At 40.1% G+C, this 72,089-nt stretch overlaps 1 long non-coding RNA gene and 1 pseudogene across 1 annotated transcript; both read left to right on the top strand.

Annotated features, from left to right (window-relative positions):
- Positions 1-7,707: 7,707 nt before the first annotated feature.
- On the top strand, positions 7,708-9,258 carry LOC118989614 (RCC1 and BTB domain-containing protein 2-like; annotated as a pseudogene).
- A 37,732-nt stretch (positions 9,259-46,990) lies between these two features.
- LOC118989649 (uncharacterized) lies at positions 46,991-69,674 on the top strand. The gene is made up of 3 exons (XR_005067037.1): positions 46,991-47,027; positions 61,181-61,185; positions 69,559-69,674. It is a non-coding gene; the product is annotated as an uncharacterized LOC118989649 (long non-coding RNA).
- Positions 69,675-72,089: the final 2,415 nt, after the last annotated feature.

The following is a 72,089-nucleotide window of genomic DNA, read 5'->3' as shown; positions in this document are numbered from 1 at the left end:
GACAGAAAATTGAATTATACGGAAGTCCGACTACATCTAACCATTCAACGGGGACGGTAAGAGGGGCGGAGCCAGCAGCGAGCAGGGTCGGGCAGGACAGGGCCCCCGACCCAGGCGCGCAGGCAGACGGGAACCAGTTGGGGTGCGGGGCAGACCGCGGGCGCATATTCGCGCACAATGAGACAGACCACGCAGGCCCCAGGGGGCGAGGGCTGACGGCGGTGGCACACTCGCGAGCAGTGGGATGAAACGCGTGGGCCCGGTGACGGCAGCAACTGCGGCACCGGTGAGGGCCGTGGCGGCAGGCGGCGGACAGGACGCCATAGTCCCTTTTTGACCCCACCCCCACATACAGCGTCACAACCCAGCGACTTAGTTGCCCTGCAAGACCAGTGAGAGCCATTGTCCCTCTTTGACCCCGCCCCCACATACAACGTCACAACCCAGCGACTGAGTTGCCCTGTTCTAGTGAACACTTTAGGGCTCTGATCCTGCTATGGAACAGGCACGAACAACCCGAAAGATGGCACAAGAAGAACTCAAAGTCCCAGAGCCAATAACTCTAAGCGACCGAGAAATTGCCAGCCTCTCAGAAGCACAATTCAGGACACTATTTATCAGGATGCTCACAGAACTGGTTGATTATAGTCACAAATTAGAGGAACAAAGTTACAAATTAGAGGAACGTGTGAGGGCTGGACTGATTGAAATGAAGGGAGATGCACAGGAAACCAATAGTGATGGAAAGGAAACGGGGACTCAAATCAATGGAATGGACCAGAAGGAAGAACAAAACATCCCACCAGAAAGGAATGAAGAAATGAGAATTCAAAAAAATGAGGAGAGGCTTAGGAACCTCCAGGACATCTTTAAACGTTCCAACATCCGAATTATAGGGGTACCAGAAGGGGGAAAGAAACAGCCACGAGTGGAAAACGTATTTGAACAAATAATAAAGGAGAACTTCCCCAGTCTGGCAAAGGAAATAGACTTCCAGGAAATCCAGGAAGCTCAGAGAGTGCCAAAGAAGTTGGACCCAAGAAGGAACACACCAAGGCACATCATAATTACATTAGCCAAGACCAAAATGAAGGAGAGAATCCTAGAAGCATCAAGGGATAAGGGGACAGTCACCTACAAAGGAGTACCCATCAGACTGTCAGCGGATTTCTCAAAAGAGACCTTACAGGCAAGAAGGGGCTGGAAAGAAGTATTCCAAGTCATGAAATCCAAAGACCTACAGCCAAGATTGCTTTATCCAGCAAAACTTTCATTTAGAATGGAAGGACAGATAAAGTGCTTCTCAGATAAGGTCAAGTTCAAGGAGTTCATCATCACCAAGCCCTTATTATATGAAATGCTAAAGGGACTTATATAAGAAAAAGAAGATGAAAAAGATGAACAGTGAAAGGACAGCAAACACACAGTTATTAACAACCACACCTAAAACAAAAGCAAACCAAGAAGACAGCTAGATCAGGAGTGGAACCATAGAAATGAAGAACACATGGAGGGTTAGAAACAGGGGGGTGGGAGGGGGAGAAGAGGGGAGAAGGCACAGAAAATAGCATAGATGGTAGGCAGAAAATAGATAGGGGGGAGGGCGAGAATAGTGGGGGAAATATAGAATCCAAAGAACTTGAGACACGTGGTTATAAACTAAGGGGGGAGAATGGTGGGGGAGGGAGGGTGTGGGTGGAGGGGATTGAAGGGGGGGAATAGAACAACTGTAATGGTATAATCAATAAAATATATTAAAAAATAAAAAATAAATAAAATAAAAAATGGAGTAGCCAATGAACCTATAGCATGACCCTGAAAAATAAACAATGGTGGAGGGACTGCCTGAGGGAGTGGGGGTGCTGGGAACAGGAGGGGCAAGGGGGACAAATCAGGACAACTGTAATAGTATAATGAATAAAATATAATAAAAAATAAAAACATATTCAGACACACACACACACACACACACACAAAAAGAAATAGCTGTATGTAGAGAGTTTAAATGTCTTATTGTTTATTAAAGTTCTCAGAGTTTGTCATGGGGCAAAAGGATATGCTAGATTGAGTAAAGTTTATAGGAAATTTATTATAACGCCTTTGTGATGTCTAACTTAGCTATCTATTTTTTCTGTCTAAAATATTTCTCTATGTACTATGGACTCTGACTCCCTGGTAATTGTTTCTATGTGCTTAGTTTGTAATAGCTAACCAGCTTCTCTTATTTCTTTGCTAATCTAATTCTAATCGATATATATTCCTATTCAGGTAAAGGAGGGTCTGTTACTCCACCAACTTTAGACATTTAGGGACTATTTCATTAGAGGGGATTTTGTTCTCTGGTCAAGAAATTATTTTGTACAACTTCATTGGAATTATGCAAATTAATGAACCTGAAATACAGGTGTCTAACACTCCCACCACCTTTTGACCACCAAAACAAACATGTAAGGAGAAGGTTTATAAACACATTGTTTAAACAATTTAGGGCATGATTCAGTAGCCTGGGGAGAACTAGTTGTCCCTTCAGAATTTTCTTCAAAGTTAATCACTGACTCACTTCGAGCCTCTTTCTCCTCAAGGCCTGTTCTTATGGGAATCAGGGTACAAAGTAAGACTATGAATAACATCAGCAAAGAAGTTACTAAGAGCAATCCCCCCCAAAATTACCGCCCCCCTTTGTATGACACATTCTTGTCCAGGAAGATGGATTCCTTGAATTCCTTCTTTCCATGTCCGGACCTTGTCAGACAACATGGTTGGAAGAGGACGTGGCAAGCAGAATATACATTCTTCTCAAGTGCACATAGAATAGTCTCAAAGATAGACCACATGTTAGGACACAAAATAAATCTTAATAAACTAAGAATATTGAAATCAAATTAATGCATCTTCTTGACTCACCATGGCATGAAACTAGAAATCAACTATAATAATAAAACTCAAAACCATTCAAACACATGGAGGTTAAGTAGCATGTTATTAAACAATCAATGGGTTAATAATGAGATAAAATTAAAAATAAATTATCTGAAAACAAATGAAAATGAACACACAAAACCCAAAACCTCTGGGACACAGAACAAGCAGTCCTGAGAGAGAAGTTCACTGCATTACAGGCCTACCTCAAGATGCAAGAAAAATCACAAACAAACAATTTATCCCTATACCTAAAAGAACTAGATAAAGAAAAACAAACAACCTGGCTGAAATAGCTCAGTGAATTGAGCATGGGCTGTGAACCAAAGGGTTGCAGGTTCGATTCCCAGTCAGGACACATGCCTGGGTTGCCGGCCAGGTCCCCATTGGGGGCCACATGAGAGGCAACCACACATTGATGTTTCTCTCTCTTTCTCCCTCCCTTGCCCTCTCTAAAAATAAATAAATAAATAAATATCTTTTTTTTAAACAGTTACCTTCCTTAAAAAAAAAAAAGAAAAACAGGCCCTGGCTGGTGTAGCTCAGTGGATTGAGTGCAGGCTTGCTAACCACACGATTGCGGTCCAATTCCCAGTCAGGGCACATGCCTCGGTTGCAGGCCAGTTCCCAGCACGGGGCTCATGAGAGGCTACCATACATTGATATTTCTCTCCTTCTCTCCTTCCCTTTCCTTCTAAAGATAAATAAACAAAATCTTAAAAAAATAATAAAACAAAGAAAAAATTAAAAAGGAAAAAAGAAAAACAAACAAAGCACAGAGAAAGTAGAAGGAAGGAAATAATAAAGATCAGAGCAGAAATAAATGATGTAGAGACTAAAAAACAGTAAAAATTCAATGAAACCAGGAGCTGCTTATTTGAAAAAATAAGTAAGATTGACAAGCCTTTAATCAGACTCATCAAAAAAAGAGAGGGCCCAAATAAATAAAATCTGAAATAGAAGGGGACAAGTAACAACTGATATCACAGAAATACAAAGTATTATAAGAAAATAGTATGAATAACTATATGCCAACAATTTGGATAACCTGGTACAAATGGGTAAATTCCTAGAAACATACCATATTCCAAAACAAAATCAGGAAGAAACAGAAAACCTGAATTTACTGATAACAAATAATGAAATTGTAGCAGTAATCAAAAAACTCCTAGCAAATAAAGCCCTAAACAGGGCAGCCTCATAGGAGAATTTTACCAAACATTCAAAGAACTAATGCCTACCCTTCTCAAACTATTTCGAAAAATTCAAGCACAGGGAAGACTTCCAAGCTCCTTGTACAAGGCCAGCATTATTCTAATCCCAAAATCAGATAAGGGCAGTACAAAGAAAGAAAATTATAGGCTAGAGATGCTAAAAATCCTCAACAAAATATTAGCAAGCCAGTTTCTACAATACGTTAAGGAAATCATATAGTGTTATCAAGTGGGATTTATTTCAGGGATGCAAGGTTGATACAATACTCACAAATCAATAAGTGTAATGCATCACATTAACAAATGTAAGATAAAATTATGTGATTATGTCAATGGCTGCAGAATAAGCATTTGATAAAATCCAGCACTCATTTATAATAAAAAAAAACTCTCAACAAAGTGAGAATAGAGGGATCATACCTCAACATAATAAAGGCAACACATTAAAAAACCTACAGCTAACATCATACTAAATGGGCAAACACAGAAATGTGTTGTTTTACAATTAGGAACAAGACAGGGATGTCTACTTTTACCATTTTATTCAACATAGTACTAGAAGTCCACAGCAATCAAACAAGAAGAAATAAAAGGCTTTCAAATTGGAAAGGAAGAAGTAAAACTGTCAATTGCAGATGACATCATACTGTACATAGAAAACCCTGAAGACTCCATAAAAAAATTAGGCCTAATAATGAATTTGGCAAAGTAGCAGGATACAAAATTACATTCAGAAATCAGTGGCATTTTTATACACCAATAATGAGCTATAGGTAAGAAAACAATCTCATTTACTATAGCAACAACAACAACACCAATATAAGATACCTAGGAATAAATATTACCAAGAAGGGAAAAGACATACACTCAGAAAACTATAGAACATTGAATTAAAGAAATTGAGAAGATACAAACAAGTGGAAGTATATAACATGTTCATGGATTGGAAAAATTAACATCATTAAAATATCCAAAGCAATCTATAGATTCAACACAATTCTTATTAAAATACCAATGGTATATTTCATAGATCTAGAACAAATATTCCAAAAATTTATACAAGACAAAAAACAACCTCAAATGGGCTCAGCAATCTTGAGAAAGAAGAACAAAGTTGGAGGAATCACACTACTTGATATTAAACTAAACTACAAGCCATTGTAATCAAGTAGCTTGATACTGGCATAAGAACAGGCATATAGATTAATGGAACAGACCAGAGATCCCAGAATTAAACCCATGCCTGTATGGTCAATTAATATTTGACAAAGGATGCAAAATGGTAAAATGGAGTAAAGACAGTCTCTTCAATAAATGGTGTTGGGAAAATTGTACAGGTATATGCAAAAAAAATGAATCTAGATCACCAACTTATACCATACACAAGAACAAAGTCAAAATGGATAAAAGACTTAAATATAAGTCATGAAACCAGAAAAATACTAGAAGAAAACTTAGGCAGCAATATTTTTAACATGTCTTGTAAATATATTTTTGCTGATATTCCTTCTAGGGTAAGGGAAACTAAAGAAAAATAAACAAACTTCCACCAAGATGGAGGCGTAGGTGGAACACTGTGCCTTCTCCCACAACCAAGTTTGAATACAACAAAGGTTTAGTAAACAAAGATGCAGCCAAAAGCAGACAATTGAACTATACGGAAGTCTGACAACAATGAACCATTCAACCGGACTGGTAAGAGGGGCGGAGCCAGCAGTGGAGCAGGGAGGATCCAGCAGTGGAGCAGGGTGGAGCCAGCAGTGGAGCAGGAAGGATCCCCCGACCCAGGTACACAGCACCCGGGGTAGCATCTCAGACCCAGTGAGGGTGCGGGGCAGGCTGACCACGGTCACACATTCGCGCGCAGATAAACCAGCAGAGGAGTGAACAGTGAGATGGACTGTGCGGCCCTGGCAGCAGGAGGCGGCAGAGGGAACCACCATTGCAGCATCACAACCCAGCGACTGAGGTGCCCCCGCCCTGGTGAACACCTAGGGCTCTGCTCCTCATACATAACAGTCACGAACAGTCCAAAATATGGCTCAAGAAGAACTCAAAGCCCCAGAGCCGATAACTCTAAGCGAAAAAGAAATAGTGAGCCTCTCAGATGCACAGTTCAAAACACTGGTGATCAGAATGCTCACAGAACTGGTTGATTTCTGTCACAAATTAGAGGAACAAATGAAGGCTAAAGTAATTGAAATGAAGGGAAATGCACAGGAAACCAATAGTGATGGAAAGGAAACTGGGACTCAAATCAAGGGAGTGGACCAGAAGGAATAATGAAACATCCAACCAGAAAAGAATGAAGAAACAAGAATTCAAAAAAATGAGGAGAGGCTTAGGAACCTCCAGGATATCTTTCAACCTTCCAACATCCGAATTATAGGGGTACCAGAAGGGGAAGAGGAACAGCCACAAGTGGAAAACTTATTTGAGCATAAAGGAGAACTTCCCCAATCTGGCAAAGGAAATAGACTTCCAGGAAATCCAGGAAGCTCAGAGAGTCCCAGAGAAGTTGGACCCAAGAAGGAACACACCAAGGCACATCATAATTACATTAGCCAAGATGAAAGACAAGAAGAGAATCTTAAAAGCAGCAAGAGATAAGGGGACAGTCACCTACAAAGGACTTCCCATCAGACTGTCAGCAGATTTCTCAAAAGAGACCATACAGGCAAGAAGGGGATGGAAAGAAGTATCCCAAGTCATGAAATCCAAAGACCGACATCCAAGATTGCTCTATCCAGCAGAGCTTTCATTTAGAATGGAAGGACAGATAAAGTGCTTCTCAGATAAGATCAAATTCAAGGAGTTCATCATCACCAAGCCCTTATTATATGAAATGTTAAAGGGACTTATCTAAGAAATAGGAGTTTAAAAACATAAACAGTGAAAGGACAGCAAACTCACAGTTATTATCAACCACAGCTACAACAAAAGCAAACTAAGAGGACAGCTAGATCAGGAGTGGAACCATAGAAATGGAGATCCCATGGAGGGTTAGCAACAGGGCAGTGGGAGAAGGAGAAGGGGGGAGAAGGTACAGAAAATAGCATAGACAGTAGGTAGAAAATAGATGGGGGGAGGGCAAGAATAGTAGGGGAAATATAGAATCTAAAGAATTGTGACACATGGTCATAAACTAAAGGGGGGGAATGGTGGGGGAGGGGGTGCTTGGGTGGAGGGGAATGAAGGGGGGAATAGAACAACAACTATAATGGTATAATCAATAAAATATATTTTTTTAAAAAATAAACAAACAGGACTATGTCAAACTAAAAAGCTTCTGCACAGCAAAAGAAGTCATCAACAAAATGAGAAGGGGGACCCACCATATGGCACAACATATTTGCCAATGATACTTTGGATAAGGGATTAATTCCAAAAATATAAAAGAAATTCATTCAACTTAACATCAACCCCCACCCCACCCAAAGAAAAAACAGCAACAACCAGCCAGACCAATTAAAGAACAGGCAGAGGACCTGTGCTTAGGAACTGGATAGTACTGAGTCAATATGGAAGAACTCCCCCTTTTTTATGGAGAAAGTGGAAGCTAGTACAGGCTACTCTGTCATCTTTGAATATGTTAGATGGAGGAAAGCAGCCGATTTTCTCCCTTTATTCCGAGGAACGTCAGTTATTTCATCAAGCTTGTGTCTTTGGCAGTGCTGACAATGAAGTTTTCTATACTACTGTAAACGATGACATTTTCCTGCTTGGCACAAACTGCTGTGGCTGTTTGGGATTAAGTGATGTCCGGAGTACCACTGAACATTGGAGACAGAATTCTTTAAGTGGCAGAAAGTAAAAATAAAATAACCTGCCTCAGCTATGGGAGTCATCCACATACTGTCCTTACAACAACAACAGAAGGAAAAGTCTTTACCTGAAGTCATAAAGCTTATAGATATCTGGGCAGTGGGACCACAAATCAGAGTTTGGTGCCCTGTCATGTCTCTACTAAGTAATTTGTCAAACAAACAAGTTGATTGAACTTGGCTGTGGGTCTTACCATTCTTTGGTGCCAACATCTGATGTGGAGGTAGGCTCTGGATCAACAGCTAAACTAGCTGATTCCTTGAAGAGACACCGACTGCTTACAGAGTACAGTAGTTGAGAATACAGCATGTGGCCAGATGTGCTCAACTGCAGTGGTGGACAGGGCCATTTATAGCTGGGGTTTATAGCTGGGTTACAAGGGAAATGGGCAGCTTGGACCTGGCAGTAGCGGCAACCAGTCAACTCTCTGTAGAGTAGCAGCTTCACAAGGCATTCATGTCCAGCAGGTTTCCTGTGGCTACCCACACATATTAGTATTAACAGAAGAAGGCCAAGTAGGTGCTTGGGGTGCAAATTCTTATGGCAAGCTGGGCACTGGCAATAAAAGTAACCAGTCCTATTCTACTCCTGTTGTTGTGGAATAGAACAGAATGTTAGAACTTACAGTCTGCCACTCTGCCCACACATCTGCTTTTAAGACCCAGGGGGAATATGTGTACACATGGGGCCTGTGTGGGGCCAGTCAGTGATCTTGCCTCACCTCGCCCACCTTTCCTGCAGGGACAATATGTTTGCCTGCTTTGCCACTCCCACCGTCTCCTGGCACCTCCTTTGTATGGAACATGACTACCACCTCAGAGTGACTGAGTTGCTGAAGACAGAATTTGTAAACCCCAATATTGCAGACCTGAAATTTCTGGTGGATGGAAAGTACAAGGCGTATTTATGCACAAGGTGTTGAAACAGTGAGAATGATATTTCATATCCTGTTTACTGAGTCTTCCTAGAATAACTGTACACGGACAGCATTAGCCTTGCTCCTGAGGAAACAGTAGGATTGATAGGATTGCTAGGATGTAGCTACATGGTATAGAGGAAGTTGTTTGAAAAAGCTCTGCCAGCAAACTATCAAGCAAGGAATCTGTGAGGAGAATGCCATTGCTTTGCTCTCTGTTGCTGTGAAGTATATGACACTGAGGATTTGAAAGAATTCTGCTTTAGGTTTTGCAGAAACCATTTAACTATAGTAACACAAACTTCAGGGTTTGCAGAAATGGACCAAGATCTCCAGAATAACTTTACCAGCAAAGCAAACATAGCTGAAGACTTTAAAAATTGATCCTGCCCTGGCTGGTGTGGCTCAGAATATTGAGCACGGGCTTGTGAGCCAAATGGTCACCAGTAAGACTCACAGTCAGGGCACATGCCTAGGTTGCAGGCCAGTTCCCAGCAGGGAACTCTCGAGAGGCAACCATACATTGATATTTCTCTCCTTCCCTTCCTCTCTAAAGATAAATAAATAAAATCTTAAAAAATAAAATTAAATTAAAATTTAAAAATCTTTAAAAATTGAGTCTCACCTGCAGGAAAAAATATTTTAGCATTTCCACTTTCTCTGGAAAGCTAGCGAATAACTTCTCTTTAATAGTATTTATGATGATTATGCTTGACTGAATACCTAAGGTCTGTCAAAAGAGGGATGGTGGTCGTGGCTGGTGTGGCTCAGCAAACTGAGTGCCAGCCAGTGAACCAAAGGGTCACAATTTCGATTCCCTGTCAGGGCACATACCTGGGTTACAGGCCAGGTCCCCAGTGGGGGTTGCACAAGAGACAACCACACATTGATGTTTCTCTCTCTCTCTTTCTCCCACCCTGTCCCTGTGCCTAAAAATAAATAAAATATTTTTTAAGGAGGGATGGTGGTCATTCTTCCCCATATGTTGCAATCCAAAGTTGATATAAAGGGCATTAAATGCTCTGATCAGAAATGCTAATTGTTTCAAAATTATGTCACTATTCCCATATAAATACATGCTTTGGTCAATGATGGACCACATATACATTGCTGGTGGTCCCTTAAGATAATAAGCAAAAAGTTTGTATGTATTTTTTCTTTCACTGTTATTTTTTGTCTATTTTTCTTTCCTTTGTATTATTTATTTATTATTTATTTTTATTTAAGATTTTTATTTATTTATCTTTAGAAGGGAAGGGAAGGAGAGAGGGAGAGAAATATCAATGTTTGGTTGCCTCTCATGTGTCCCCTGATGGGGACTGTCCTGCAACCCAGGCACATGCCCTGACTGGGAATTAAATCAGGATCCTCTGGTTCACAGGCCTGCATTCAATCCACTGAGCTACACCAGCCAGGGCTTTTTCTTTCTTTTTCTATACGATGTTGGAAGGAAATCCAACTATGTTGTTGAATACTGCTTGTTCTAGGTAGTTTAAAATAGATGAGGAGGCTCAGCCCATCATGCTCTCCACCCATCCTGCAGCCACCCAGACAAAGCTACAGATCTGAGCTGGTGTCAGAGTGAAGGGAGCTAGTTGGTGAGGAGAGTGGAAATTAGACTGCCCTCCCCACACACCCTTTCTGATGCCCATCCCTGCTCACACTCATTTTCCTTCCTTCAGTTTATCTTTCTCTTTTCTCCAGTCCTGTTCCTCCCTCTCTGGCTTGCTTTCTCTCTCTGTCTTCTTCCTCTCTTGTTTTCTCTTTCCTCCTCCTCTCCATCTCTCTTTAGTTATTTTTTTTCACCTCACACTTTGTCTCTCTGGGTTGCTTTCAATCTCTTCTCTGCCTCTCTCTCCACTTCCCCTCTTGAAGTTTACTCTGCCTCCCATGGTACAACCCTTCAATAGCGCACACATACATGCACCAACTTTATCTTTTATGTTTAGATACAAAAATACTTACTATTGTTTTACAACTTTCTACAGTAACATGCTGCACTGCTGGCTTGTATCCTCAGAACATTAGGCTACACCATATAGCCTACGTATATAACAGACTACATAATCTAGGTTTGTGTAAGTACACCCTGTGATGCTGACACAATGATAAAATCACTTAATGACACATTTCCCAGAATATATCCTCATCATTAAATGTCATATGATTACAATACATTTAGAACTAAAGAAGTATGCTGTGGCTGGCATGGCTCAGTGGATTGAGCACTGTCCTGAGAACAAAGGGGTTGCCAATTCAATTCCCAGTCAGGACACATGCCTGGGTTGTAGGCCTGATCACCATTTGGGGCCATGTGTGAGGTGACCACACATTGATGTTTCTCTTCCTCTCTTTCTCTCCCTCCCCTCTCTCTAAAAATAAATAAACGGAGTCTTTAAAAAACAGAACCAAAGAAGTATAACTATGTGTAGTAGCAGGTAAAACATCACTCCTTCTTACTTCATTGACCAATTTCATTAGTGTTGCTGTTGAAGCTGAGTTACTGCTACGTTTCCCTTATTAGTTTGATCTTCAAAAAGAGTAAGATGGAGCTCTGATCACATTTTATTAAAAAAGAAACAGATATGCAAAAACCAAGTGGAAAAGGATAAATAACTGAAGACAAAAGTGAGATTCAAATTGTAAAATAATTTTATAATAAATATACATCAATATTTGAATGTTCACAAAAATAAATAAATTTCTGAAAAAATGCAAAATTCCAATGATGAAAGAAGAAATAGAAAATTATAATAGGCCCATAAACATTAAATATATTGAAGTGGCAATTAAACACTTCTAAAAAAGCACAGACTCAGACAACTTTACAGGTGAATTACACCAAATTTTCAAGGGATACATAATCTAATTGTATACTGTTTATTTCAGAAAATGGAAAGTGAGCAAAAGTTGTCAAGTTTATTTTATAAGACTAGTGTGACTGTGAATCCAAAAACTGGTTGAGGATATTATTTTTAATGAGTCATTTAGACCTATGTCACATGTGAACATATATTTGAGTATCCTATATAAAATATTAACTGTCTGAATCCAACAGTGAATTAAAAAAATAATTACTCAATGGAAAAACTCTAGAAACATTTCCTTCTATTTAAGGATAAATGAGAACTATCTACTACTATGACTGCCCTTTAAAATTACACCAGAGATGGTAGAAAATGCCATTAGAAAAGGAAAATAAATAAGCATTGGAAGTAAAGGATGGGGAATACAAAGATAAGCTGTCGTTTTGTGAAACATAATATGATCAAAACTGAAAAATCAACAATGATCAAAAAAGCAATATGATCACCAATGAATTAACACAACAGGGTGGATGTACCTTATTTTATCAATCGGTCCCCTACAAATGGGCATTAGAAAATACCTTTTGATATTACAAATCATGCCATAATCAATAACCCTACTTACATGTTGTTATGTATTTGTGGAGGTAAGTCTTCAGGGTAAATTCCTAGAAATGGTATTGCTAAACAAAGGGTAAATGTACAAGTTATTTTGTTAGCCAAGTCACTCCAAATGGTTGCACCATTTTAAACTCCCACTAACAACATGAAAGGGTACCTGTTTCTTCACAGTCTCATTAACAAAGTATGCTGTCGAACATTCAGGTGTGTATCAATCTGAGAGATGAGAAGTGGTATCAGTATCTTCTTGGAGTTTTCAGTTCCATCTCCCTAATGAGTGAGGTTGAAGATCTTTTTGTACTTATAGGCCAGTTTGTCCTTTTTAAAAAGGTTTTATTTATTTATTTTTAGAGAGGGAAAGGAAAGGAGAAACAGGGAGAGAAACATCAATGTGTGATTGTCACTCTCATGTCACCTACTGGAGATCTGGCCAGCAACACCCAGGCATGTGCCCTAGACTGGCAATCAAACAGATGACCCTTTGGTTCATGGGCCAGCATTCAATTCACTGAGCCACACCAGCCAGGGCTAGCAGTTTATCTTTTTTTGTGTGTGCTCTATTTATTTACCCATTTTTCTTTTTTCTTTCTTTCTTCTTTTAAATGCATTTTATTGATTATGCAATTACAGTTGTTCTAATTCCCCCCTTCATTCCCCTCCACCCTGTAGACCCCCTCCCTTATCGTCCCCCCTCTTTAGTTTATGACCATGTGTCACAATTCTTTAGATTCTATATTTCCCCCACTATTCTTGCCCTCCCCCCTATCTATTTTCTACCTACTGTCTATGCTATTTTCTGTACCTTCTCCCCCCTTCTCCTTCTCCCACTGCCCTGTTGCTAACCCTCCATGGGATCTCCATTTCTATGGTTCCACTCCTGATCTAGCTGTCCTCTTAGTTTGCTTTTGTTGTAGCTGTGGTTGATAATAACTGTGAGTTTGCTGTCCTTTCACTGTTTATGTTTTTAAACTCCTATTTCTTAGATAAGTCCCTTTAACATTTCATATAATAAGGGTTTGGTGATGATGAACTCCTTGAATTTGATCTTATCTGAGAAGCACTTTATCTGTCCTTCCATTCTAAATGAAAGCTCTGCTGGATAGAGCAATCTTGGATGTAGGTCTTTGGATTTCATGACTTGGGATACTTCTTTCCATCCCCTTCTTGCCTGTATGGTCTCTTTTGAGAAATCTGCTGACAGTCTGATGGGAAGTCCTTTGTAGGTGACTGTCCCCTTATCTCTTGCTGCTTTTAAGATTCTCTTCTTGTCTTTCATCTTGGCTAATGTAATTATGATGTGCCTTGGTGTGTTCCTTCTTGGGTCCAACTTCTCTGGGACTCTCTGAGCTTCCTGGATTTCCTGGAAGTCTATTTCCTTTGCCAGATTGGGGAAGTTCTCCTTTATGCTCAAATAAGTTTTCCACTTGTGGCTGTTCCTCTTCCCCTTCTGGTACCCCTATAATTCGGATGTTGGAAGGTTGAAAGACGTCCTGGAGGTTCCTAAGCCTCTCCTCATTTTTTTTTATTTTTACTTTTTCATAGTTTTCCATTTGGTCATTTTTTTCTTCCTTCTGGTCCACTCCCTTGATTTGAGTCCCAGTTTCCTTTCCATCACTATTGGTTTCCTGTGCATTTCCCTTCATTTCAATTACTTTAGCCTTCATTTGTTCCTCTAATTTGTGACAGAAATCAACCAGTTCTGTGAGCATCCTGATCACCAGTGTTTTGAACTGTGCATCTGAGAGGCTCACTATTTCTTTTTCGCTTAGAGTTATCGGCTCTGGGGCTTTGAGTTCTTCTTGAGCCATATTTTGGACTGTTCGTGACTGTTATGTATGAGGAGTGGAGCCCTAGGTGTTCACCAGGGCCGGGCACCCCAGTCACTGGGTTGTGAGGCTCTATGTGGGGGTGGGGTTGAAGAGGGGCAAAGGCAGTCCCCTCTGCTGCTTCCTGCCGCTGGGGCCTGGCAGTCTGCCTCACTGCTGGCTCCTTCTCTGGTTTATCTGCATGCGAATGTGTGATCACGGTCAACCTGCCACCTTGCGCCCTCATTGGGTCTGCCTGTTGCTACCCCATACCTGGGATCTGCCCACGGCTGCCTACGCACCTGGGCGGGGAGATCTTTCCTGCCTGATCCTGCTCTGATGCTGGTTCCACCCCTCCTACCGGTCTTGCTGAACGGTTCATTGTGGTCGGCCTTCCATATAGTTCAATATTTTGTGTTTTTGCTGCGTTTTTGTTACTGAAACTTTGTTGACTTTAAACTTGGTTGTGAGAGGAGGCACAGTGTTTCCACCTATGCCTCCCTCTTGGCAGAAGTCCTATTTACCCATTTTTCTATTGAAGTTTTGCTTCTCTCTGTTTTTAAAGACTAGCTTTGTTTTTTACATTTAGGGAAAAAACGAAACAACCCAAATATCCACAAACTTGGGAAGAGTAATTCAATTTTTCTATACAATGGAATACTATACAGCTATAAAGTCCAAGGTTGGCTATTAGTGCATTGATGAAAAGATCTCATACCTATACTATTAAATTTTTTTAAAAGGGACACTCCCTAGGTGGCAGGGGAACAAATGGAAGGTAGACTAAACTCCTCCCAGGACCAAACTGTAATTACAACAAAATTATAGAAAAATCCTCCTGAATGATCAGCTGAACACTAGCTGGAGAGAAGCCTTAGAACAATGGACAGACAGAAGAAACCACATCACCTCAACAAGACTGGTAGGGAGTGCAGAGGAGGCGCAAGAGGGCTGGCTGGGTCCCACAAGTGGCAGCTGAAGTTCCAGAGGGATATTGAGGTGGCTAGTGGCGTTTCCCCCTGAAAAGTGTGGGGTCTGTGAAAAGCAGCAGGGTTCCTGTCTGTTAGGGAAAGGTGGCTGGAGATGCAGAGAGCCTCATAAAGGGCCAATGCACAAATTTTTATTTGCAGCCACTTACCATGAACTCTGGCAGAGAGAGAACAGAGTGGGCTAGGGATGGTTGAAGAGAGTCTGGTGTTGGTCGCTCTGAGAGGAGATAACTGAAGCAACAGCCAAGAGGATTCCTGTGCTGAGTCATCCCCCATACAGCAGAAGCCATCTTTCTCAGGCAGATCACTCCCTTCCAAGTTTCAATAGCTGGAAGGGAAGCAATAGCTTCATCCATAGGAGTTACTCAATCACACAATGGAGATAAAGCCAGGCTGCTGATTATAGTCTGATGCTATATCATTGATTAGTTTAACAACCAAGGCAAATTCAGCTGCCCATCCCCAGGACCTGGTGTGGATAAAAACTGGCCTCACTACACAGTCTGGTTCTCTCTCCACATAAACAGGCCCAGAGGAGGGAGACACATACTATAGATTGTTGGTAGATCCAAACAGGTTAACAAAGGCCAGGCACAAGCAACATTTGACAAAAGCGTACACCATTGTCTTTGCAGATCTACCTAATACATAGAAGCAAATACAAAGAAGCTACCAAAATGGGAAGTAAAAAGAAACAGACCCCAAATAAAAGAACAAGAGAATTCTTCAGAGGAAGGACAAGAAGAAAGGGAGGAAACAATTTATCAGACAGTTTAGAGTAATGATTGTAAGGATACTCAACAGCATGAAAAAGACAAAGTAACCACAAAAAAGGACCAGTCAGAAATAAAGAACGCAGTGTCTGAAATAAATAATACACTGAACAGAATAAACAGTAGGTTAGATGAAGTAGAGGATTAAATCAGTGACTTGGAAGACATGGTAGAAAAAATACCCAGATGGAGCAGCAAAAAGAAAAGAGAATTTTTGAAAATGGAGAGAGCTTAAGAAACGTTTTTAACAACATGATGTGGAACAACATATGCATAATAGGAATACCAGAGGGGAAAGAGAGTGAGAGAAGTATTCAGTATTATTAATACTTAAATAATTAAGTATTAATTAATGTTATTAAATAATGACTAGGTCAAAAATGAGATTAAGGAAACAATAAAAAGATACTTTGAAACAAATGAAAATGGGGACACAACAATGCAAACTCGGTCGGGCACTAGGAAAGCAATCCTAAGAGGGAAATTCATAGCATATGGGCCTATCTCAAAAAACAAGAAAAAGCTCACATTAAGAATCTAACTTGACACTTAAAGGAACTTGAAAAAGAACAACAAACAAAGCCCTAAGGAAATAGAAGGAAGGAAATAATAAAGATCAGAGCAGAAATAAATAAAATAATTGTCTAAAAAAGATGCAAAATATCAACGAATCCAAGACTTGGTTCTTTGAAAAGATAAACAAAACTGACAAAATTTTAACCAGACTAGTCAAGAAAATAAAGATGAAGGACACAAATAAGTAAAATCAGAAATGAAAGAGGAGAAATAACAACTTCCACTAAATTTTTAAAAAAAGGATTGTAAGAAAATATAATGAAAAACTATATGCCAATAAGCTGGACAACAATGGATAAATTTCTAGAAACACACAATCTCCCAAAAACAAAATTGGGAAGTATCAGAGAATCTGAATAGACAGATTACACCTGGTAAAATTGAAGCAGTAATCAAACACTCCCAACAAACAAAAGCCCTGGACCAGATGGCTTCACAGGTGAATTTTACCAAACATTCTGGATAGAACTAACACCATTCCTTCTCAAACTATTTCATAAAATTCAAGAGAAGGAAAGGCTACAAAACTCATTATATGACACCAGCATTTTCCTAATTCTAAAACCAGATAAAGACACTACAAAAAAATTATATGCCAATACCTCTAATGAGCATAGATGCTAATATTTTCAACAAAATATTAGTACACCAAATAGATACATGCACCAAAAAGATCATAAACTGTGGGGGCGACTTTACCCTCAAGTCTCCCCATCCACCAAAGATGAAAGTAAACACTACCAAGACATAATCTGCTTGGATGTGGTGGCGACTTCCGTAAGTCCCCTTGACTGCCACAGATGAGAATGAATATGTCAGAGATATGACGTGATCTGCTTAGGAAGGAGAGGTGAGCTGTGGCCAGTTTCTCAGGGGAGACAAAGGCCAGCAGTGGCCAGTTTCTCTGAGGAGAGAAAGGCCTTGAGGCCTCACCTCCATAGCCTTTTATTGGGTTGTAATACACAGGAGTACAGGGCGGCAAGAATCAAACAGTAGATAACATTTCAAAGATATCTGAGGGCTTTGTATCAGTCAGTGTCTGTCAGAAAGAGTTGCAGAAACTTTGGGAGACATACTCATTTCCTCTTGGACCCTTATCTTATGAATGAAAGCACTCTTAGCAGAGCAGATTTCACAGGTTTATCAGCAAGTCTTTGTGATGACAGATTTTTCCCCAGGACATGCTCTAGCAAGGCAAGGGGCTGCACCTCTCCCCAACAGGTATTCAGGCTTAAGGGGATTAGAGCCAGGAAGCGCTTCTCCCAGAGAACATGGGGACTCGAGCTATGTCAAAGCCGGGAGGCAAGAGTCCATTGCTCTTTGTTGCAGCCCCCTGAGTCCTTCCATGAAGGCCTCCCAAGTAATCAAGTCTGGCTTAGGTTACCCCCCGCTGTGAGGGGTCTTACGAGTCATTGACTTGTGACCAAATTTTGGGGGCAGAGAGAGGAAACTGAGGCAGATTTGCTACTGGAGACAAACTTTGTCTTCTGTGGCTGGCACTCCAAAGGTCGTCCCTCTCCCTTAGCCACAAGGCATACAGACACAATTTCTAAAACCAGGCAGAGCAGTCTACAACACTTGAGAGAAGAGGTGGCCAGTTTCTCAGAGGAAAAAGGCCAGGAGCTCCTTCCTCCAGAGGTTTTTATTGGGTTGTAATACACAGGAATACAGGGTGGCAAGGATCAAACAGTAGATAACATTTCAAAGAAATCTGAGGGCTTACTCTGAGTCAGTGTCTGTCAAGAAGGGGGTTGCAGAAACTTTGGGAGATATACTCATTTCCTGCTCGGACCCTTATCTTATGAGTGAAAGCACTCTTAGCACAGCAGGTTTCACAGGATTTTTAGGAATTATTTCTTATGCCTAATTTCCCTGGATACCACTCTAGCAAGGCAAGGAGCTGCACCCCTCCCCATCAGGTGCTCAGGCTTAAGTGGATTAGAGCCAGGAAGCACTTCTCCTGGAGGACTTGGGGACTCGAGCTCACATAGCTAGGAAACAAGAGTCCATTGCTCCCTCTTTGTTGCAGCCCCTACCCCGAGTCCTTCCATGATGGCCTCCCAAGTGATCATGTCTGGCTTAATTTGCCCCTCACAGTGAGGAGTCTTACCCGTCTCTGACTACCTACCATGCTTTGGGGACAGGGGAGTACGCTGAAACAGTGTTTGCTACCAGAGACAAGCTTTTGTCTCCTGTGACTCGCATTCTGGAGGTCGCTCACTCATCCTTAGCCATGGCGGGTAGTTACAATTCCTGAAACCAGGCAGAGTGGTTCCCAACAATAAACCATGATCAAGTGGGATTTATTCTGGGAATGCAAGTTTTGTACACCACTCACAAATCAATAAATGTGACCCACCATATAAAAAACACGAAGGATAAAAATCTCATGATCATATCAATAGATGCAGAAAAAGCACCTGATAAAAAACCACTGTCAGCATCATACTCAATGGGAATAACTACAAGCATTTCCGTTAAGATCAGAAATAAGACAGGGATGTCCACCCCTCCTCTCTTATTCAGCATAGTACTAGTTGAATAAGTCCTAGTCACAGCAATCAAACAAGAAGAAAAAATAAAAGGTGTCCAAATTGAAAAGGAAGAAATAGAGCTGTCTTTATTTGCAGATGACATGATACTATGCATAAAGAATCCCAGATTCCACTAAGAAATGACTAGAACTGATAAATCAATTCAGCGAAGTAGCAGTATACAAAATTAATATCCAGATATCAGTTGCATTTTTAATATGCCAAAATAAAATAACAGAAAGTAAAATTACGAAAACAACCCCATTTTCAATTGCTTCAAGAGGAATAAAGTACCTAATGAATAAACCTAATGAAGCAAAAAACCTTTATTCAGAAAATTATAAGACATCAAAGAAAGAAACTGAAGAAGACACATATAAGTGGAAACACATACTGAGCTTGTGAATTGGAAGAAGAAACATTGTTAAAATATCCATACTACACAAAGCAATCTATAGATTCAACAAAATTTCTATTAAGATTCTAATGACATATTTCAAAGAACTAGAACAATATTTCAAAAATTTATATGGAACCACAAAAGTCCCCACATATTAACAGCAGTCCTGAGAAAGAAGGACAAAGTTGGAGGAATCATGCTATCTAATATCAAACTATACTACTGACCATAGTAAACAAAACAGCATGGTACTGTCATAAAAATGGACAGATAGATCAATGCAACAGAATAAAGAGCCCAGAAATAAACTCACAGCTTTATAGTCAATTAATATTCAACAGAGGAAGCAAGCACATACAATGACCTAAAGATTGTTTATTCAATAAATGGTGTTAGGCCCTGGCTGGTGTAGCTCAGTGGATTGAGTGTGGGCCTGCGAACCACACGATTGTGGTTCAATTCCCAGTCAGGGCACATGCCTGGGTTGCAGGCCTGTTCCCGGTTCCTGGCAGGGGACGCACGAGAGGCAACCATACATTGATATTTTTTTTAAAAAAATAAAATAAATAAATGGTGTTAGGAAAATTGGACAGATACATGCAGAATAATGAAACTAGACCAACTTTTACAACTACACACAAGAATAAATTCAGAATGGATAAAAGACTTAAATGCTAGAGCCCAAACCATAAAAATCCTAGAAGAAAACATAGGCAGCAAAATCTTGGACATAGCTTTTAGCAATATTTTATCAGATATATGAGGTCTGTCCTGAAAAAGTCCAACCTTTGTTAATATAACAAGAATGGTTTGCATGCCTTCAATATAACCTGGCAGCCAAGAAGAGTGGACTGGAATCTGTATGTTGAACAATGATGACTTCACTGTACTAGTCAGTGGGGATGGTAGATGCTGTTAAGTGAGCATGTGTACTCTGTGGCCATTGCATTCAAAATGACTGAGCAAGTTGAGAAACAAATCTGCATTGAATTTTGTGTTAAGCTTAAACATTCCTCTGCAGAAACCATTTGGATAATTCAGAAGGCTGCAGCTATAGGCAACTAGTGATTGACATCTTCATCACGACAATGTACTGACTCATACATCACATCTTGTGCAGAGGTTTTTGGTGAAACATCAAATCACCAGCCCCCTAAAGCCCAGATTTGGCACCCTGTGAATTTTGGCTTTTCCCAAAACTAGTATCACCTTTGAAAGGGAAGAGATTTCAGACTTTCAGTGAGATTCAGGAAAATATGATGGGACAGCTGATGGCAATTGGGAGAACTGTGTAAGGTCCCAAGGTACCTAATTTGAAGGGGACTGAGACATCACTGTCCTATGTACAATGTTCCTTGTATCTTGTATCTTGTTCACTGAATATCTCTATGTCTCATATTACATGGCTAGATCATTTCTTGGCAGACTTCATGTTTCCCCAGGCTAGAAAAGCAAAAGAAAAAACTAAACAAAGGGACTACATTAAATTAAAAAGCTGTGCACAGCAAAAGAGAACATCAAAATAAAGTAAATAAATAAATACAACGCACAGAATGAAAGAACATAATTCACAGATAAATCTTTTTAAAAAGATTTTATTTATTTAGTTTTAGAGAGAGGGGAGGGGGAAACAGAGGGATAGAAACATCACTGTGTGGTTGCCTCTTGCATGCCTCCTACTGGGGACCTGGTCAGCAACCAAGGCATGTGCCCTAACTGGAAATTGAACCAGTGACCCTTTGGTTCACAGGTCGGCATTCTATCCACTGAGCCACATCAGCCAGAGCTTACCAATAAATCTTTTAAGGAGTTAATACCCAAAATTTATAATGGACTTACAAAATTTAACACCAAAAAACCCTAAATATCTGAGTTAAAAAGTGGGCAAAGGACCTGAATAAACACTTCTTCATAAAGGATGTACAGATGGCCAATAGGCATATGAAAAAATGCTCAACCTCACTAATCATTAGAGAAATGCTAATTAAAACTACAATGAGATATCATTTCATACCTGTCAGAATGGCTATCATCAATAAGTCAACAAATAAGTGCTAGTAAGGAGTTGGAGAAAGGGGTATTCCTTGCACTGTTGGTGGGAATACAGGTTGGTGTAGTCACTGTGGAAAGTAGTGTAGAGATTCCTCAAAAAATTACAAATATATCTGCCTTTTTACCCAGTAATCCCACTTCCTGGCATATATTTGAAAGAACATATACATCCCTATGTTCATTGCAGCATTATTTACAGTCACCAAGACATGGAAGCAGCCCAAGTATCCATCAGTAGGCAAGTGGATAAAACAACTATGGGGCATTTACACAATGAAATACTACTTGGCTAGAAAAAGAAGAAAAATTTGCCCCTTGTGACACTATGAATAGACCTGGAGAACATGATATTAAGTGAAAAAGCCAGTCACAGAAGGAAAAATACCATGTGATTTCACTCATATGTGGAATCTAATGAACAAATTGAACTAACAAGCAAAACAAAGGCAGACTCATAGATAGGCAGCAGATGACAGTTAAGAGGGAGATGCCAAGGGATATAAGAACTGAGTAAAAGAAGAAAGGATTCATCAACACTGACAACTGTGTGGTGATTGCAGGGGGGTGTATAAGGGGACTAAATGGTAATGGGAAAAATACAATAAACAATTACAAATGAATAAATAAAGCAATATTTAGAATAATTTGAATACTATGACCCCCTTTATGAAAAAATATGGTCATATGTGGGGGCCACTTTTCCCTCACATCCCCCCACCATCCACAGATGAAAGTAAACAAGATGTGACATGATCTGCTTGGGGAGGAGAGGTGGCCAGTTTCTCTGAGGAAAAAGGCATTGAGCCCCACCCTCCACGGGTTTTTATTGGGTTGTAATACACAGGAATACAGGTGGCAAGGATCAAACAGTAAATAACATTTCAAAGAAATCTGAGGGCTTAGTTTGAGTCAGTATCTGTCAGGAAAAGGGGTTGCAGAAACTTTGGGAGACAGACTCATTTCCTGCTCAGACTCTTAACATATGAATGAAAGCACTCTTATCAAAGCAGGTTTCACAGGATTTTTAGGAATTATTTCTTATGCCTAATTTCCCTGGATACCACTCTAGCAAGGCAAGGAGCTGCACCCCTCCCCATCAGGTACTCAGGCTTAAGTGGATTAGAGCCAGGAAGCACTTCCCCCATAGGACATGGGGACTCGGGCTCACATAGCCAGGTAACATGAGTCCATTGCTCCCTCTTTGTTTCAGCCCCTACCCCGAGTCTTTCCATGATGGCCTCCCAAGTGGTCGAGTCTGGCTTAGGTTGCTCCCTTGCTGTGAGGAGACTTACCCATCATGGACTTCTGACCATGCTTTTGGGCAGTGAGGAAACTGAGGCAGCATTTGCTACCAGAGACAACCTTGTCTCCTGTGGCTCACATTCTAGAGGTCACTCACTCATCCTTAGCCATGGGGGTAGATTTACAATTCCTGAAACCAGGCAGAGCGGTCCACAACAGTCATACATAAGGTCATACATGAGAAACTGTTATATTTTCTACTGGGAAGTTTGTTGGATGGTGAGAATGAGTATCATGTTGTTTCATTTTATAGGCATCAATACTATACAGTGAGTTTGAACATCAAAATCTCAATCCAAAACCTCAGTACATAGGGTATACAAGTTGTAAGAAACTTTTTTCAGACTCTAACCCCCTAACGCTTTGTCAATGAGAAATTCAGCTTCAGGTGTTATTGGCACTACTCCTTTCTTCCATAGAACAAAGGTCTGCAAACTAACACAGTATCAAAATATTTTTCAATGGATAAAGACCACCAAAGGTGGAGAAAATACATATCTGAGTCTATTAACCTACCAGGTAAGGGAACCAGTGAAGAAATTCACTCAGTAGTTCCCTGAGGAGAAAACAATGTTTTGTGTTTTAAAGAGGACTAAAAAGGTGTTTATGCTAAGCATTGGATACCAGCACTCTGGAGAGAATTGAATTACGTCCACAGACCTGTATACAGTGGCTAAAACAAGTCTGATCTGTTGGTCAGTTAGGTCCTGCACAAGAGTTTGGTGTGCTAGGATTACTCAAATTTCATGGTCCTTTATCAGCTTTAAGTGATTAGGACCAATTGTGATGAAATACAACATTCAGTTTTTATATCTTTCAAGCAAATGCTGCTATACATGGAAAATTATCTTTTATAGTCCCTTGTTTTTTTCCTCTCTCATCCCAAACATCAAGATGACCATGTAGAACATAAGCAATTTATCAGATTTGAAGTCCATACCACTATCTTCATTTCACATGACAGGTTCACATGATTTCTTTGTGTTGGATCATTTTGGTCTTTTCAGTTGTAGGACCCTTCTGATCTGTGAACCGACACAACAGTGTCTGTGCAACATCATTGAAAACCATGCTAAAATGCACTTGACAAAGCAGCAATTAATAACATAATCAATGTTGTAGAATGTGCCTTAACCAGTCTTTTATTAGGTTGTCTGAAGTAAACTTACCATTGGTTGATTCTCCCACCTTGGACAACCACTTGACTTGTTCTTACTTTTATGAAGAAACTACTTCTATCTGGAAGCATCAACTCAAATGTAAGAGGAGGTGTTATCCAGTGCTCAAATGTCATTTTATTTTGTCAGTATTAACTAAAGTGAGCCTGGCTGAGCATAATTGTGGCAAGCAGAATGCACAGTCTGCACAACTTCACATGCTATCATTTGATGCAGACTCTGGCCCGTGGAGTCTGTGTGTTGTGGATGCGGTAAACAAATTCACACAGACTGCAGAAGTCCCTTGGAGAAAAAAGGGCAGCATGGCCACTCTCTGAGAGAGAAAGTACCTTGGCCACTCTCTCAAGGAAAGAGCACCTAGACCCTTGTCTGGACAGACTTTTATTGCTTTCCAGTAGCATTACATCAAAGAAGGTTCTCGTTCATTATACTTAGGTTTACTTTAAGTGATTGCTTCTTACAGAAAGCAAAAAAAAAAAAAAAAAAAAAAAAGAAGAAGAAGAAGTTCCACGTGCAAGGGAACGATAAAAGTGATTGATCTGGTTACATTCCATCCTTGGAACAGACTTTAGGGAGTTGCTTCAGAGATATACATTAAACATCTACAGTTTCAACTCAGGGTGAGGGAGTTTTAGCAAAAGCAAGTCTCATAGCAGCCTAGGTACAATGCAGGCTTGATTCCCCAAAGGAAAACCTATCCATGGGCATGGGTCCTGTGTGCTGGATCTTGCTCTCCACTGGCCTTTCCAAGTGGGAACTGGGCTACATTCCCCATACCATGTGAGATGGTTCCCTATAATTATTGCCACTGTTCAGGACAGCTTCAGACACCAAATTTTAAATCAGAGATACTAAGCTAAAGGAAGAAACCAAGACACAAAGTAATGAAACCCAGTAATCTAAGGCACATGGGTGAAAGAAATAGGGCATTGAGACACCACCATGGTAGAGGTACTAAAATTCCTTAATGGTATATGAATCTTTTCCAGATGGTAGAACCCTTTTCCCTCCAAGTCCCAATTTTTTGTGGTGATAGTACTGTGGCATAAATACACAAAGCTATGAAGGGTACAATCTCTAATTTTGGTAATCATATAAGAATATTTCTTGGATGTCTGATAAGCAAGTGTGTTTTAAATTACAACAGAAAAGAACATAGAGATTTTCCTTCATTGATTAGTTGAGAGAAAGAATATTAATATTTATTTCCTGTGTTGTCATACCATCAGCAAGATTTTATATTACATGGCTCTGCGAAGCCATGTAATATTATCCTGGCCTTGGCCAGTGTGGCTCAGTTGGTTGGAACATCATTCCATACACTAAATGTTTGCGGATTTGATTCCCAGTTAGGGCATATACCTAGGTTGCAGGTTTGGTTGCCAGTCAGGGTCAGGAAATGAATGGGAGACAATAATCCATTTCTCTCTCTCTCAGGTTGATATTTCTCTTTCCCTCTGTCCCTGCCTCTCTCTTTAAAATCAATAGACATATTTTTTAAAACCTATTATCCTGGATGGTATAGTTTTTACAGATGAAATTATTAATTGTGAGCCAAGCAAAAACACATTTTAATTTCCATAGGTGTCTTATTATGATTGGATCTGGTGGCATTTTTAGCAGAAACTCTCAATAGTAAAGACCTCCTGGTATCCCAGGGGATGGGTGACAAACTAAGTTAAATTTCCTGAAGTAGCTATGGCCTTTCTGAATCCAACAAATGTGGTATCCATATTGAGTTCACCCCAGAATTAGAATTAATATGGTCATTTAAAATAGATGTTTTGCAATTAAAGTAGTTAACAAATTAAAATGTAAATAGAAAGTACTAATTATAGGTATGGAACTTGATCCAAAGAGCTTGAGTTAAGCAGTTTATTCCTGAACTTGAGTTATCAGCTCCCCATCCTCTGTTCTTTTTTGGTCACAAGAGAATAATTCAATGAATAATAATTCTTGAATAACTTGAATAATATTCTTGAATAATAATTCTTAAGAATAACTCAAGAATAATAATTTTCTTGAGTTATCAGCTCCCCATCCTCTGTTCTTTTTTGGTCACAAGAGAATAATTCAGACAAGAGACTACACGTGTAGTAGAAATGAGGTAGTAAATTTATTNGAGTTCACCCCAGAATTAGAATTAATATGGTCATTTAAAATAGATGTTTTGCAATTAAAGTAGTTAACAAATTAAAATGTAAATAGAAAGTACTAATTATAGGTATGGAACTTGATCCAAAGAGCTTGAGTTAAGCAGTTTATTCCTGAAGTGTTCTGCTCTGGATGAGAAACGTGCTGAGAATCCTTACTCAGCTATTTAATACCATATGACATTTACATGTCTGTATTGATGCTGATACTTCTAATTCTGAACCTGTAATTTTATTCTCAGTAGCATCCACAGTCAAGAGTGCCTGGTATGTTCTTTGAGACTTTTGATGTTTCTCCCAGGAAATTCAATCTCTGATCTGTAGCTTGAAAAAAGGGACTTTAGGCAAATGTAAGTGGGGAAAAAAAGGAAACAGAACTGTGATTAATAAGACTAAGTGTCTCTGGTTAACTTATTGTGATCATCAATACAGGATGAAAGGAAGTAGAATCTTCTATTATGATATAATACTTGTCAATTTATTCAATGTAAGAGGGTCTTAGAGCATATTTCTTCTCAGCCTGAAAAGCATACAACCACTAAAAAATTTATATAATGTTACATACATAATTCAACTAGAAAGACTAAATCTTCTTTTAATTTTCCAAGTTTCAATATTTTGGATTTGGTAAACAAAACAGTTATCATGTGGGTTTCAGTTTTTAAAATGTGGGCTAGCCAATAGCCAGTAGTTATTTAACTGTAAATTATTTAAAATCAGACAAGATTCCAGTCAAAAAAAGAATAATATCATATGATTTCACTTACATGTGGAATCTAATGAATAAACTGAACTAACAAGCAAAATAGAGACAGATTGGTAAATAGAGATCAGGATAACAGCTACTGGGTCAGGGAGGTTAGTGTGTGGAGGGATTGAGCAAAAGGAAAAATGACTCACGAACATGGACAACAGTGTAGTAATTGAAGTGGGGAATGGGGTACATGGGGCTTAGATGGTAATGTAAAAAGACAATAAAAAATTGTAAAAAGTTAATAAAATTACGTAAAGTTAAAAAAATTAGTTCCTCTGACATAGTAGCCAAATTTCAAGAGGTCAATAGCCACATGTGGCCAGTGGCTAGAGTATTGTACTGAGCACATCTAGAATATTTTCAGTGTCTCAGGAAAGCTCTATTAGACAGCACTAACCTAAAAAATACCAAACATATCTAGTTATACTGATTTTCTCTCCTTTATAAGAAACAGGACCAAATCTTGTGTCTCTCCATGGTCTGAGAAACTCCAAAGATATTTTTTCTATAAAACACATTATTCTCTGGCCTGGTGGCTCAGTTGGTTGGAGCATTGTCCCATACACCAAAAGGTTGCAGGTTTGATTCTTGGTAAGGGTATTATTGGGGAGGCTTGAGTTATCAGCTCCCCATCCTCTGTTCTTTTTTGGTCACAAGAGAATAATTCAGACAAGAGACTACACGTGTAGTAGAAATGAGGTAGTAAATTTATTGAACAGAAAGCCGCAAGTGGGCACCTAACTAGTCTCTGAGTGCGCTGACTCTTGGGATTTTAGGGATTTAATGATTGTAGCCAGCTTCTAAGTTTCCCACTCCTCCCTTTTCAGACCTTGGGATTAATACACAGTTTCAAAGGCTTTTTTTCCCAGCTAGTGGAAATGATACATATAGAATCTTGCGGTTTTTGGAACCCCTGGCAATCTTATGAGACCAAGCTCAAGACTGCTTAATTAATGGGTGAAACATGTCTCCTTCCTCCTCCCTGCCTTGGTTTACTATCTATCCTACCTAACCTTGGTGAACACCTCAGTTGGGAGTTCAGTTCCCAGATGGTGTGCATTTGGAAGGCAAACATGTAATGTGTCTTCCTCACATTGTTGTTTCTTTCTCTCCCTCTCTCTCTCCTTCCTCCTTTCCCTCTCTCTAAAATTAATAAACATATCCTTGGGTGAAGATTTAAAAAGACATTTTAACTCTTTCATGATTTATAAATTTGCTTTCTGACTTTGAGAAAAGGCGCTATCAAAAAGAGTTGTCAGAATAGATTGTTTGCAAAAATGAGGACTAGTTTGTTGTTCTATGGCTATGTCACTAATCAGAGTCACAATAAAATGTTTAAAATACTTCCTTTTCTTGTTGGATTGCTGTGGCTAGAACTTCCAATACTATACTGAATAGAAGTGGTGAAAGTAGACAACCTTGTCTTGTTCCTGATCTTAGTGGAAAAGATTTTAGTTTTTGCCCATTGAGTATGATGTTGACTGTAGGTCTTTCATATATGGCCTTTATTATATTGAGGAATGTTCCCTCTATTCCCATTTTTCTGAGTGCCTTTATCATAAATGGGTGTTGTACCTTATCAAAAGTTTTTTCTGCATCTATTGATATGATCATGTGGTTTTTGTCTTTGCTTTTGTTTATGTGATGTATTACATTTACTGATTTATGAATACTGAACCATCTTTGCATCCCTGGGATGAATCTCACTTGGTCGTGGTGTATGATCTTTCTGATGTATTGTTGGATGCGATTTGCCAATATTTTGTTGAGGATTTTAGCGTCTATATTCATCAGCGATATTGGCCTGAAGTTTTCTTTCTTTGATGTGTCTCTATCTGCCTTTGGAATTAGGATGATGCTGGCTTCATAAAAGGAGTTGGGGAGTTTTCCCTCTTTTTGGATTTTTTGGAATAGTCTGTGAAGAATAGGGGTTAGCTCTTCCTTAAAAGCTTTGTAGAATTCTCCTGTGAAACCATCCAGTCCAAGGATTTTGTGTGATGGGAGCTTTTTGATTACTGCTTCAATTTCATCTGCTGTTATTGGCCTGTTCAGGTTTTCTGCTTCTTTTTCATTGAGTTTTGGAAGATTATATTTTCCTAGAAATTTGTCCATTTCACCTAGGTTTTCAAATTTCTTGGCATACAGTTCTGCATAGTAATTTCTTACAATCCTTTCTATTTCTGTGGTATCAGTTGTAATCTCTCAACCACTATGGAAAACAGTATGGAATTTTCTAAGAAAATGAAAAATGAATGTGCCTTTTGACCCAGCAATTCCACTGTTAGGAATATATCCTAAGAACCCTGAAACACCAATCCAAAAGAACCTATGCACCCCGATGTTCATAGCAACACAATTTACGATAGCCAAGAGTTGGAAGCAACCTAGATGCCCATCGGTAAATGACTGGATCAAAAAACGATGGTACATTTGCACAATGGGATTCTATGCTGCAGAAAGGAAGAAAGAGCTCCTACCCTTTGCAACATCATGGATGGAACTGGAAAGCATTATGGTGAGCAAAATAAGCCAGGCGGTGAAAGACAAATACCATATGATATCACTATTAAACAGGAATCTAAACAACAAAACAAACAAGCAAAATATGACCAAAGACACTGAAATACGGAACAGGCTGACAGGGAGCAGAGGGGAGAGGTGAGAGAACCACCGGGGAAAAGGGGAAGGACTCACATGAACAAGTATAAAGGACACATGGACAATAACTAAGGTGGGGGGCAGAAATGGGAGGGAGGTGAGGAGCACTGGGGAGGGGCAGGGCTGGGAATATAAGACAGAAAACTGTACTTGAACAAGAATTAAATAAAATTTTCTTGAGAAAAAAATGTTTAAAATAAAGAGAAATTAAAATAATAATTATTAAGTTTTTTTGGTTATTCTTGAAGTGAAGAATCCTTGTTCATCTTAAAACAACCTAGAAACATTGTAAAATGTGGCATAAAAGCAAAATAATAGACACGTGAGAGCTAAAAGTTTATATCTCAATGAAGCAAAATAAAGTTCTTTTTTAAAAAATATATTTTATTGATTATGCCATTACAGTAGTCCCATTTCTTCCTTTCATTCTCCTCCACCCTGCACACCCTTCCCCCCACATTCTCCCCTTTAGTTTATGTCCATGTGTCATAAGGTCTTTACTTTCTACATTTCCCACATTACTCTTACCCTCCCCCTGTCTATTTTCTGCCCACCATCTATGCTACTTATTCTCTGTACCTTTTCCCCCCTTATCCTCCTCCTACTCCCCTGTTGCTAACCCTCCATGTGATCTCCATTTCTGTGGCTTCTCTCTTGTTCTAGCTGTCTGCTTAGTTTGCTTTTGTTTTAGGAATGTGAGTTCACTGTCCTTTCAGTGTTTATATATTTTAACTCCTATTTCTTAGATAAGTTCCTTTAACATTTCATATAATAAGGGCTTGGTGATGATGAACTCCTTGAACTTGACCTTATCCGAGAAGCACTTTATCTGTCCTTCCATTCTAAATGAAAGCTTTGCTGGATAGAGTAATCTTGAATGTAGGTCCTTGCCTTTCATGACTTGGAATACTTTTTCCAGCCCCTTCTTGCCCGTAAGTTCTCTTTTGAGAAATCAGCTGACAGTCTGATGGGAAGTCCTTTGTAGGTGACTGTCCCCTTATCTCTTGCTGCTTCTAGAATTCTCTCCTTCATTTTAATCTTGGGTACTGTAATTATGATGTGCCTTGGTGTGTTCCTCCTTGGGTCCACCTTCTTTGGGACTCTCTGAGCTTCCTGGACTTCCTGGAAGTCTCTTTCCTTTGCCAGATTGGGGAAGTTCTCCTTCATTATTTTTTCAAATAGGTTTTCCACTTGTTGCTTTTCCTCATCTCCTCTGGTACCCCTATAATTCGGATGTTGGAATGTTTAAAGTTGTCCTGTGGGTTCCTAAGCCTCTCCTCATTTTTTTGAATTCTTGTTTCTTCATTTCTTTCTTTTTGGTTGTTTCTTTTTTCCTTCTGGCTCACCCCATTGATCTGAATCCCAGGTTCCTCCCCACCACTAGTCATTCCTCACATTTTCCTTTATTTCATTTAGCATAGCCTTCATTTTTTCATCTAATTTTTAACCAAATTCAACCAATTCTGTGAGAATCCTGATCACCAGTGCTTTGAGCAGTGCATCTGATAGGTTGGCTATCTCTTCATCACTTAGTTGTATTTTTTCTGGAGATTTGATCTGTTCTTTCATTTGAGTAATTTTTTTTTTGTATTGACATGCCTGTTATGTAGTGAGGGGCAGAGCCTTAGGTGTTTGTTCACCCAGGTGGGGCAATCCAGTCTTTGCTGTGATACTGTATGTGTGGCAGGGGTCCAAGAGGGAACAATGGCACTTGCTCCACTCTCTGCTGGATTTCAGTCACTTCTGCCACTTCTCACAAGCAAACTGGGCCCTTCTGATGCTGATTCCCATGTGGGTGGGTTTGTATATGTACTAGGACCCTGTGGGTCTGTCCAATGAACTCTCCTGTGAGGCTAGGAGTGTCTTCCAGCACTTCAACTTTCATAGGTGTTTTCAATTGATGTTTTGAGGCTTTATTTCCCCTTGCTGGGACCCTGGGTTGCGTGGTCTGTCTTTCTCTCCAGTTTCAGCTGGTTTTTCTGTACATGAATATAGGGCTGCCTGGTTCACCAGCCTTCTTGTGTGCTGCACCCATCCACAATCCACCACGTCACTGGGTCTGCCCAACGTCATATTGTGTACTGGGGGTCTGCCAGCCACCACCTCTGTGCCTGGGGTCCACCAACCACCACCTGTGTGCCTTGGGTCCACTAGCAGCTGCCTTGCTGTAAGTCCTCTCCACCCAGCTGTCCAACTCCACCCCTCCTAACGGTCTCGATGAATGTGTCTACTTTAACTCGTTGGTTGTCAGACTTCCATACAGTTTAATTTTGAGGCTGTTTTTTTGTTTCTAAATTGTTGTTGTCCTTATTTTGGTTGTGCAAGGAGGCACAGTGTGTCTACCTACACCTCCATCTTGGCCTGGAGTCCAGTTTTTTTATCCTTTCATTTACTGATGGGCATTTAGGTTTCTCCCAGCTCTTGGCTATTGTAAATTGTGCTACTATGAATATTGAGGTTTATAGGTTCTTATGTGTTGGTGCTTCAGTGTTCTTAGGATATACTCATAGCAGTAAAATTGCTGGGTCAAAAGGCAGATCCATTTTTAGTTTTCTGAGGAAATTCCACACTGTTTTGCACCATGGCTGCACCAGTCCGAATACTCAACAACAGTGCACTAGGGTCCCCTTTTCTCCACATCCTCTCCAACACTTGTTTTCTTATATATATAATTTTTAATATAATTATTGTTCAAGTACAGTTTTCTGTCTTTTACACCCATCCAAGCCCACCCACTCAGTGCTTCCCACCTCCCTCCCATTTCCACCCCCCTTAGTTGTTGTCCATGTGTCCTTTATACTAGTTCCTGTAAATCCTTCCCCTTTCCCCCTAGAATTCCTTCCCCTCTCCCCTCCGGCCACTGTCAACCTGTTCTGTATTTCAGTGTCTTTGGTTATATTTTGCTTGCTTATTTGTTTTGTTGTTTAGCTTCCTGTTAAAGGTGATATCATATGGTATTTGTCTTTCAACACCTGGCCTATTTCACTCAGCATAATGCTTTCCAGTTCCATCCACACTGTTGCAAAGGGTAGGAGCTCCTTCTTTCTTTTTGCTGCATACAATTCCACTATGTATATGTACCATAATTTTTTGATCCATTACTTTACTGACAGGCACCTAGGTTACTTCCAGCTCTTGGCTATTGTAAATTGTGCTGCTACGAACATTGCGGTTCATAGGTTCTTTTGGATTGGTGTTTTAGGGTTCTTAAAATATAAGAACCAGCAGTGGAATTGCAGTGGAATTGCTGGGTCAAAAAGCAGGTCCATTTTTTAGTTTTCTGAGGAAATTCTACACTGTTTTCCACCGTGGCTGCACCAGTCTGAATACCCACTAACAGTGCAATAGGGTCCCCTTTTCTCCGCATCCTCTCCAACACTTGTTCTTTGTTGATTTGTTTATGATGGCCATTCTCACTGATGTGAAGTGGTATCTCATTGTGGTTTTAGTTTGCATCTTTTTAATGGCTACCGATTCTCAACATCTTTTCATATGTCTCTGGGCGCTCTGTATGTCTCCCTTGGATAAATGTTTGTTCAGGTCTTTTGCCCATTTTGTAATTGGGTTGTTTGTCTTCCTGGAGTGGAGTTGTGTGAGGTCTTTATATATTTTGAAGATCAAACCCTTCTCAGATGTATCATTGGCAAATATGTTTTCCCATGTAGTTGGTTCTCTTTTCATTTGAATACTGTTTTCTTTAGCCATGCAGATGCTTTTTAATTCGATGAGTTCCCATTTGTTTATTCTTTCTTTTACATCCCTTGCTCTAGGGGACATATTAGTGAAAACATTGCTGTGTGGAATATCTTAGATTTTCCTGCCTATGTTTTTCTCTAGGTGTCTTTTATGGTGTCATGGCTTATACTTAAGTCTTTTATTCACCTTGAATTTATTTTTGTGTATGGTGTAAATTGGTAATTGAGTTTAACTTTATTGCATGCAGCTGTCCAGCTCTCCCGACATTTGTTGAAGAGATTATTTTACTCCATTTTATGCTTCTGCCCCCTTTGTCAAATATTAATTGACCATAGAAACTTAGGTTTATTTCTGGGATGTCTATTCTGTTCCATGGTCTATATGTGTCTGTTCTTATGCCAGTACCAGGCTATTTTGATTACAGTGGCCTTATAATACCATTTGGTATCAGGCATTGTGATGTCTCATTGTTGTATTTCTTTCTCAAAATTGTTGCAGTTATTCGAGGTCATTTATGGTTCTATATAAATTTTTGAAATGTATGTTCCATATCTGTGAAATCTGTCATTGGTACTTTAATAAGGATTATTTTGAATCTGTAAGTTTCTTTTGGTAGTATGGCCATTTTGATGATGTTAATTCTTCCAATCCATGAACATGGCACATGCTTCCCTTTGTTTGTGTCCTCCTTAATTTCTTTCTCCAGTGTTGTGTAGTTTTCTGAGTACAGGCCTTTTATCTTCTGCATTAGGTTATTCCTAGGTATACTTTTCTTATTGTAAATGGGATTTTTTCCCTGATTTCTGTTTCTGATGTTCCTTTGTTGGTGTACAAAAATGCCTTTGATTTGTGAATATTGACTTTGTATCCTGCTGTTCTGCTAATTCACTTACAAGGTCAAGTACTTTTTTGGTGGAGTCTATAGGATATTCTATGTACACTATCATGTCATCTGCAAACAATGACAGTTTTGTTTCCTTCTTTCCAATTTGGTTGCATTTTATTTCTTTTTCTTGTCTGATCTCTGTGGCTAGGACTCCTAATACTCTGTTGAATAGAAGTAGTGAAAGTGGGCATCCTTGTCTTATTCCTGATCTTAGTGGGAAAGCTTTTACTTTTTGCTCATAGAGTATGATGTTAGCTGTAGGTCTCTCATAGAGGGCCTTTATTATGTTGAGGAATGCTCCCTCAGTTCCCACTTTGCTGAATGTTTTTATCATAAATGGGTGCTGTACCTCATGAAATGCTTTTTCTGCATCTATTGATATGATCATGTGATTTTTGTCTTTGCTTTTGTTTATGTGATGTATTATGTTATTGATTTGCAAATATTGTACCATCCTTGCATCTCTGAAATGAATCACACTTGGTCATGGTGTATGATCTTTTAAATGTATTGTTGGATGCGGTTTGCCAATCCATTGAGGATTTTAGTGTCTCTGTTGATCAGCGATATTGGCCTGATGTTTTCTTTCTTCATTGTGTCTTTATCTGGTTTGGGGGTTAGGATGATGCTAGCTTCATAAAAAGAGTTTGGGAGTCTCCCATATTCTTGAATTTTTTGGAATAATCTGTGAAGAGTAGAGGTTAGCTTCGTAAAATTCTCCTGTGAGACCATCTGACTAAGGGCTTTTGTGTGTCAGGAATTTTTTTACTACTGCTTCTATTTCATCAGCTGTTATTGGTCAGGCTTTCTGGTTCTTCTTAATTCAGTATTAGAAGATTATATTTTTCTCAAAATTTGTTCATTTCACCTAGGTTTTCAAATTTCTTGGTCTATAGTTCTTTGTAGTAATTTCTTATGATCCTTTGTAATTCTGCGGTATCAATTGTAATCTTTCCTCTTTCATTTCTAATTGTGTTTTCTGGGATCCTTTCTCTTTCTTTCTTGATGAGCCTTCTTAAAGGCTTGTCTATTTTGTTTATCTTTTCAAAGAACTAGCTCCTGGATTCATTGATTCTTATAATTGTGCTTTTAGTGTCTGTGTCATTTAATTCCACTCCGATCTTGGTTATTTCCTTCCATCTACTCTCTATGGACTGTCTTTGTTGTTGTTCCTTTAATTCTTCTGGTGCAGAGTTAGGTTGTTTATTTGAAATGTTTCTGGTTTTTTAGGTAGGGCTGTATCACTATGAACTTCCTTCTCAGGACTGCCTTTGCTGTGTCCCATAAGTTTTGGACTGTTGTGAGTTCATTTTCCTTTGTTTCCAGAAACTTTTTGATTTCTTCCCTAATCTCATTCTTGATTCATTCATTGTTTAATAGTATGCTATTCAATCTTTATGAGCTTGAGTGTTTTGGGGTTTTTTTCCTTTAGGTTGGTTTCTGGTTTCAGTCCCTTGTGGTCAGAGGAAATGCTTGATGTGATTTCAATTTTCTTAAATTTGTTGAGGCTTGTTTTGTGTTGTATCATGTGGTCTATCTTTGAAAATGTTCCATGTGCATTTGAAAAGAATATGTATTGTTCTTCTTTGGGATGAAAGGCTCCGTATACATCAATGAAGTCCATTTGAATTAAGGCATTGTTCAATGTCACAATACCTTTGTTGATATTTTACTTGGAAGATCTGTCCATTTTTGACAGCGGGATGTTAAAAATCTCTATTATAATTGTGTCGCTGTCAACATCTTTCTTGAAGTCCTCCAAGATTTTCCTTATGTTTTTGGCTGATCCTATGTTAGACACATATATATTTCCATTGCTTACATCTTCTTGATGGATTCTTCCCTTGAGTATTATGAAGTGTCCTACAGGGTTTCTTTTAAGGCCCTATTTTGAAGTCTGTTTTGTCTGATATGAGTATTGCTACCCGGCCTGGTTTTCTCCTGTCCATTTGCTTGGACTATTTGTTTCCAGCCCTTCACTTTCAGTCTGTGTAGGTCTTTTGTTCTGAGGTGGGTCTCTTGTAGAAAGCACATGTGTGGGTCATGATTTGTTATCCATTCCATTCTATGTCTTTTGATTGGAGTGTTTAATCCATTTATGTTTAAGGTTATTATTGATATGTAATTATTCATTGCCATTATTTGTACCTGTGATCCTCTCTCTCTCACTCTTTTTCTTCCTGTTCTTAAAGCAGACCCTCTACAGGGCATCTCTTATAGTGCTGGTTTGGAATAGGTATATTCTTTGAACCTTCTTTTTTCTGGGAAGCTCCTCATTTCACTTTCCATTTAAATTGAGAGCCTTGAGGGGCCAAGATGGAGGCATAGGTAGACACACTGTACCTCTTCCCACAACCAAAAGAAGGACAACAATGAACTTAAAAAAATAAACAGAACTGACAGAAAATTGAACAGTATGGACGTCCAACAACCAATGAGTTAAGGAAGAAATATTCATCCAGACCAGTAGTAGGGATGGAGACAGGCAACTGGGTGGAGTGGACTTAAGGCAAGGTGGCAGCTGGAATACTGTGGTGTGTAAGGTGGTGGCTGGCAGACAGGGTGGTCCCATATTTGCATGCAGATAAACTGAGAGGAGCAATTGGGGAGCGAGGCAGACCACACAACCCAGGGTTCCAGCACAGGGAAATAAAACCTCAAAGCCTCTGACTGAAAAAAAACCTGTGGGGATTGAGGCAGCAGCAGGAGAAACTTCTAGCCTCACAGGAGAGTTCATTGGAGAAGCTCACAGGGTTCTAGAATGTACACAAACCAAGCCACCTGGGAATTTGCACCAGAAGAGCTCAATTTGCTTGTGTATAGTTGGGGAAGTGACTGAAAACCAGCAGAGTGGAGTAAGTGGCATTATTCCTTCTTGAACAATCCTCACCCCCAACATACAGCATCACAACACAGCAATGTGGGTTGCCTCACCCTGGTGAACATCTAAAGCTCCACCCCTTATAGGTAATAGGCACACTGAAACAAAAAAATGGCCCAAATGAAAGAACAGATCAAATCTTCATAAAAAAACAGATCTAAGCGACAAAGAGATAACCAACCTATCTGATGCAGAGTTCAAAACACTGGTTATCAGGATTCTCCAGGAACTCACTGGGTACTTTAACAGCATAAAAAAAGACTGAGGCAGCAGTGAGAGTTGCATTATGTGAAATAAAGAAAAATCTACATGGAGACATGGTGATGGGAAGGAAAGCAGGACTCAAGGGTTTGGAGTCGAAGGAAGAAAGAAACATTCAATTAGAATAGAATGAAGAAAGAAGAATTTTAAAAAATGAGGAGATGCTTAGGAATTTCCAGGACAACTTTAAACATTCCAACATCTGAAGCATAGGGGTGCCAGAAGGAGAAGAGGAAGTTAGCAACAGGAGAGTAGGAGGGGGAGAGAGGGGGGAAAGATACAGAGAATAAGTAGCATAGACTGTAGGTAGAAAATAGATAGGGGGAGGGTAAGAATAGTATGGGAAATGTAGAAGCTAAAGAACTTATAAGTATGACACATGAACATGTACGAAAGGAGGGCAATGTGGGTGGGAGAGGGTGTGCAGAGCAGTGGGGAATGAAGGGGGAAAATGGGACAGCTGTAATAGCATAATCAATAAAATATATTTTAAAAAGATACAATTTATGAGGATTATATAGTAGTTATAAAGGTGTATGCACTAAACAACTTAGGACCAGAATACATAAAGAAGACACTATTAACCCAGACTGATGTGGCTCAGTTGGTTGGGCATCATCCCACCAAGCAGAACACCAATTGTTCAATTGCTGGTCAGAGCACATGCTTAGTTTGTGGGTTTGGTCCCTGATTGAGGGATGTACAAGAGGCAACTGATTGATGTTTCCTTCTAGCGTTAATGTTTCTTTTTCTCTTTTTCTCCCTCCCTTCCCCTTTCTAAAAATAAATAAATCAATAAATATTTTAAAAAGAAAAAATCATTTAAAAACACTGCTAATGGATAAAAATAAGGTAATAATGTACTGAAAGTAAATAATATACTTTATTTACAACTTAATAGACGTATAGAAAGATGTTTCTCATATACAAATTTTTTATGTCCTTGGATCATTTACAAAAATTCATCAAATTTTTGGAAAACAAATTAATACTGAACAAATTTTTAAAATGGTAGCTTTATCTTTCTGATTGTATTTCAATATATTAAAAATAATTTTACAAAAGTAGACAGAGAAGTGTTAACTACTTGGAAATTAATAAATGCACTCGTTATGCTGACCATTGTTGACTCAGTTAGTTGGACGTCATCTCAAAAAGTGAAAGAAAGGTCACTGGTTCAAATCCTAGTCTGGCACATGCCTAGGTTGCAGGTTCAGTCCCCAGATGGAGCAAAAGACAACCAATCAAGGTTTCTCTTTCACATCGATGTTTCTCTCCCTCTCTTTCTTCCTTCCTCCCCCTCTCTCTAAAAATAAATAGATAAAATCTTAACAAAATATATACACTTCTCAATAATTATAAGAATATGAAGGGAATCAGTGTAGTTGTTCCAAAATACGCCACTTTGGCCTAAGGTCTTTTTTGAGCTGAAGGCAAATAGCTCTCTGCCTTCCACTTTTTTTGTTTTAAACTAGGATATAAATTTCCTTTTGTAAATAAATTTCAATGTAAGTAACATAATGTAATATGTATATTAAAATGTAAGTAAATGTCATGTAAATGAATTACAAATTTCTGGCTGTAAAGGTGTCTTCTGTCTTTTAGTGGGAAGAGAACTACTCCTGAAACAAGGGGCAACTCTTATCATCTGAGATGGCTCTTATTTGCATAACAAAAACTACTAAACAACCCTATTTACTATACATTTTCTTGTCTCTTTCCTATAACTTACCCCCCAAATTCCTAAACCTCTTTTCCTTTGTCTAGCCTCTTCATACTTTATCAATCTTCATTAAGATGGTATGTAAACCCTGAATTCTAACTGCCTTTCTAGGTTACATTTGTTTGTGAAGAGGCATGGAACACAAAGCATGGAGCTCTCCTGGACTCTGCCAGTGTATTTCTTCCTCTGGCTGATTTTAATCTACAGCCTTTTGTTGTGCATAGGTGGGTAATTAGATCTATTTTTTTTAATCCTGTTAATATGTCTTTTATCAATTTGATCTGCTGGCCCTAGGCACTACACCTAAGAGGTTAGAGGAAGAGGTTTTTCTTCCCTACTCAACAAAATATCAACTATGAAATTACAACTTATCTTCTAAGTGATAAAAAATATGTGGTAACAAAACTTGTAGGAAACATCAAAAGCAAAGCAGAGCATAGTAAAACAGGTCAGTTACAGTTATTCCATTGCTGAATAAGACAACAAAGAAGAAAGATGAAGTATAAAAAAATTTAAATATCACATTAAGAAACTAAAAAAAAAAAAGCAACAACATAAACCAAAATAAATAAGCAGGAAAGAATTAGTAAATATCGAGGCCAGTGGAGTGAAAAACAAACCAGAGTAGGAAGAGAAGGATAAAAAAAGCAGCAATCAATAAATCCAAACTAGTACTTAGAAAAGATGAATAACAGAGATTAATTTACTATAAACCTTATTAGGGTGAAAAAGCAAATATCAATATACACAAAAAATGAGACTGAAGAATGAGCTATAAACACAGATTATGTAGCTAGACTGGGTTGTATGAGAAAAAAATAGCAGGAGATGGGGTCAGGGAGGGAGGCAGGGGTCAGATCATCCATCTGAGGCTTTATAAACCATAGGAAATTCTTTGCTTTTTACTCTGAATGAAATGGAAAGCCATTGGAAGGTTTTGATCTTTTCATGACCTGACAAACATTTTAATAGGATCACTCTGTTTTCCCAGTGGAGGGAGAATGACCAATAATAGGCATTAGGGCAGAGCTGGAGGTAGTTACAAGGATCCAGATGAAAGATACCTATTGAAGCAATGGTCAGAGTGAGAACTGGTCCATTTAAAAAATGTATTTTGCAGATAGAGCCAATAGGATTTGCTGATAAATTGGGCAGGTTGTGGGAGAAAGGCAGGAGTAAAAGATGAGTGCTGGTATTTTGCCAGAGCAACTGAAAGAAAAGGTGAAGCATTATCTGAGAAGAGGAAGCTGAAGGGAGAGCCAATTTGGTGAAAGATCATGTGCTTAGTTTTACACATTGTCTTTGAGATGTCTAGTAGTTATCCAAGCAAAGATGTCAAGTAGTCATTTTAACATATGAGACTGAATTAAATGAGAAGTCTGAGCTTCAAATACAAATTTGGAAAATAATGTAGAAATGGTATTTGTCTTAGTCAGCTCAGGCTACCATAAGAAAATACTACAGACTAGTGGCTTAAACAGCAGATATTTATTGTCTCACCGTTTTGGAGACTAGAAGTCCAAGATTGGTTTGCCTGAATGACAAGGCTCTGGTGAGAGCTCTCTCCCTGAGTTGCAGATGACCACCTTCTCTCTGTGCTAACTTAGCCATTTTTAGGGCCTTGCATGTGGAGAGAAATACCACCAATGACACCAAATCAGGACACAAACCTATGAGCTCAGTTAACTTTAACCTATGAGGACACAAAACTATAAGCCCAACCTCTAAATACAGTCACAATTGGGAGTTAGGGCTTCACTATGTGAATTGGGGGTCAGGGGTGTGATTTAGTCCAATAGCAGTATTTAAAGCCATAAGACTAGACAAAACCACCAAGAAAGTGAGTATAGATGGAAAAGAGACATGGTTCAAGAACTGAGCCCTGCACACACAGCATTTAGAATTGTGAACATGAGAACAAACAGCAAAAGCAACTGAAAAGGAGAAACCAGGGAGGGAGGAGAAAATATGCCCACGTTGGAAGACTGGCAGTATCTATTAAAGCTGAATATAAGTTTATCTATGATCCAGCGTATCTACTCCTGAGTATTTTTCCAGCAGAAGTAAGTGTTTTTATCTGCCACATGACAATGAGAATGTTCATAGCATTCTCATTTAAGATAGTTTTAAACTGGAAACAATCTATACTATCAATAATAAAATGTTTATCAGGATTAGAAATTCATCGTATATTCATGTAATAGAATCCTATGCATGATTGAAAAGGACAAATCTCACAGACATCATGTAAAGCAAAAGAAGCCAGACAGAAAGAATAATTATTGCATGATTCCATTTAGAAGTTCAAAAATAGGCAGAACCAATCTATGGAAATAGAGGTCAGAATAGTTGTTTCTTTTTGGAAGGTAATGTGTAGTAAAGAAGTAACCTAACCCAAAGGCAGGTCTGAACTTTGCCCTCGCTCCCAGGAGATCTCTCCACTCTTGGAATGTCCTTTCTACTAAGAGTGACCTTGTTTACCTGGAGGCCTTCAGTTAAGCTACACTGAATAGTCTAAATAGTAAAAGCCTGGGGCTTTGGGTACTGAGGTCAGTCTATCAGATTGACCTTCAGTGGGACTGAGGGCTAAGGACAGCCATGCAGGTGGTTAATCATAGCTACATGACAAGTCCCATATAGAAATTCTCTGGACACCAAGGTTCAGGTGGGCTTCTCCAGTTTGCAAAACTTTGTGCCTGTTGTTACACAGTGTTGCTGGGAGAAGTTAGCAGTGTCCACTATGCCCCTGGGAGAAGACAACTGGAAGCGCAAAGCATGGAGCTCTCCTGGACTCTGCCTGTGAGCTTCTTCCTCTGACTGATTTTAATTGGTAGCCTTTTGCTGTAAAAAACCATAACCATGAGTATAACTACTTTCAGTGATTTCTCGGCATCCTAGTGAATTATAACGGTTGTCTTAGAGAACCCCAAACTTGCAGCTTGTTTCAGAAATGAGGGTGGTCTTGAGGATTCCAAAACATTGCAGTTACTGACAGAGACAGAATGCAACATAACCTTCTGAAGTGCTAGAAATGCTTTATAATTTAATCTAGGGAATCATTTTGGGTGTATATATATATATATATACACATACATACAGTCATTGAACTGTACACTTAGTTGTGTACTTTAGTATATGTATTTAATAAAGTATTTTTATGTTAATCAACAACCCAGAATGGTTTGGAGTCCTTAAGGTTAAGTCTTATGGCTTGAATTGTGTCCCCCAAAGAGATAAGTTGAAATCTTAATCCCTGGCACCTATAAATGTAACCTTACTCAGAAATAGGATTTTTTCAGATGCAATCAAGCTAAAATGAGGATATACTGTACTAGGGTAGGCCCTAATCCAATGATGAACGTCCTTTTAGAAGAGGGAAATTTGGACACAAACACCTGGAAAGAACAGGACATGAAGATGAGTCAGAGATAGAAATTATGCTGCTACAGCCAAGAAATGTCTGGGGCTATCAGAAGCTGGAAGAGGCTAGGAAGGATCCTCTCCTATGCCCTGCAGAGAGACAGTATGGCCCTGGAGGTACCTTGATCTTGAATTTCTAGCTGCCAGAATTGTGAAAGAATAAATTTCTTTTGTTTAAGTCACCCAGTCTGTGGAACTTTTTTTACAACAGCCGTAGCAAACATATGCAGATATGCATACATGCATAACAGTAGGAGGAAGAGGGTTACATCCAGGAAGTTACTGAGGGTTACCTCAGAGAGTGGTTACCTCCATGGAAGCTTGGTTGGGGACAGTGTTTTTGTGTGTGTATGTGTGTGTGTGTTTTGTATTTGGGCATATTTTTTAATTGTACTTTTATATTTGTGTTTAGGAATTCCTTAAAGGTTCCTTCCTGTTCATTTGTCTTAAAATGTTGATATTTTAGAGCTCATACTAGCAATACATTCTTATGTATTAAATATTTAATAAGAATATATAAATTCTGATAGTGAATGAATAATTTTTAGTATGTATCTGATGCAATATTTAGGAACCCTTATTTTTTTTTAAAGATTTTATTTATTTATTTATCTTTAGAGAGGGAGAGAAACATCAATGTATGGTTGCCTTTCGTGCGTCCCCTGCTGGGAGTTAGCCTGCAAGGAACCAGCCTGCAACCCAGGCATGTGCCCTGACTGGGAATCAAACCGCGATCGTCTGGTTCGCAGGCCCGCGCTCAATCCACTGAGCTACGCCAGCCAGGGCCTAGGAACCCTTATTTTTAAAATACAAGAAAAAGTATTTTAGTGTTCCTCTCAAGTTCAAAATTGCATAGGTGTCTTGTATTGTATCTAAGATGCTCTACCAGATTATTTCATAGCTTGCTCTGTTATATCACACAGGTTTTTGCTCAACTGTCATCTTTTCATGAAGACCTTTCCCAACTATTCTCTTTAAAATTATACCCCACCTCCACTTCTTCCCCAACCTTTCTGGCTCTACCAACAGTTAACAGCATAGTTTTCTGTCTCTCTGAGCATAGAATATAATATCCTGAAGGCAAGAATTTTGATGTTATAGTCACTGACTACATGAATCCTCAGTGCCTGAAATAGTACTTGACACATTCTTAATAAATATCTATTGGAAGAATGAATGATCAATAAATGAGTGACGGTTCATTTGCTTTCTCTAGTAGGACAGGACGGTTTCTGGCAGTCCCAGGGAGAAGACAGGGAGGGAGCCCACAACCCTTGCCCTCTGGTCCAGCTGGAAGAATCAATAACTTCCGTTTATTCATCTAATGTGTTTGAGCACTCCGTGTCTGCAAGCCTACTTTGTACCAGAAATGCTGAGTAAATGATCCCCAAGGCCCTGAGGTCTGGAGGAGGAATCAAACACTAGCATACAGTAGGTAGCTAGTTATTTAATTACAGTAGTTGCACCTCCATAGGGGAAAAGGACAAAGAATGTATAATCTGGTCTAGGGGTCAGGGGACACTTCCTGGAGGAAAGGAGCTGCAGCTATCTGAAGGCTGAGCATGAGTTAATTGGCTGTAGATCTCTGTGGACAGAGAGGACAGCATTCCAAGTAGGAAGTCCAGTAAATGCAAGGACGCTGAGATGGGAGAGAGGAGTGGAAGAAAGGCTGCAATGAGGAAAGGGGACAAGCACGCAGGCAGTTGCTAAGGACTATGTGGCCTGAGATGTGCCTTGGGAGGAGAAGGACCAGCTCAGAGGAAAGGCCTCCACATAGACACAACACTGAGCATTTCCCCAAATGTGGGAAATTTCCCACATTTCCCCATCCACAGGAATGTGGGATGTCCATCACTTCCTGGAAGCAGCCACCTTAATCTCAGATCTCTTTAGCTCACCGAGATGTTAAAAACTGACTAGTAGGTGCCGCACTGTGACTTACTCATTCTCTGAGGTTGTATGGATGGGAGAACAGACAAGAGGCAGGGACACAGTGCTGGGGTGAAGCCAATTTCCTCTTTAGATGCAGTTTCCTCATCTGTAAAATAGAAAAGAATTGCACAAGATAAGCTCAGGTTAATTCTACCACTAAAAGAGACCTGTGGCCTGAAAATTCTGGCTAATGTAAAGTACTCTGGTGTATTTTCTTCCTTAAAAATTAGATTTATTATTATTTTTCAATTATAAAAGTGCACTAGATAATATACAGTTTGTGAAATATAGAAAAGTGGAAGAAAACATTTCTGTTTTTTTTTTATCCAAAGATTAGTATTAAAATGAGTGTGTTTTCTTCCTTTCTCAGTATATTCATGACTTTTGTCTTGACAGCTATCAGCAAACTGTATAGTAAATATTGGGTGTAGCTGTTTTCACTTATTTCAACAACCATCATTTGGTCATATTGTGATAAACTTTACATAAACACAATTTATGGATTTGTATTTGTTTAGCATTTAGATTGTTATTTTTTAACATTACTAATACAGTGACAATTGATATTTTGGTTCTGAAAGCTATTATTACATTTAGAATTCTTTCTTTAAGCTAGAGTCTCAGGAATAAAATTACTACATCAAAAAATATAAACATTTTGAGGTTCTTAATGCTATTGAAAAATTGCTTTCCAAAAGCACATTGCCAATGTACACACACCCCTATTTTGAAAATGTCTGCAATTTATTGTGAAGGGTGGGAGGATGCTTCTCATTGTTTTTTGTTTTGCATTTTTTTGATCTTTGGGATGAACATTTCCCCCATTTGGCTCAAATTATGGCCCAGAATCCCAATGAAGACTCTAGCAGTGGGTCATTTTGGTTTGTTGGAATCAACACCTGCCCATTTATAGGACAACCTCCCCTCCCCTGGACTACTGAATCCCAAAGGATCCTGAAACCCCCAATCAGGAGTCACCAGGGGCTAGACAATAGTCAGGGGCAAAGGTAGGAGCCTGTAGAACCAGGTGAGGTCTTTGCAGGTGTTTTCCTCTTGGTTCTCTCACATTTTCTGGGGATGAGAACTGGGGGGAAGGCACTTCATGTTCCCTTATTACCCTCCTCTGAGCATTGCAAGTGAGAACTAGTTTTTATCTATAAGTGACTTTATGATTAACATATCCAGTAGAGATGGGAAGTGCAGATGGAGGAGACTGTTGGAGAGGGGCTGACAGCGAGAGGAGGCAGGACCAGAAAGACGCGAACAGCAAATCTGCATAACAGAGATTACTTGGTGTGCCCAAGCAAGGCTTGGCAAGTGGCTCCCAACAATAAAAGCCTTCGGTGGAGTCAGCAGTCTCTGAGTGTTAACATTGAAATCCAAAAGCAGAAAAGAGGTTACCCTTTCCTTTAAAGAATATATACACAGAAAAACAAACTTTAAGAGTAGTTACTTTTGGATTTCTGGGATTATGGGTGATCTTTACCTTCTTAACACTTTTATATTTTTCCAAATTTCTAAAATAAGCAAATATTGCTTTATAATTGAAATAATCCAAAATGTATAACTCATTTAAAATATATTTCAAATGAAAATTAAGTTGAGAGGAAATTCTAGTTAAATATGGCAGCTGGGACACCAGAATTTATCTCTATTTCTATTGGAAACATCACTGAAAAATTAATAAAACTACCAAAACTGACATAAATCCTAAAGACTAAGAAATAGAGAAAGAATATGATAATACTTCAGAGATGTCTACAAAATTGAGGAAGCCAAAATGCAAGAAACAAAAGATACCAAGCATTATGTAGAGAGAGTTGAAAACTAAACCTGGTGGGAGGGCCTGGTGGTTAGAGTTCCAGTGCCCAGACCCAGGAAAAGGAGATGACAGGCAAGGGAGACAATTGGATGGGACTGAGGCCTGGAGTGCTTGTGAAACTGTATAAAAGCAAATTATACCTCATAGAAGAGTGTCTGACACTTTGTAGGTGTTTTATAAATATTATTAATGATGAGTGAATGGGTAAAGGAACAACTTTCCTTTTTGAACTGAGGCCTCTCTGGTTGCCCTGTCAAGTAAGGAAGCACCAAAGGACTTTTCCATGTAGAGGCGAGGCCATGGTGAACCGAGCTTTATGGCATTGGGGCATTGGGGTACAGAGGCTAAGTGTGCTGGCACCCCATCCTTTTGACACAGGGTACAGCCAAGAGGGGCCCCCTCAAAAAAGAGATTTGGAATGGTGTCCAGAACTCAAAGTGTATAGGAATATTGGAGAGACATATAAAATGTCCTCACTCCTTCCCCCCACAGATGTGAGTTGGGGGAAGAGACACATGGAGCAGGAACATTTAGGGCTGTTTTGTACAGCCACAGCCTTGCAGCTAATGCATGGCATGGTCATTTAACATACCTATAGCCTTTGGAGGGTCACTTGGATATGTTAAATGGCTGTGGCCAGGCTTGGAGCTAGGGAGATGAAGTCACTTCCCCACCAAGATGTAACTGGGGGCAGGTCCCCTGAGTTACAGTGTCTGCGTGGGAGCTTGGAGAAGATTGGCTCTGGAACATGGGGCCATACATGCCCAGACTAATGATGGCAGCCCAGTAAACTTGTAATAATACAGAAATACTGGCAGGTGTAACTGGTCATGGGTGGAGTTGGAAATAGGGGTACAGAGGAAGATTGGCAGGGGGATTTAAACCCAGACACGGCAGCCATTGGGGAGAGAGCCACGCGGTTTCAGCAGAGTTAGGACCCCCCTCTTGCCCAGGTGAAAAGGGAGAGCTATGCCATTTCAGCAGAGTAAGGGTCCCCTCTTGGCCAGGTGAAAAAGAGAGCCACATGGTTTTGGCAGAGTGCATACCCCCTCTTTCCCAGGTGAAAGGGAAAACCACGCAGCTTTGCCAGAATGGAGATCCCTGTGGCCAGATGAAGAAAAGAGACACTTGCTTTTGTTGGAGTGAAGACCCCTGCAGCTTTGGTAGAAGAGGCCCACACGGCTTTGGGGCGCTCCCTTTGTCTGCGTGGCCTGGAAAGCAGGAGAGACTTTGAATGGAACTTGGTACAAAGAACTCTTGCCAGTGGAAGGTGCCATGTGACTTTGGATTAATTGGAGATCCTGCCTGGACAGTCAACACAGCTGGCGATACCAGCGGCCTTAAAAAACAGACATGTGCTCTTTTCCTGATTTACAGTAACCAGAGTTAGGACAGGGGGAGAACTGATGAATTGATAGCACCTCTGTGTGTGTGTGTGTGTGTGTGTGTGTGTGTGTGTATAGACATATACCCTAAAGGACTTTGATATTTTAATGGAGGCATTAGGCTTGAATAGCATTAAATAAACATTTTGTTTCCTTTTCACAAATCTCTGGCATTGAGAGATGTCTTTCCAATTGGCGACGGACCATCGGGCCCAGTAGGGGGCTCTGGACGGTATTAGTATACCATCCTCTGGAGTCCAGGGCCCTGGTGTATCTGTTCTTTAACAGTTTTTTTTTGCATCCCTGGGTAGGCCAAATATTGCACACACACACACCCCCCTTGGACCTCTGTTCGGTTACACTCTGGCAATCCTTCCCCCCTGCTCAGGACCCACAGGAAGAGCAGCAGGAGATGGTTGGGCAAGAAGGAGGAGGGAAAAAGCAAGGGTGGGACTTGGTGGGACTTGAGACTCAGCTTCTGTATAGACCTTCTGTATAGACCTAATCATTGACCTTGCTCCCAAACCAAGTTTCACAAGGGCCTTCCTCATATGTGGAAGCCTACAAGGCAGTACCTGGGACTGGAGACACCAGTGAGATACTCCTTCTATCTGCAAGAACCAGCCTCCCTCATTTAAACCCACCCACTTCCCTTCCTTCAGTTTTGTGGAATGGTGGATATTTATTAATGAACCAGGGTCCATTTGTCCAGGTCAATGAGTGTGACAGACCCCTGGTATCTGGCTCCTATCTGGTCCTGCTCCCATCTAGTAGGACCACATTTGTTAAATACCAACTGTGCTTAACTTACACCTGCGGAGTCCTCTCAGCAAGTCTGTAAGAAAAATCCATCATCTCCAGTGCTCTGAGGAAATAGAAGTTTCAAAAAGCTAATAACCTCTCCAGGATAGTCTCCACACCCAGGACTATGCGATGTCCTCCAGCACTTTCCTCTGGATTCTATCAACACTGACAGCATTTCCTCTGTGCAAAGCATTGGCTTGCCCTGGGGACTCTTGAAGATACATCAGCTTTCTTTCCCTCCTTCCAGGAGTTTCTTTATCTTAGTGGAGATTGGAAAGTAATCAAGAGGTCAGAGAGCAGAGTCAGAATAGGGTCACTGGTGTAAGAGCACAAAGGAGGGAGATAGGAGTTAAAGTTGGGATTGTGGGAGAAGTTCAGAGACCTTTCTAAGGAAGGAGACAATTGTGCTGACTCTTATAAAAAAATATCTCTGTAATGGGGTACAGAACTGGGGGACTCCCCAAAGTAGCAAAGCATATTCCCACAGCCCATGGTTGGGAGACAGGGGAAGGGAATGATACAGAGATTAAGATACTTTTCATAAAATGGCAAGTTAATAGCTAGTTGATAGCTGTGCTACTGCCCCAAGCAAAAGGCATAGTGATTTTCATAATGTATAGTGATTCCTGGTAGCTGGAGCGGGGAGGAACTTATACAGCACCTGCAAGAGAGTCAGGGAGGCAGAGGCTCCTGTGTCATGGGGTACTCTTGCCCTGACTAAAGATAGCAGTTGAAAGAAGGTAAAAGATAGGGAGGACTAGCAAAAGTAGGACATTGTAGGACAGACCAGATATAAGGTCATGTGGGAAGCTCTGGGTCAGCATTTAAAGTAAGGGTGGGTGGAGAGAGGGGAGAGAGATTCCACCACACTATCTATAGTGAGAAAGGAGCTATGTCTGCTCCTTTGAGCAGGCAGCCATGAGGAACTTGGCCACAAGGTCTGAGAAAGGAAGCAGCTATGCAATTTGTAGTCATGTTTTCACCATATGGCCTGGTGTAGTAAGAAAGGAAGCATGTGGTCTGTAGTAAGGAAAGAACTGGAGTAGGAAAAGGAGACTCACTGGGAAACCTGCTTGGAGAACACGGAGGCAAAGCTGATAGAGCTGGGAATTGTGGAAACCTGCCTAACCAAGGATTCGTGGGAGATGCCTGGAATGCTGAACTCTGAATGAGGAGTGTTGACTTCTGTTTCTCTGAAGAACATACAGAGAAGCCACTGTCTTGAAAAGTGTGCCTTTCTGAACTCCACCATCATCCAGTGGAACGGCAGTTTCCTGGACTAAGATATGAAGGCTGAGAATAACGTATCCTAGATCCTGAAGGAAAGACCTGCTGTGAGAGGATGGTGATTCTGAAACCCATGAGTGTGTCTTCCAGAGAGAACGGAGAACTGTTTGTGCAGGTGGCTTAAAAACAAGTACAGATATGGAGAACTTAAGGGTATGTTTTTAGCTTATAGCCTAGTGGGGAGTAAGGGAGGTGCTGGGTCTCGCAGGAGAACAGGGCTCCAAGCAGAAAGTTCTCTTAGTCCCTCTAAGATTGAAATCCTGTAAATAGAAACCGATTTCCATCGATACTAATTGTTGGGTCATACATCAAGGCACCATGGGAACGAGCCCCAGTTTGCTCAGTTACAGTTTTGACTACTGTACATGGGACTACCCACAAATGTGGTAGTTACATGGGACTACCCACAAATGTGGCTCCATCAGTTACTGCCTTACCTAGTCTGCCACCAGCCACCTTGCTCACTGCAGTCCTCGAGCCACTGCCATGCCAGACCTCTCTACTCTGGCTGCCCATCTCCACCCCTCCTATCCATCTGGATGAATGTTTCTCCTTTAACTCCTTGGTTATCAGACTTCCACACAGACCAGTTTTCTGGAAGTTCTGATTTTTTTGTTGTTGTTTTAAAATTTGTTGTTTCCCTTATTTTGGTTGTGTGAGGAGGCACAGTGTATATACCTATGCTTGCACCCAGGCCTGAAGTCCCTATTTTTGTTTTTTTATTTAATCTTTATTGTATTTTTTCCATTTACCTTTTAGCCCCTATACCACCCCTCCCCCCCCAGCAATCACACACTGTTGTCCATGTCCATGAGTCCTTTTACCTTTTAGCTCAATACCTTCACATCTGCTATTAACTGTCATCCTGCTTTCTATCTACAAGTCTATCCCCCTTCTCAGTTCAGTTTGTTAATTAGATACCACGTATTGGTGAAATCATATGGTATTTGCTTTTCTCTGACTATTATTTCACTTAACATCATGTTCTCCAAGTCCATCCATACTGTTGCAAGGGGTAAAACTTTCTTCTTTTTTACAGCTGAGCAGTATTCTATTGTGTAAATGTCTCATAATTGTTTTATATATTCATCTATTGATGGATACTTGGGCTACTTCCATATCTTGGCAATTGCAAATAATGCTACAATGAACACAGGAGTGCTTAAGTTCTTCTAAATTAGTGTTTTAGGTTCCTTCAGACATAGTCCCAGAAGTGGGATCAGAGGGTCAAAAGGCAAATCCATCTTTAATTTTTGAGGTATCTTTATACAGCTGTCCACAGTGGCTACACCAGTCTCTATTCCCAGCAAGAGTACAAAAGGGTTACCCTTTCTCTACATACTCGCCAGCACTTGTTGTTTGTTGATTATTGATGATAGTTATTCTGAGAGGTGTGAGATGGTATCTCATTGTGGTTTTAATTTACATTTTTCTGATGATTAGTGACATTGAGCATCTTTTCCTATGTTTATCAGCCATCTGTATGTCCTCCTTGGAGAAGTGTATATTCAGGTCCTTTGCCCATTTAAAAAATTTTTTTGTGATGAGCATTGTAAATAATTTATAAATTTTGAATATTAACCCCTTATCAGATGTATTGGTGAATATGCTCTTTCATTCTGTGGGCTTTCTTTTTCTTTTTCTTTTTTTAAAGATTTTATTTATTTATCTTTAGACTGGAAAGGAAGGAGAGAAGGAGAGAAATATCAATGTATGGTTGCCTCTCGTGAGTCCACTGCTGGGAACCTGGCCTGCAGCCCAGGCATGTGCCCTGACTGGGAATCGAACCACGATCGTGTAGTTCACAGGCCCGCACTCAGTCCACTGAGCTACACCAGCCAGGGCTCTTTTTATTTTTTTATGGCTTTCTTTGCTGTGCAAAAGTTTTCTTAGTTCAATTTAGTCCCATTTGTTTAGTTTCCCTTGCCTGGGAAGATATATGTGATACAATATTGCTATGAGCAATGTCTGAGATTTTGCTGCCTGTGTTTTCTTCTAGGATTTTTATGGTTTTGGAGCTGACCTTGAAGTCTTTGATGAAATTCTTGTGTATGATATAAGAAGGTGGTCTTGTTTCATTTTTCTGCATGTATATATCCAATTTACCCAACATCATTTATTGAATAAACTATCATTAGGTTATTGTACGTGCTTGCTTCCTATGTTGAACACTAATGGGCTATAAAGCTGTGGGTTTATATCTATGTATGCTGTTGCCTTCTTTGTTGAATATTAAGTGACCTTAAAGTGTGGGCTTATTTCTGAGATCTCCATTCTGTTCCATTGATCTATGTGTCTGTTTTTATACAGTACCATGCTGTTTTGATTGTTATAGTCTTATAGTATAGTTTGATATTAGGTAGCATGATCCTTCCAACTGTGTTCTTCTTCCTTAAGATTGCTGAGGCTATTCAGGGTCTTTTGTGGTTCCATATAAGTATAAATTTTCCATATGAATTTTTGGAATATTTGTTTTAGTTTGGTAAAATACACCATTGGTATCTTGATAGGAATTATGTTGAATCTATAGATTGCTTTGGGTAATATGGACATTTCAATGGTGTTAACTCTTCTAATACATAAACATGGTATGTGTTTCCACTTATTTGTATTATCATTATGGTCAGAGAAGATATCTGATGTGATTTAAATATTCTTAAAGTTACTGAGACTTGTGTTTGTGTCTCAGTGTGTTGTCCATCCTAGAAAGTGTTCCATGTGCACTTGAAAAGAATGTGTATTCACATGCTTTGTTGTGAAATTCTCTGAAGAAATCAATAAAATTCACATGATATAGAGTGTCATTTAAGACTACTCTTCTTTGTTAAATTTCTTTCTCAAAGATTTATCCATTGATGTCAATGGGGTGTTAAAATCCTCTACTCTGACTATATCACTCTTCATCTCTCCCTTTATGTCTGCCAAGATTTGCTTTACAGCCCTGTCTTGGTAGCTCAGTTAGTTAGAGCATTGTCTTGGTGTGCCAAGGTTGTGAGTTATTGATCTCCAGTCAGGAGAAATACAAAAATCAATTAATACATAAATAAGTGGAACAATAAATTGTTTTTCTTTCTCTTCCTTTCATTCTCTTCTATCCACTCTCTGTCTTTAAAAATCAATTTAAATAATTTTGCTTTTTATATTTAGTTGTTCCTGAATTGCATGTACAAATGTTTACAACTGTTATATCTTCTTGCTGGATTGCTTTTTTAAAAAAATATTTTATTTATTTATCTTTTAGAGGAGAAGGGGAGGAGAGAGGAAGAGAAACATCAATGTATGGTTGCTTCTTGTGCATCCCCTGCTGGGAACTGGCCCCTGCCAGGAACTGGCCTGCAACCCAGGCATGTGCCCTGACTGGGAATCGAATCGCGATCGTCTAGCTCGCAGGCTCGCGCTCAATCCACTGAGCTACACCAGCCAGGGCTGGATTGCTTTTTTTAAAAGTCATTATACAGTATTTTTTTTTGTCTCTTATAATAGCCTTTGTTTTGAAGTCTATTTTGTGAAATGTAAGTATTGCTACTATACCATTTTTTAATTTTAATTTGCCTGGTATAATTTTTCCCATTCCTTTACTTTAGTTTGTGTGTATATTTGTTCTGAGGTGGGCCTCTTATAGAATACATATATATCTATCCTATAGAATATAGAATATAGGATTCTAGAATATATATATCTATATCTTGTTTAGATATATAATATATATAAAACTTGCTTATATACAAATATATAATTTTTATATATTGATAAATTCTATAGATAATATAGATATAATTCTGTATATAATATATAATATATAATTATATATATCTTGTTTTTTTATCAGTTTAGCTGCCATATGTCTTTTGATTAGAGCCTTTAAGCCCTTTACATTTAAAGTGATTATTGATAGGTACATATCTATTGCCATTTTATTCTTTCCACTTTCTTCCTCTTTTCCTCCTTCTCCACCTCCTCTTCATCCTCTTCCTCTTTCTTTTTATTAATGAAGACTCTTAAAGGCCCTGAATGGGTAGTTCAGTTGGTTAAAGAGTCATCGTGGGACACCAGTTTGCAATTTGATCCCTAGTCAAGGTATATATTAGAATCAGCCAGTGAATACATAAGTAAATGGAACAGTAAAATCAGTCTCTTTCTCTCTCTCTCAAATCAATTAAAAATTTTAAAAAGACCCTTTAGTAACTTATATAATGCTAGTTTAGTGGTAACAAATTTGTTTTGCTTTTTCTTGTTGGGAAAAGTTCTTTATTTCTTCGTTGATTTTAAATGATAGCTTTGCTGGGTAAAGTAATCTTACTTGTAGGTCCTTTCTTTTCAGCACTTTAAATATTTTATGCCAGTCTATTCTGGCCTTAATCATTTCTGTTGAGAAATCAGCTGACAGATTTATGGGAGCTCCTTTGTAAGTAACTAATTGTCTATCTCCCACTGCTTTAATGATTCTCTCTTTGTCTTTAAGATTTCCCATTTTAATTATTAGGTATCTTAGAGTGGGCCTCTTTGAGTTTATTTTGTTTGGGACTCTCCGCACTTTCTGGACTTGTGTATCTTTTTCCTTTTTCAGGTTAGGAAGTTTTCAGTCACCATTTCTTCAAATAAGATCTTGATCCCGAGCTCTCTCTCTCTTCTCTTTCTGGTACCTCTGTGTTGTGGATGTTGTTGTGCCTCGTGTTTTCCCAAAGGTCTCTTACACTGTCCCCACTTTTTCTAATTCTGTTTTCATGTTGCTGCTCTCATTGGGTGTTTTCTGATACCTCATCTCCCAAATCACTGATTTAATTATCTGCTTAATCCAATCTGTTTATTCCATCCAGTGTATTCTTCATTTCAGATATTGTATCCTTCATTTTTGACTGGTCACTTTTTTACAGTGTCTATGTCCCTTTTTATGTTTGCTATCTTTTTGTTGAAGCTTTCACTAAGTTTCTTGAGCATCCTTATAACTATTTTTTTAACTGTATAGCTGGTCATTTGTTTGCCTCATTTAATTTATCTTTTTCTGGAGATTCTCCTGTTTTTTCTTTTGGGGCATGTTTCTTTGTAGCTTCAGTTTGGCTACCTCTTTGTGTTTGTTTTTTATGTTTTTATGCAGATCTCCCTTGACTCCAGTTTCGGTAGAGTGGCCTTAAGTAGTAGGTATCTTCTGGGACACAGTAGCAGTCTCCTGATCACATGATCTGGATGATCTAGAAATCTTTCTTGTGTGGGTTATATGGGCCTTCCTGTTGTAGTTGAGGCTTGGTTATTAATGGCCTATTTGTATGCAGGGTCAACCCTTAGGCTTCCTGATGAGAAGGACTCATCTTGACCATAGTGTGTGAACTACTGTGCAGGTATTGACCTCATGAAGTAAAATTTGCCTCAAGAGGTTTCATTGCCTGCCAAGATCTCCCTTCAGATATATCATTTGTAAAGCTAATTGGATCCTGCTCTTATGATGTCTGAAGCTGGTGACAGGATGTATTTGTTCTGGGATTTTTTGGAAGCACTCTGGTGCAGACAAATGTCAGATTCTGCCTTTGACTGGTCCTGGGCAACCTGTTTGGAGAGACACAGTGACCCACACTTTTTGGCTGCCTCTGCTGGGCCTGGGTGTTCAACAGAAGACTCAAGCTGCATTCCAAGGCTGGCTTTTACCAGCATTAGGCCCTGCGGCTGGTCAGCAAAAGTCCCAAGTCACCCTGAAATCTGCCAGAGACTCATCTTCACCTGCCTCTGCCTCCTGGCTGCCTGATTGGCTCAGTCACTGAAAGAGCCTCTGGTGGCATTTGAATTGCATAAGGTAGGTCCTCAGTGAGTCACTAGATGGGGGCAAGTGGTGTTCACCAGACTGATATAGGTTTAAACTAAGTGACAGTGCTGGGTCTAAGGCCACTCAGCAAATGTTTGAGGGAACACCAAGTCTAGCTGCAGATTTTAGTAGTAGGGTGGGGTCTAAGGGAGTCATTAAGGTGAGGCCAGCAAAGTTTATCAGGTCCAAACAGATCAAGATCTGGCTGCATGAAGGGAGGACTTTATACCAGAAGGGCTTACAAGGAAAGAATGGTCCCCATGTTAGAGTCACATAACTCAGTCTGTCCAAGATTCTGCAAGCCTGGCCTCAGCAGGATGGAACTTCTGGGAGTTGAGAAGGTGGAGCTTGTGGATTTCCCATGAGAGGATGGTGCTGGTCAGGCTTGGGGGATGTTGGGAGGAGTGGTCTGGCACAGAGCCACACAACTCAGTCTGTCCCACTTTCTGCCCAGACTCAGCAGGGCATGGCCACCTAGGAGTCAAGAAGGTGGGGTCACCTTGACCCCAAAGGGTGGAGTAGAGATTTGCCCATGAGGGAAAGGTACCTGTCAAGTTCATGGAAAGTGGGGGAAATGCCCTCACCCCAAACTGCACCACTGAGTCACTGACACACGCCCTGAGTCTGCCCAGACTGCCCAGGCAGCTGACTCTTCAGTAGGACATTAGCTCTATAGTATGGGGCAATAAGGAATCCAGAGGGTGGGGCTATTGCAATCCTCTGGCTAATGTGGTAAGAAAAGGAGTGCTCTACCCATGAGAGATGATGTTTGTGTGCAGGAGAGTGAGTCAGCACTGAGTTCCCAGTGGCTGTTTTCTGACCTCAATCTTCAGAGTCACAAACCCCAGAGTCTCCTCACACAACTCTAGTCTTCTCATCTCTTCCTCCCCCAGAGCCCAGGGTGAGTGGCTGCAAATGAGATTTTGTGCGTTGGCCCATTAGGTAGTCACTTATGCGTCTGCCATACTCCTCTCTCCCTGGCAGACAGATTCCCCCCTGATTACCACAGCATGGTGTTATATGGGCACCTCTTCTGGGCCCAGGTGCTCTGGGCCAGGGACACCAATATAAGGTTGAGACCCCACACTCCTCAGCAGGGATGTTTGCAGTTGAGATATTCTTCTGGAATCTCAGGCTCTGCCTAAGGCAGCAGGGTCATTTTTATGTGTGTGTCTCTGTCCTTCCTGCCAGTCTTTTTTTAAAATTATATTTTATTGATTATGCTATTTCAGTTGCCTCAACGTCTCCTTCTTTGCCTATCATCACTCAACACCCCCCATACCCTCAGGCAATCTCACCACCATTGTTCATGCCCATGGGTCATGTGTATAAGTTCTTTGGCTACTCCATATTCTATACTGTACTTTATATCTCCATGCCTATTCTGTAAGTACCTATTTGTACTTCTTAATTCCCCACCTCTTCACCCACTACCATCTGGCAACCATCAAAACACTCTGTATATCCCTGATTCTGTCTCTGTTCTTCCTGTTTGCTTAGTTTGTTTTTTAGATTCAATTGGTGGTAGATATGCATTCATTGACATTTCATTTCTCATAGTTTTGATCTTTTTCTTAAATAAGTCCTTTTAACATTTCATATAATAATGGTTTGGTGATGATGAAGCCCTTTAGTTTTTTCTTGTTTGGGAAGCTCTTTATCAGTCCTTTGATTTCAAATGATAGCTTTGCTGGGTGGAGCAATGTTTTCTGTAGGTCTCTGCCTTTCATGACTTTGAATATTGCTAATCCCTTCTAGCCTGTGAAGTTTCTTTTGAGAAATCAGCTGTCAGTCTTATTGGAACTCCTTTGTAGGTAATGAACTTCTTTTCCCCTTCTGCTTTAAAGATTCTCTTTTTCTTTAACCTTTGGCCTTTTAATTATGATATGTCTTCGAGTGGGCCTCTTTGCATCCATCTTTTTGGGGTCTTTCTGGACTTGCACATCTATTTTTTTCACCAAATGAGGGCAGTTTTCTTCCATTTTTTTAAATGGATTTCCAATTTCTTGTTCTTTCTCTTCACCTTCTGGCACCCCTACAGTGCAAATGTTTGAATGCTTGAAGTTGTCTCATAGGTTGCTGACACTATCCTCATGTTTTTGGATTCTTTTTTCTTCTTGTTGTTCTGATTGGTTGTTTTTTGTTTCTTTATGTTCCAAATCATTGATTCGATTCTAAGCTTTATCCACTCTACTGTTGGTTCCCTGTAAATTGTCCTTTATTTCAATTAGTGTGTCCTTTGTTTCTGACTGGATCTTTTTTGTGCTGTTGAGATCCTCACTAAGTTTCTTGAACATCCTTACCAGTGTTTTGAACTCTGCACCTGATAGATTGCTTATCTCCATATTGTTTAGTTCTTTTTCTGTAGTTTTGATCTGTTCTTTCATTTGGGCCATGTTTCTTTGTGCCCTCATTTTGTCAGCCTCCCTGTGTTTGTTTTTGTGTATTAGGTAGAGCTGCTATGACTCCATGTCTTGGTCGTGTGGTCTTATATTGTAGGTGCCCGGTAGGATCCAGTGGCAAACACTCTCCTATCACCCAAACTGGATACTCGAGGTGTGCCCTGCATGTGGCCTGAGTTCACCCTCCTCTCACAATTGAGCCTTGGTTGCTGTTGGCAGGTCAATGGGAGGGATTCACCCAGGCCAGTCAGCTGCAAGGACTAGCTGTGACCACTGACCACCAACCTTTGGCTTATGTGGAGGATTAACTCTGTGGGGGCAGGTGGTGGTTCTCCATTTAGTCTCTTGTTGTCCATTGTATGCATTGGCTCTGGGGTTTCCTGGGTTGTGCAGGCCAAGGTCATCTCCCACCTGTGTTTTTCTCAGGACCACTCTGCCTGAGATGTAGAGCAATCTACAGATGGCTGCTACTTGTGCTGGGCTTGGAGATTCCCAGGCAAAGTCATACTGAGAATCAAGGCTGGCTGCTACTAGTGCTGTGCCTGGGGTCATTTAATAAGAGGTACGGTGGCTGGGGACTCACTGAGATAGACTGTTGCTTGTTTGAGATGATTTAGGAAGTTATGAAGCTTGAGCCAAGACCAGACATTCATATGGTAAAGTCTCTGTTAATGGCTTGAGTAGGCCCATAAGTTTGTTGGGACAGAGGCTCAGAGGATCTCCAGGACGGGGCAAACAATGTTAGCTAGGCTGATGGAGTCTCAGATATGACACCTACCTGCCAGGTCTTTGGCTCTGTGGGGAGTGGCCAGTTAGAAAAAGGACAATGGCCTCCACCCACCTTTCTGTCTTGGACAAAGCTGTCCCCCCTTGCCTTGTTGCTAGACACTTCAGTTTTTCCTTCTGTGCCCATGGTGCCTTTTAAGCTGTTGGACCATTGCTGGAGCTCAGTGGAAGTGAGTCTGAGTAGGTGAGTTTATCTGTGGGTTCTTTAAGAACTGCTTGAGACTTCAGCAGTTTCTTCCACTGACTCAGTCCCTACTGATTTTTGTAGCCAGAAGTTATGTGGACTTATCTTCCTGGTCCTGGAACCCTGGATGGGCATCTGGTGTGGGGCTGGGACTCCTCAATCCTGAGCTATAGCTCCTGAATTTTTATCCACCATACATGGATGTGAGACCAACTGTTTCGTGGCTCCGCCATGCCTACCAATTTCAATGGATGTGGTTTCTTTAACTCTGTAGTCATCAGACTTCTACTTCACTTAATTTCTGATGGTTCTGAGTGATGATTGTTCTATAATTTAGTTGCAATTTTGATGTGGTTGTGTGAGGAGATGAACCTTGTTTACCTATACCAGCTTCTTGACCAGAAGTCTTTCCTGCCAGTCTTGTGTAGTTTCTTCTGTAAATCATGCTTATAAGATTTTTATTTAGCTAGTCTTTAGTTGGCTACACAGGCTGATTGCTTTAAATTTTAGTTGTAAATCCAGTTTGGTCCTGGGAGAAGGTGGGCATAATATCCACCTAGTCTTCCGCTATTTTAAATCTCTCCTCTCTTCTGTTTCGTTTCTGAGGAGCACATTGGAAAGTTTCAATGCACTGAGAAGCAGAATAAATTTTTAATCTGAAAACATGACTTTGGGGGGAAACAAATGAAAACTTTAACACTGGGCCTATCTTGTCTGCTTAAAGTGTCTGCCCACTGCCTGGTTATTATTGCCTTAGAGAAAGCCCTTGCTTCCTGACTCATGTACCAACTGGAGGGAACAATTATTTGCCACCCCACACCCTCCCCACAAGTGACTTTATGGCCTCCTGCCCCCAGGCTGTTAAAGTGGTCAACATCCCACTGGTTAGAAGGAAATTCTTTACTGACACATACCTGCTTGGTGATTTGTTGGGCATTTTCTCATCTAGCAAGAAGCTGTGGGTAATGTTTAGCCAGAAAAAGAGAGGCTAAGTTATGCAAGACATGTTTACAATGTAAACATGTGGGGCAGGTGGAGAAACTTTCCTAATGATTACACTCAGGGTGACAACAATATGTATGGGCCTCCTTGTACTTCACTAACTGAACAGGTGTCAACCACCCCCATAGGCTTCTGAGAGCCCTAGCAATAAGGTTGCTGAGACTTTTGGAAGTGTTGTTTTAAAGACAGCAGCACCTGCTACCAGGTGACAGGCAGAGTGGGGTTCCTATTTCCTGAAGTCCCTGGATTGAGAGGAATGTTCTGCAGCTCACAGCAACCCCTGAACTCAGGCCACGCAAGCCCAGCAGGACCAGAGAAGGCTTTGGACACCTTCCCCTGCCCCAGCACTGCTCTCTAGCTTACCTGTGTTAGTATAATTTGCAGTGCTAGTTGTTATGATAGCACTTTACACTTTTAAACTTGCAACTATTTCCAATCTGCCTATTTGGGAAAATCTGTCTGCTTGTATTAGTCAACATATTTTTGGTTGTGTGTGGTAGAAACCTTATTCAAGTTGATTTTAAGGGAGAGAGAAATGATTGGTATGTCTTACTGAAAAGTCCATGGGATGTTGGGCTTAGCTGGAGCAAGGGATTCAAACAAGTGAACTATGCCAGGAATCCATCTCCTTCCATCTTTTTGTTCAGCTTTCTTTAGGGTTGGCTTTCTTCTCAAGCTGGAGATCCCTGTGGTGATAAATGGTGCACCAGCAGCTCCAGAGCTGTATGCTGGGAGTTCAGAGACCCTATGGAAAGCTTGCTTATTCTCAATTTTTCCATCAAAAGTCTTAGAGAAGCCACTCTGATTCTGTAACATGCTTGCCCCTGCAGCTGGGTCTAGTGGCCACCTGCAACACCTCAGGCTAGAGTCACTCCATTCAAATCACATGGGTTAATAATGGGAAGATGTGGTAAACTCAAGGAAAATTAGAGTGCTAATGCAAGGAAAGAGTGCTGGGCAAGCAAAAACAACACATGTATCTTCCACAGTCCTTTTTTGTTGCTTAATAATTTCCCAGCATGTTGTCATATTCTGAATCTTATATGTTCCCTAACTCCCATGGTGGCATCGGATAACTTCCTCCTTTGCTTTATCTTTCTCAATTAGCTAATTGGGCATATCTCCCACTTACACTGTTGCTACTCACCCATGTATGACATATTCACTCACTGGGCATTTTCCTGCCCAGAGTACCTACTTTGTGCTTGCTGAGTGTGGAAGAGGGGGTGAGGATGGGCACAAAGTTGAACAAAACCCAGTCCTAAGGAGACAAATAAGTAAATAGTCATGACAGTGGGGTGTCCCCTGGCTCCTGGAAGCTTGTGCTTATTTTTCTGTGTTCCCAGTTCCCAGTATTTGTACCTCAGAAAAGTTCTCTGGATTTTAGACTACTCTTTACTGGGGGAGACCTGAGTGGTGAAGCGGTGTGGTCTTGGGAGGTGAGGTTTTGCTCCACACTAGAAAGGCACAGATTTCTCAGGCCCACTTGGTCTCAGAACTCTCTCTTCCCAGGGCATACTGGGGGTAGGGGGACAGCAGAATTTGTCTAGTGAGGATGTGCTGTGGAGTCAAATGAAGAACTCCAGAAGTCAGGGCTAAAAGGACCTCAGAGGTTAATTAATACAGTGCCTTCTTTCCATAATGCAAAAACCCAGGCTTAGACAGTGAGTTCCTGTGTGTCCAGAAGAGGAGTCAGATCCCTGACTTCCTCCCCAGGGCTCCTGCCTCCACCAACACTGGGTCCAGCCTTTATATAATGTATATCAATTTTATTTTCTGGGGGGGAAAATTTAATTATGTGAGAAAAGAAATAAAAGGCAATGCTTTGGTTTGCAGAGTACCAAAAATGTAAAATGAGTTACTGAGAAATATTTCCATTGTGTAAATAGAGGTAATAAGAAAATAATAAATAGTTAATATTGATTGGGAAAAATGGTGGGCTGGGAGCTAAGATAGGAGGTAGAGATAAGCAGAGGGCTGTGGAGCACACAGAATGGGCACCTGCAGCAGCATAGGTGCTTATCATATCAGTTTGCATGTGGCTATATTATACTTTATTAAAATAGAGATCCCTGGGGATTGTAAGACTGTTATTTTGTGTGCCCTTGGGAAAGAATGCACCCTGCCCGTGAAATTCTGGTATACCATTGATGAATGTCTGTGGTTGAATTCATGGCATATAAATAGAACTCCCTAAGGGACAGTAAGAAAAATAAAAGCCAAGGATAAATGCATGGTTAAGGACAAGCCAAGGACCCAAATGGGAGGGATTATGCTATGCCAGTTTGGATGCTTAGCATCACAATTATGGATTGGAAGGATGATGTTTTTCAGACCAATCAGCAGTACAAAAATGTTCGAATGGAAATAAAACAACATCCTGTAGGACAGTCAAAGTTTTCTAAAGCAGAGCAACAATGAAGAAACCGATTTGTAACTTCCAAAAGTTTCAGGGCTGAAAACGCCTTTCTCTAAAAAAAAATACAAATGGAATGAGGAGGAAGATGTTGGAAATAGACTACATTGGTTTTGGGGTGTTTTTTTAAAAAATATATTTTATTAATTTTGCCACTATAGTTGTCCCATTTCCCCCTTTCATTCCCCTCCCCGCTGCACACCCCTCCCCCATTCCCCCCTTTTAGTTCATATCCATGTGTCTCAAGTTCTTTAGTTTCTACATTTCCCACACTACTCTTGCCCTCCTCCTGTCTATTTTCTCCCCACTTTTTATGCTGCTTATTCTCTGTACCTTCTCCTCTCTCCTCCTCCCACTCCCCTGTTGCTAACCCTCCATGTGATCTCCATTTCTGTGACTCTGCTCCTGATCTAGCTGTCAGGTTAGTTGGCTTTTGTTTTAGGCGTGGTTGTTAATAACTGTGAGTTTGCTGTCCTTTCACTGTTCATATTTTTTATCTTCTTTTTCTTAGATAAGTCCCTTTAACATTTCATATAATAAGGGCTTGGTGATGATGAACTCCTTGAACTTGACCTTATCTGAGAAGCGCTTTATCTGTCCTTCCATTCTAAATGCAAGACTACATTGGTTTTGAGTCCTGACTCTAATCCTAAAGCCACAGTCCCTAAGCAGAGTCAATGTGCCAAAGAATGACAAGGGCAGTAATGACTTTGAGAACAACTGTAGGGCTACCAGTTTCCTACTGCTGCTCTCCAATATGGGAGGTGTCAAGGTACTTCTGATGAAGGGACCACTTTAGCCTGATCTGACTTTTCTTTTATTATTTAATTGTTCAATTGAAAATATGATAACTTGTATAAACTAGAAAGATAAATATAGAATTTTGGCTCTGAAAACAAGTTTAGAGGTCACTGCCACATTGCTAAATCCAACAATGCATGCTTAGCCTTTGTCTCCTTTGATGTTCTAGCAGCACAGGGCCCAGTGGAATACTCTTCCTCTTTGATAACACTCTCTTTGCTTGATTTCTGGGACCCTCCACCTTGTCTTTCCTCCAATCTCACTATTTCTCCTTTTGGGAGTTCCTACTTATTGCCCAAATTCTAAACATTAGAGTGCTCCAGGGCACTGTTCCTTTGTGAGCTCAGTTAATCTCATGGATTATAACCCAAGTTTATGTTTCCAGCTCAGAACTCTCCTGTGAACTTGAGACTTGTATCTCAAGCTGCACACTCGACCTCCAGCTTACCATATCTAAAATATAACTCCTGACCTCTGCTCTTCCTTCAAACATCGGCTCTTCCTCATTCTCAGTAAATGAACTTCAATTCTTCTAGTTGCTCAGGTCCAAGTCCTTGGTGTCAAACACGACTCCTCTTTTTTTTTAATCTCACACCCATATAAAATTCACCAGCAAATTTTATTGGCCACTTTCAAAATATGTCCAGAATGTGAGTACTTTTTATCTCTGTCACTGCTATCACCCCTGTCCAACTAACCAGGGACATCCATTGGATGACTGCAAGAGCACCCAGTTCTTCCTGTGTGTCTTTATAGTTGATGCTCAGTAGAGCAGCCCAAGTGATCTTTTTAAAATGTAAATCAACCAATGCATTCCACTCAAGATTTATATTGGACTCCATCTGGCATCTCTTTGCTTTCTCTCTTTACTGAAGACCTCATCTCCTACCACTCTCTTCCTTGTTAGCTCTGGTCCAGCTACATTGGTCTCCCTGAGATTTCTAGAATAACCACAACCATTACTACGCCTTGGCCTTTGCAATTCTATTCCCTTCTGCCTGAAAAGCTTTTCCTCCAATATTTCTGCATGGCTCCCTCCCTCCTCTCCTTAAGAAGTCTCTGCTCAAAGGTCATTTTTGAAGTGAGACTTTCTGACCATCCCCTTCAAATGGCAATCCCACACCCACCCCTACTAGTTCCTGTCTCATTTTCTTGTTTTATTTTTCTTCACAACACTAACTGCTTTCTATCACGACATATATTTACTTTATTTCTTTGGTAATTACTTTGTTTCACAAAACTAGAATGTAAGCTATTTGAGGACAAAAAAATTTCTGGCTTTGTTCACTGCTAACCCCCAGTACATGACACTCACAAATATGTTTTGAATGTACTAATGAAACAAATATGATTACCAGCATTTGCTTAATCATTGGGGATATAACTATGAACAACAAAGCTTTTGCCCTTATAAATGTGAGTACTTGGTGTTGGCAGGGGAGAGACAATAATCAGAAAATGGATAAAAAAGGGAAATTAGAGACTTCCATCCTAGTATAGGTAGATGCACTTCATTTCCTTGCATAACCAAAAGAAGGGCAATGTGCCACATCCTCTTCTAACCATGTTGTCTGACAAGGTTCGGGCATGGAGGACCCAAGTTCAAGGAATTCGTCTCCACGGGAGAGAACGTGGCATCCAAAATGGGTTAACAATTGGCTGTTTTATTTTAATTATTTTACTCTTGCTACTGAATATAGGCATTGTACTGTACTTACTTATTCCTGTGAAAATCACCCAAGAGGAAAGGACAGTTCAGGGGAAAACATTAGTATTCCCCATGGAACTGCCCGAAAGGATGGAAAAATCCCCTCTACTGAAATAGCCCCTGAATATCTAAAAGTTGTTAGAATAACAGCCCCTCCTTTACCTCGAACAAGAATATATATCAATTAGAATTAGACAGGCTAAGAAATAAGAGAAGCTGGTTAACTATTAAGCACGTAGAAACGATTACCAACGTGTTAGAGTCCATAGTACATAAAGAAACATTTTAGACAGAAAGATAGATAGCTAAATTAGACATCACAAAGGCTTATAATGAATTTCCTAACCTCTGCTCGGTCTAGCATACCTTTTGCCCCATGACAAACTCTGAGAACTTTAATAAACAATAAGACATTCAAACTCTGTACATAGAGCTATTTTATTTTTTTATAATTTTTTAATTTAATTCTTGTTCAAGTACAGCTTTCTGTCTTATATTCCCAAACATAGAGCTATTTTAAATTGTCTGATTAATGGTTCTCCTGGTCAAAATAACTTTTGTTTTACATAACTGAAACTGGAAATTCTTGTACTTTTCCTGGTTACCTTTGTATTGATTTTTTCTGCTTAACTGATCATGCTATGCACCTGCAAATGTTAATCACTACCAAAAATGAAAATATAAAAACCTGCTTGTACTTGCAATAAATGGAACAGAGCTTCACCTCCTTTGAGGCGTGTTGTCGTCTGTTACCCATCGCCGATGCCTTACCCACCTTTCAGGAATCCCTGGACCCTGCTGCGGCTGGACTGCGGCAGCAACGAGCAATTTAAAAACGAAAAACAACTAGAACTGCCAAAAAATCAAACTCTGTATAAGTCTCACAACCCAGGAGTTAGAGAAGAAACATTCATCCAGACTGATAGGGAGGGCAGAAATGGGCAGCCAGAGTGAAGAGGACATGTAGCAAGGCAGCAGCTGGCAGCTGACAGACCAGGTGGTACCACATTCACATGCAGACAAACAAGAGGAACAACTGGAGAGTGAGAGAGACTGCACAGTCCAGGGTTTGAGCATGGAAAACTAAAGCATCAAAATCTCTGGCTGTAAAAACCTGTGGGAATTGAGGTAGTGGGAGAAACTCCCAGTCTCACAGGAAAGTCTGTTGGAAGGACCAACAGGGTCCTAGAATGTACACAAGCCCACCCACCTGAGGATCAGCAACAGAAAGGTGCAATTCACTTATTGGTAGCTGGGTAAGTGACTGAGAATGGGGTGAGAGCCAAGCAAATGTCATTGTTCTCTTTTTGACCCCTCCCCCACATACAGTGCCACAACACAGCCAAGTGGGTTCCCTTGCCTTGATGAATACCTAAGGCTCAACCCCTTACAATGTAACAGGTGTGCTGAGACAAAGAAATATGGCTCAAATGAAAGAAGAAATCAAAATTCCAGGAAAAGAACTAAACAACGAGGAGATTGCCAACCTGTCAGGTGGAGAGTTCCAAACACTGGTAATCAGGATGCTCAGAGAAATGATTGAGTATGGACATAAAATAAAAGAAGTAAAGGCTATACAAAGTAAAATAAAGAAAAATATACAGGGAACCAACCATGATGGGAAGAAAACCAGGACTTAAATCAGTGATTTGGAACAGAAGGAAGAAATAAACATTTAACTAGAACAGAATGAGGATACAAGAATTCAATAAAATAAGGAGATTCTTAGGAACCTCTGGGAAAACTTTAAATGTGCCAACATTCGAATCATAGGGGTGCAAGAAGGAGAAGAGAAAGAGCAAGAAATTGAAAACTTATTTGAACAAATGAAGAAGGAGAACTTCCTCAACCTGACAAAGGAAATAGACTTCTAGGAAGTCCAGGAAGCTCAGACAGTCCCAAAGAAGTTGGACCCAAGGAGAAACACATCAAGACACAGCATAATTTAATTACCCAAGATTAAAGATAAGGAGAGAATCTTAAAAGCAGCAAGAGAGAGTGAGAAAGACAAAAGAATTCGCATGAGACTATCAGCTGATTTCTCAAAAGAAATAAAACAAACAAACAAACAAAGAATTGTATAGGCAAGAAGGGACTCGAAAGAAGTATTCAAAGTCAGGAAAGGCAAGGACCTACATCCAAGATTGCTCTATCCAGCAAAACTATCATTTAGAATGGAAGGGCAGGTAAAGTGCTTCCCAGATAAGGTCCAGTTAAAGAAGTTCATCATCGCCAAGCCTTTATTATATGAAATGTGAAAGGGACTTATTTAAGAAAAAGAAGATAAAAAAACTATGAACAGTAAAATGACAACAAACTTACAACTATCAACACCTGACCTAAAAACAAAAGCAAAAACAAACTAAGCAAACAATTAGAAGAGGAACAGAATCACATAAATGGAGGGTTACCAGCTGGGAGGGGGAGGGGTGAGCATGGAGGAAAGGTACAGAGAATAAGTAGCATAAATGGTAAGAAGAAAATAGATAGGGGGAGGTTAAGAACAGTATGGGAAATGGAGAAGCCAAAGAACTTGTATGTGTGACCCATGGATGTGAACTGAGGGCAGGGTGCTGGAGGGAAGGGCAGTACGTGGTAGAGGGACGATATAGGGGAGAAAAGTATGGGACAAGTAATTAATAAATAATTAATAAAATATACTTAAAAATAAACTTTAAAAAAGGGGGGGAATCAACAAGTGCTTTTTATTCAAATGATGGAGCAGCAAGCACTTCCAGATGAAGGAGCAGAGCCCCCCTAGGGAGTGAGAAGGCAACATCAGCTGCTGCAGGTGCTGAAGTGGGAGAGCCGTTCCCTCTAGAGTGACATGCCAGTGGGTGAGAACAGGGTGAGCAACCGATGGACAGAGATTGATTTCTCCCTCCCTACCTTTGGGAACCATTTGAAGTTTTGTACCTTTTATATGTATTACCTATTCAGCTAATAAGTTAAATTTAAAAAGGAAAAGGAAAAAGTCACAAGGAATTCAGAAATAATGAGTCAGATGAATAACTGCTTTTATATGGTTGTTTCTACATTAACATCAAATCAGATAACTGGCTAAGTACAAATTTGCAACATGGGAAACAGTTATGCAATTTGCATTTACTAAACTACTTGTTAGCCTTTTTTATTAAACCAGACATCAATCAGCAATAATTTTTTAAAAAGTTTATTAGAAAAAGGCCACAATATTTATCATCTAGCTAATTGTTGTGGTAAATATAGAAGAAATATTGACACAATCCCTTAGAAGGAAAAAATTGCCAATGATTACCCAGTATCACTGCCAGAAAACACCTGAATAGTTTCTCTTTTGGACAGATAATTAGGATTTTCAGGGCTCCTTTTGCAAAAGTTCTGCTTGCCTCCAAACTGGCACTCCCGTACTTACTCTGGAATACTCAAACCACAGGAGCACCTGTGAATGGAGCTTCCAGAAGACAATGGCATTATTCATGGCACACTTGCTATGGAAACTATGTTTGGCAAGTAGCAAATGTCTGAATTTCTTTTCCCAGGCATTGTACAGTTGACAGCATTTATTTTTAACAGGGAAGATTCTAAAATTGGCCACTTATCAGCACAAAAAAGGAACTTCCATAATACCGCTGCCAAATGAAATGAAAATTCATTTCCTTCTTTCTGTTAGTACAAGTAGAAGCAGAGCTGGCCACCTGGCTATTTGGTAAGTAATTTAATTATAAAGCAAATTGGTTACTAGAACTGGAGAAATTTGTAGGTAGGTATGTGAAACATTCTATAGCCAGATAAATGGGACATTATCTCCTGACCCTAGTTAATTCCTAACTTCCCAAGCAGTTATGGATTTTCCTTTGTTTGTTTTGGGGAGCGAAAAGGCTAGAAATATAATGCCAAGATATAACTTGAAAAAATAATTCCAAAATGTTGAAATGTATTAATGGAAGTAGAAAAAGCCTCAAATGCTAAGTCCAGTGTTTTACTCCATGCTAATAATTCAGGCCTAAATAAATAAATAAGTCAAACAAACCTAAATGAGCACAGAGAGTGGAAAATACGAAATACTCTGAACACCATTGGCTAAAAATATCACTCAGAGATTATGGTAGTAAGAAAAAGTTCTCTTACATGAAATTTTCTTTTTTATTTTAAATTTTCTTTAAAAATTATTTTATTTTTATTTTTGACACTATTACAGATGTCCCTACTTTTTCCCCTTTGCCACCTCCACCCAGCCCAAGCCCCTCCTGCCCTCTGACTATTAAAGAACAGACCCGAGGGTGGGGGCAGAATGATATACTATTACCTAATAGATCTATTCTTGTGCTCCTGGGGGTCCCCCGCCCATAATACACGGTGCAGCCAAAGCGGGGCCCCCCCCAAAAAGATTTGGAATGGTGTCCAGAACTCAAAGTGTATAGGAATATTGGAGAGACATATAAAATGTCCTCACTCCTTCCCCCACAGGTGTGAGTTGGGGGAAGGGACACATGGAGCAGGAACATTTAGGGCTGTTTTGTACAGCCACAGCCTTGCAGCTAATGCATGGCATGGTCATTTAACATATCTATAGCCTTTGGAGGGTCACTTGGATATGTTAAATGGCTGTGGCCAGGCTTGGAGCTAGGGGGATAAAGTCACTTCCCCACCAAGATGTAACTGGGGGCAGGTCCCCTGAGTTACAGTGTCTGCGTGGGAGCTTGGAGAAGATTGGCTCTGGAACATGGGGCCATACATGCCCAGACTAATGATGGCAGCCCAGTAAACTTGTAATAATACAGAAATACTGGCAGGTGTAACTGATCGTGGGAGGAGTCAGAAATGGGGGTACAGAGGAAGACTGGTGTGGGGATTTAAACCCAGACTCGGCAGCCATTGGGGAGACAGCATGCGGTTTGGGGTAGAGTTAGGACCCCCTCTTGGCGAGGTGAAAGAGGGAGCCACGTGATTTCGGCAGAGTGCAGACCCCCTCTTTTCCAGGTGAAAGGGAAAACCACACAGCTTTGCCAGAATGGAGATCCCTGCAGCCAGGTGTAGAAGACATGCACTTTTGGTGGAGTGAGGACCCCTACAGCTTCGGTAGAAGAGGCCCACACGGCTTTGGGGTTTCCCTTTGGCCGCGTGGCCTGGAAAGCAGGAGAGACTTTGAATGGAACTTGGTACAAAGAACTCTTAACAGTGGAAGGTACCACATGAGTTTGGATTAATTGGAGATCCTGCCTGGATGTCAACACAGCTGACAATACCAGCGGCCTGGAAAAACAGACGTGTGCTCTTTTCCTGATTTATGGTACCCGGAGTTGGGACAGGGGGAGAAGGAAGTGTTTTGTGTGTGTGTGTGTGTGTGTGTAGGTGTATACCCTAAAGGACTTTGATATTTTAATGGAGGTGTTAGGCCTGAATAGCATTAAATAAACATTTTGTTTCCTTTTCACAAATCTCTGGCATTGAGAGATGTCTTTCCAATTGGCGACGGACCATCTGGCCCAGTAGGGGGCTCTGGACGGTATTAGTATACCATCCTCTGGAGTCGGAGGGGCGTGGGGTGGGGGGCGTATGTCTGTTCTTTAACAGTTTTTTGGCATCCCTGGGTGGGTCAAATATTGTCCCCCCCACCCCTTGGATCTCTGCTTGGTAACACCCTTACTAGGTTCGCCTTGTCCTCCACCAGGGAAAGATGTCTCTTAATGCCAGAGACTGATGAAAAGGAAAGGGATTATTTATTTAAAGAGTTATACAAACTTAAGAGGAATGACTTAATGTTTTCATTGAGAACAATGTCCTTTAGAATATCCTGAAATGCACAATCCTTCCTTTTCCCTCTGCCCAGTCTGGGTACCATATCTCAGAAAAAGAAATAGAAGTCCATAGTTCTTCTCTTCCAAAGCGGCATGGCCCCAGAACTACCCCCATATGGCTGCTGTGCCTGGGTTTAAATCCCAGTGCCAATCTTCCTCTGCTGCACCATTTCTGACTCCTCCCACAATTGGCTACAGCTGCCAGCATTCCCATATTTTTTCCAGCTTTACTAGGCTGCCACAGTAAGTCCAGGCAAGTGTGGCCCCATGCAGTGGAGTCCATCATCTCTAAGCTCTTACGTGGGCCCTGTAACCACGGGGAGTTGCCTCTCAGTTACATCATGGGTCGAAGTCACTCCCATCCCCCTGGCTCAAAATATGGCCACAGCTGTTTAACATATCTATGAAACCAGTTAAAGGTTATAGATATGTTAAATGACCCTTCTAGAGGTTATCTGAAAAACTGTTGCTATTCAAAACAACTCTCAGTGACCCTGCTTCATGTGTCCTATCCCCCAGCTCAGACTTGTGAGGGTGAGAACATCCTATACATATATATTTTTTTTTCTAATATTTTCTGGACACTAATTTCTGGACCCCATTACAAATCCCTATTTGGGTCCCTCCCTTGGCTGTTCCCTGTTACATGACCATCACCACACTGTTGGCTGTGTCTGTGGGTTATGCATGTATGTGCTTTGGTTAATACCTTGAATTAATCCCTTTGGTTAATCAACCAGTTGAAATTTTCTTTTTAAACAGAGCCACCAAATTCTAATATGCACTGGGGAACACCAAATGATAAAACTGCTCACATTATTGCACAATTAAGGTAAGCTATATTTACTCATACAGTTACATGTAATTAGATAAGTTAAAACTTTCATGGTTTATGTCATCAGTATGTTGTATTGCTGGTGATCTGGAGTCCTTTGGCAAATATATTTTTCAACAGTAACTAGTTATCCAAAGGGTGTTTAGTAAGCATCCAGTTTCTTAAGCAGTTTCTTAACTGCTTCATTTCATAGAAGCAGTTTCTGCACTCTAGAAATTGGTGCTGTATGTGTTAGTGATGCTTCTCAGGGAGGTGGGATTTTTTTGTTTCTGGTTTTTTTTTTTTTTAAGTTTGTTAACATTAAGGTCTAAATCCCTCAGGAATTATGCTATCTCACCGATCTCTTTAAGTAAAATAAGTTGATGGTAGGTTTAGGTTCCTGGGATCTGTTGCCACCTAGTGTTACAGTGTTTTCAATATTTCACAGCTGAGCACATAAAGAATGGAACTCTCATTTGTATCTTCCTCCCACCCTTCTCCAGGTGCCCCATTTCTGCTTCCACTTCAAAAGGCCACCAGGCCTTGTAAGTGCAAAGATTTCACATCTTTCTTTTTTAATATGGCCACTAACAACCTAGTATTCATGTTCTTCCTGTTAAAAGGAAACTTTAAGGCCTTAGACAGCTTAACCACATACTATCTTCAGGCAAGTTATTTAAGCCCCCTGGGCTTCAGGTTTCTAATATCTTAGATGATAATGGTAATATCTACTTTGTAGGGGTTTTATACATTGAGTTAATATATTTAAAATGTTCACAGTATCTGATATATTCAAATATTTAATAAATGTTAGTTATCACATACCTTA

The sequence above is a fragment of the Sturnira hondurensis genome, unplaced genomic scaffold, assembly GCF_014824575.4.
Source record: "Sturnira hondurensis isolate 20B ecotype Veracruz unplaced genomic scaffold, ASM1482457v3 Scaffold0006496, whole genome shotgun sequence".
In the NCBI taxonomy this organism is placed as follows: Eukaryota; Metazoa; Chordata; class Mammalia; order Chiroptera; family Phyllostomidae; genus Sturnira; species Sturnira hondurensis.
This window is presented reverse-complemented; position numbering and strand designations above follow the sequence as displayed.